This window comes from Gossypium hirsutum, chromosome D10, assembly GCF_007990345.1.
Source record: "Gossypium hirsutum isolate 1008001.06 chromosome D10, Gossypium_hirsutum_v2.1, whole genome shotgun sequence".
NCBI classification, from domain to species: Eukaryota; Viridiplantae; Streptophyta; class Magnoliopsida; order Malvales; family Malvaceae; genus Gossypium; species Gossypium hirsutum.
Window position 1 is genome coordinate 56,054,918 of NC_053446.1, and position 72,089 is coordinate 56,127,006.

The 72,089-nt window shown below is 32.2% G+C and overlaps 2 protein-coding genes across 11 annotated transcripts; one reads left to right on the forward strand and one right to left on the reverse strand.

The window, feature by feature from the left end:
- The first annotated feature begins 681 nt into the window (after positions 1-681).
- LOC107915146 (retrovirus-related Pol polyprotein from transposon RE2) lies at positions 682-11,914 on the forward strand. Of its 10 annotated transcripts, XM_041103350.1 has the most exons (6): positions 699-1,364; positions 1,477-1,987; positions 7,064-7,757; positions 7,844-8,211; positions 8,293-8,448; positions 8,658-11,914. In XM_041103350.1, exons 3-6 carry the CDS (start codon positions 7,639-7,641, stop codon positions 8,663-8,665), a joined length of 651 nt encoding a protein of 216 aa, XP_040959284.1. In that variant the 5' UTR covers positions 699-1,364; positions 1,477-1,987; positions 7,064-7,638; the 3' UTR covers positions 8,666-11,914. The 10 variants fall into 10 exon arrangements, with proteins under 10 accessions (XP_040959278.1, XP_040959279.1, XP_040959281.1 ...); XM_041103345.1 differs by having other exon boundaries at positions 683-1,364; positions 7,844-8,448; XM_041103347.1 differs by having other exon boundaries at positions 683-1,364; positions 7,064-7,155; positions 7,228-8,448.
- Positions 11,915-37,227: 25,313 nt separating this feature from the next.
- Positions 37,228-42,166, reverse strand: LOC121222480 (protein NRT1/ PTR FAMILY 5.4). Its single transcript, XM_041103351.1, has 5 exons — positions 41,902-42,166; positions 41,594-41,811; positions 41,257-41,508; positions 40,874-41,151; positions 37,228-38,224 (listed from the first exon to the last, which is right to left on the reverse strand). The coding sequence occupies exons 1-5, from the start codon at positions 42,017-42,019 to the stop codon at positions 37,336-37,338; spliced, it is 1,755 nt and encodes a 584-aa protein (XP_040959285.1). The 5' UTR covers positions 42,020-42,166; the 3' UTR covers positions 37,228-37,335.
- Positions 42,167-72,089: the final 29,923 nt, after the last annotated feature.

Genomic DNA, 72,089 nt, shown 5'->3' on the forward strand with positions numbered 1-72,089 from the left:
GCAATTAACACATAAAAGTATGTCATTTTAGACTATTATCACTTATGTTAAATTAAAGTAGGTTAATTAAATTGTAAATTTTTGCGTAATAGACTCGTTACCTGATAGTGCAAATATTGGACACAAATTTTAATTTATCAGTTCTAATAATTTTTTAACATGGTTCCTGATAATCTTAATAACTTTTATCTATTTATGTCATACGCATATTATAATGCAAGCACAATTTTATCTATTTTTGATAGGTTTAAATTATGTCATAGAATTAATTATTTTTTAAAGTTAACTTATAGAGTAAATATTTGAATATTGAAATATAATTCAAGTTTCAACACTTTTTATATATTTGAAATTCAATCTTTGTATATTTTTGGAAATTTTTTTTAAAATTATTAGTTGACATAGTATATAAAACAAATAATGTCATATCACTATAAAGTATACGAAGACTACCATATATTATTAAAAATTAATATTTTAGTTAGTATTTCCATTAAAGAAAAGTGATTTCATCCTTTTTTTGAAAACTTTTTTTTTTTGACAATAAAGGATTGGGCTTTACAAAACTGAAAACAAAGCATACATCAAAATCCACTAGGAGCCCTTAGAGATCACTGGCATAGGGCAAAACAATTAAAACATTAAAAGAAAAAAAAATAGAATATATAAAAAAAACGAAAGCCAACCCATTCCTCGGGAATCCTACTCATCCCATCTATTGTCATCATTGCAAAACACCTACAGTTTCATTTCCACTAATCACTTTCCTCTTCCCTATCCCTTCCATATTTGTATTTTCACAGAAGCAATTTTTATCCTTTCTGCTTCTTGGGGACTGAGGCACTTCCCTATTGTTCCTTTAATCTGGTTTACGAATCCACTCATCCTCCATCGTTCTCATTGTGAAGCCCGGGACCGCTTCTTCCAGGTAAAACTCCTCTCCATTTCTTAAACTTTCAACTACTAATCTGTGTGCAAGTTGATTAGCTTCATGATTTGCATGTTTAAACTGTATAATATGAAATATGCTATTGTGATACTGTATGAAATGAAATATTCTATTCCTTATGTTTGGACATATTACTGCATTTCTTCATTATCGTTAGAGAATCGCCTTTGATAATTGCCTAACCCCCAACTCAACCCTGTTTTAACTGCCCATGAACATGCGAGGGCTTCTGCTGCAAATGCTGAGCCCACATTTGAGTGGAATATTTGAACATGATGTAATCACTTGCCCTTGTGCATTTCTGGCTACAATTCCCATCCCAGATTTGAAAAACTCCTTATCAAAGGCTACGTCAAAGTTAAGTTTGATGCATGTTCTCGAAAGGGGCTTCCGTTATGCATAGATCACCTTCTTGGTAACCCCCTTTTCCTTGACACCTTCTATTTCTTTAATGTATCCTTGAATGGACCTTGATATGTCAACCATCAATTTAGCAGAATGTTCATGCATAGATTTGTTTCTTGCAGTCCACAAGATCCACAGACCACAACAGAATGATATGGGTTGAAGTACTGAGCAGTTGTTGAAAACCTAAGTAAGCCACTCGAACATGTCCTATATCGAATTTAATAAGATCTTAGGAAAAAAAATTAACCCCACACATCCTTTGCAATAGGACAACTCATAAACACATGATTCATAGTTTCAGCACCCTCCCCACATCTTAGACACATCACATTGGCAACTAGTCTTTTGTAATGCATGTTTGATAGCGTAGGGATGAAATTTTTTGAAATATGAAATATTGTAATCTTGATATTAGAGGGTAGATTTAAGCCCTAAAGTTGCTTATAAAATTCTCTAGATGCAGTTTGTAATTCATCTAGGATAGGAGTAGGAATACCTGTCTGTTAAAATTTGTAAGCACTCCTAACGGAGAACTCTACTAAGGACTCACCTGCCCACACCATCACGTCCTCTTGAGGATTCACTACCAACGAGATTCGAAGTATCCTGGCTGCATCAACATTTGCAAAGGTACTGATAATAATATCTCTCTTCCACTCCCTAGAAGTACTGTTAATTAGACCGGCAATCATAGAAACATTAGGGTTTCGAACTACACTGCTTAATTTATAAATAATCAAACTCGATAACCAAGCATGATTAAAAGTTGAAACTCTATCACCCATTCCAACTCGCCAACACATCCCGTCTTGTAACACCTTTCAAGCTGACCAAATGCTTGTCTAAGTGTATGAGGCACAATGCTTTAAATTTGCTTGCATAAAATTTGATTGAGGATAATAATTCGCTTTATGCACCTAAGCTAATAACAAATCCGGATTAGTAAGAAGCCTTTATCGCTGCTTAGCTAGAAGGGTCACATTAAAATTCCTAGAACTCCTGAAACCCAACCCCCCATTTTCCTTTAAGTCGTAGAGTTTTCCCCAATCACACAACGTTTCTCATGAGCCTTTTGCTACCAAAATCTTGCTACAATACTTTCCAAATCACCACATAAAGACTTTGACAAAAGAAAACAAGCCATTGTGTAGGTTGGAATGGCTTTGAGAACAGGTTTAATAAATATCTCCTTGCCCCATTGAGAAGGAATCTAATACTCCAACCATCAATTTTTTTTTCATGCGATCTTTCAAAACTTGGAAATAGGTTTTTTTTTATTTCTCCCTACCACGTACGGGAGCCATAAGTATTCCTCTGGGTTGTTTGAGTATCTAACACCCAAAGCTGTCGAAATTTTCCCCCTCACCAAATCAGAAGTGTTCGAACTAAAATAAACAATAGATTTGTCAAAATTCACACATTGACGTGAGCAACTCTCATATTCCTTTAAAATCTTCTTTAAAACCTGTACACCCTTCGTTGTGGCCTCCCCAAAAAGAACACAATCATTTGCAAATAATAAATAGGAAATCTGGGGTCCTCCCCTACTTGCCCTTACACCTTGTCTAAATCCTCTAGAAGGCTGAAACGAATCCCTCATGATACCATTGATGCTAACCAAATAAGAGATTGTCAAGACACACTTCACCACTATATCAATCTAAGGCTTTATAAAACCCATCTTCTCTATCATGGCCCTTAAAAAGCCCCACTCGACCCTATCATAAGCCTTGCTCATATCTAATTTTAAAGTCATAAGCCCCTTTTGACCACTCTTTTTTTTGACGAAATGTGTACAAGATTTCATAAACAGGCAAGACATTGTCTGAGATCAACCTATCCGGAACGAAGGCACTTTAGGCTCTATCAATACAAACATCAAGGATCCTTTGAAATCTATTAGCCACCATTTTAGCTATAATTTTATAAATAACATTGCACAAGCTAATGGGCCTGAAATTTATCATACTAATGGAATTTGAGATTTTTGAGATTAGGACAATGTTTGTAACATTCATTTGATCTAAACTCACATCCTCATTCAAAAATCCTAAACAGTATAACATTACCTCTCTTCCAACAATGTTCCAATACCACTAAAGAACTAAAGTCGAAAAACCATTGATTCTCGGAGCTTTCGTTGGCCCCATATCTTTCAAAGCACGAACAACCTCCTCCTCTGTATATTTTTTGGTTAACATCACATTAGCATCATCAATAATACACCGTTCGACCCCTGAAAGAATATGAACCAACTCGCTACCCTCCTCCTTACTCTCAAATAGATGCTCGAAAAAACCCCTTACAATTTTTACCATTTCAACTATATCCCCCGTCATTCTACCATCCCCATACTCCAAACACTTGATAGTATTCATTCTTTTCTGATGGGATGCATACTTATGAAAAAAGGTCGTGTTTTTGTTCCTTGCCTTTAACCAATTTGCCATTACTCTTTGTTCCTAGAAGACTTCATCTTTTTTAATTTCCAAATTTAGCTAAATTTTGAGATTAATGAAGCCAGCAAAATTTTCATCATCATGGTCCTCGTTCATCAACATCTTAAGTTTACTCATAAGCTCTCTTTTCAAATCAGCACGTTTTTCTTTCATTTTCCTATCCCAGCACAATAATCTTCCATGAAGCCTATCTAATTTTGAAAAAATCTCTATCGAACCCTCATACCAAAGTCTTTATACTTCATTCTTAAAAGAATCTTCCATTGTCCACCAAACTTCAAAAATAAAGTCCTACCTCCTTTTGTACCCTCTCTTTGAGATGTTTGAAACAGAAGAGGGCAATGATCCGAAAAAGAGTGAGGGAGATGTCGAATCGTAGTATTTGGGAAATGCCCCAACCATTCCTCATTTGTCACCCCTATCTAACTGTTTCATAATATTCGTTTCCGGCAAATTACATCTTTCCCATGTGAACCATGGACCCAAATACCCCAAATCCACTAATCGATAATCCTTTAACAAATCCCGAAACAACTCCATTTTACGTTCAACCTTTGGAAAGCCTCTTTCTTTTTTGAAGAATACATTATTTCGTTAAAATCACTGCAAACAATCCAAGGCAATTCATATTTATAACTTAACCTCCTCAAAACATCCCATGAATCCCTTTATTACTCACCAAAGACAAGCCATAAAACCCAGTAAAACGCCACTCCTCTTCCTCTCTCTCTACCTTAACCATCACATCAATATGATTTTTTGAGAAGCTTTTCAAAGTAATCCACACACTCTCTTTCCGTGCTAAACAATACCTTTATCGTGAACCATTTGTCCCTACCGTAAGCCTATTTACAAAACCACACCTTCTTACTGCTTTCATTATTTGCTAATCCAGTTTCACCTCCATAAAGAAAACTAGTTGGGGATTATACAACTTCAACATATGTCGAAGCCGTCGAACAGCCCGTGGGCTCCTTAAACAATGAACGTTCTAGCATATGGTTTTCATTGTGCCTGGTTGGCTTGCCTCTTAGTAGTTGCCAATCTTAATTGAAGATTTGTAGAAAGGTTTTCCGAAACCTTCATAGCAGAAAATTCATCCCTAAATTATGTTGATTTTACACTCTTAATTTTATCCGTTTCCTATTATAGTTGCAAAAAAAATGAGGCTCTACTTCAAATTCCCTGTTTTCAATTCAAATTTCCATTTCCCAGGCCCATTATCGCCCTTACTCTGTTCAGATGTTACCCCCTAGCCATTCGTTTCCATTTTTTTAAAAATTGTAGGCCCCACCCTCCAAATTCATGCCCAAATCATGTTGTACACTATTCGAATATAAGATTTTTCCCTCTAATATTGCTAATTAATCCATCATAGTCCATTTGTCCAATTTTTTATTTTTAGGAAGTGGGTCCCTACGAATCACACATTCACTCAAATTATGCATTTGTTTAGGAGAATCCAAATCTGACACAAGTACCTCAGCTCCCTATTTTTCCGCCGACGCTGAAGCTATCGCCATGTTCCCTATTATTGTTGCCACCCTATTACTTGAAACATTCTATCCTACGGTCGCATCATCTTCGCTAGTATAGAAACATTGCGACATCATTTTTTGTAGCAACCCCTATTTGCATAGTCTCATTCTCCAATAAATTCGACCCAACTTTAAAAGCCAGAGAGTAAGGAAGTTTGTCTTTTTCCATCTTTCGAACTTCACTCTTTTCACATTACATTCCTTGATTCCATGCCCTAAACGCCTACAACCAAAATAGAAATTCGACAAAGACTCATATTTAAAAGGAAGCCATTTACTTTCTTGAGCACCCGTTGAGATAAAAATCCCTCTTCGTAGTGGTTTTTTCACATCTAAATGAACTTTTATCCGACCAAAATCCCCCTTTTCTTCTGATCTCATGATCCCTCTAAAAGTTGACCCAACTACATGCATTAAATTTTTTTTATCACACTTTGGCGGGCATGGACCAACCTTAAACCAAAAGGGTGATGAAGTCAAGTGAATGTTATTGCACTCCATCGCCTGTAGCAAACCTTCAAAAATAATTAACTGCCGTTGAAACAACCATGGGCGCCCCTCTAAAACCATCTTTAGATCATTGCCACTTTCAAAAGAGATCTAAAAGAGATTTTGCCCCGCCACTTGAATCTCAAATTTCCTTTTTATCTTCCAAATACTCCTCATCTAGGCCCTAAAATTGTTTGGATTATATGATTTCCTTGTCCATACAGTACAAATTACCATCAGTTTATCATTAGGGACAATCAGCGAACTCTTAAGAGTCAGTTGAATCAATTATTCTTCCAAAAAGGAGATTACATCTCTCCTCATCTTATCACAAAGTCACCACTCCACTCCAACCCAACCATAGTAGCCACTGTTTCTCTGGAACACTTAGAGAGAGCACTATTGACTCTTTTTTTTTAGAATTTTTCTTTTTGAAAAGTTAATGGTCAGATTAAACACAAACAAAAAAAGAGTTAAATGGATAAAAACTATAAATATTAAAAGGTTAAATTTATCACTATACCAAAAAACTTAAAAATTATCTTTCTTATTAAACCCTAAAATTACAAACACGAGGTAACTGTGGGCTTTTTAATTATTATATGATATATATTGTTTTGTCTTGCTTCTTTTTCTTTTTTTATTCTTGTCTTGCTTTGGGGTTTTTATTATTATAATTTTATATCTTATTTTATTTGACTTATACTGTAACTTGGATCCGAACCAACCCAAACCATAAAAAAAATAACAAATAAGAATTGATTACTAAAAGTTTTTTGGATGATAATAAATGGCAATTAGATGAAGCAGTTGTGAAGAATGGATCTGAACCAGCCCTTAACACTAACTCAATCTATTTTAATCACTCTTCCTAAGTATAATGTGAAAGACGATGAAAAACCATTTTGTTTTGAAGGTGCAAAAGTGTCAAATATTGTACTACAACAGAATTTCTCAATACCATGAAATTACTGCATCATCAAAAGATCAACACGTGTGATTTTATCTCAACCAACTCAATGAGCTGTCATCAGCACATTTCTTAACAACCTTTGTCAATGATTTGTTGACACGTATCATGGTTCCCCTCTACTATATTCATGTATAAATCCATTACTGTTTGTAATGTTTGTGATATGGAAAATACACAAAAGAATCATATTATCATCATCTTTATTCTTATTATGTCATTCTAATTTTCTAACTTCGTATCTGAGCAGGTTTTCAATGCCTTCCTCTTCTTAGTCTGACCCACCATCGTTGGTGGTGGATGACGGTTCTTTCTCAACCTCTACTGATTCTTCTTCCGGCAGTAAGATGTTCTCCTCTAAGAAATTTACTCTCATTTTGGATTATACAAATTTTTTAGCTTTGGAAATAGCAGATTCTTCTTGCTGTCAAATCTTTCAAACTCCAGCGGTATCTTGATGGTTCGATTGAGCCACCGCCTCAGGTTGTTATGGATTCATCTAGGAGTGTCAAGATCAACCCTGCCTTTGAAGTTTATGAGCAGCAGGACAACGCTCTTGCCTCTTGGTTGCTTTCTTCTGTTGGCCCCACTGTTCTTCCTCATCTAATTGGTCTTGATTCCGCCTCTCAAATTTGGAGTGCTCTCACAACTCTCTTTCGAAGCAAAACTACATCACGGCTCATGCATTACCGTCAGCTATTACACTCTAAAAAAAAGGGGATCTAGCAATGAAGGACTACCTTATGAAAATCAAAATTATTTGCCAGCAACTTGCAAGTTGTGGGGAGGCTATAAGTGAACCTCAACAAGTCACAGCCATTCTCAATGGACTTCCCTCTAAATTTGACTCTATTATCACTATTATTTCTGCGACTCCCACACCAGCCACAGTTCATGTTGTTTCTACAATTCTACTTGATGCCGAATCCCGTCAACAATCTATGGTAACTGAATTTCCTCCATCAGCTAATATTTTTTAGTCTAATACTGCTTTTACTGCTTCTTCGCCATCTGCTTTTCCAAGTTACAGGCCGTCGTCTAGTGAAGGTTCTCGAGGTAGAAGGAGGGGTCGATCGTCATCTCGTATTCAATGTCAACTTTGTGGTAAAATTGGCCACACTGTTGACCGATGTTACCATAGGTTTGATCCATCATTTAAAGGAAATGCTTTTCGACCATTTCCATCACCACCATTTGTCGTATCAATGCCCACTTCATTGCCGGTTCAAGCTATGTATAGCATGTGTGCCCCTCCATCTCTTTTGGGTGGTTATGCTTCATCTTGGGCTACTCCTGGTCCTTATCATACAACTGCCTTGATGTACACAGGATTAATTGGGTCCACTATGACACCTAGTCCAAATACACATTTGAATACGAGACTTCCTCCACAAACTGGTTAGAATCCATTTGTTTCATGTTGGCCTACTGGCGTTACTACCTTATGACCAAGTGCTACTACTATTTTTGGGACTTCAGATGCTTCCACAGGATCAGTCTCTCAAACTCCTCAAGCGCATATTGCAACTCCAGCTCTCCTAGATGATAATGCTTGGTACCCTGACTCTGGTGCCACTCATCACTTGACCAGTTTCGAGACTTCTTTAACCTCTAGTGTTCCTTACCTCAGTTCAGGTAAAGTGTTTGTTGGTAATGGAAATTCTTTACCTATAGCTCATGTTGGTCAGTTATCACTCTTGTCTTCTATTCGTCCACTTTATATGAACTCTCTCCTTCATGTCCCCGGAATAACAAAAAATTTGTTATCTGTGTCAAAGTTTACAAGGGACAATAATGTTGTTTTTGAATTTTATCCTAATTATTGTCTTGTTCGTGATTTGAAGACAAGTGATGTGCTTCTTCAAGGTTCTATTCACAATAGGCTATATTGATTGCCATCTACACTATCATCCGCTCTTTCATCTGAATTTTTTTCTCGCTGTTGTGCTGCGGAGACTTGTACTTCTTTGGACTTGTGGCGTCAATGTTTGGGTCATCCATGTAGCTCAATACTAAGAAAAGCTTTAAATGATTGTAATGTTTCCATTCATGGAAATAAAGAACTTAGTAACTGTGTTGCGTGTCATCTTGGAAAAGAACATAATTTACCATTTTCTCTGTCTCATACGGTGTATAATTCTCCCCTTGAGCTTGTTGTTACGGATGTATGGGGGCCAGCTCCAATGATTTCAAATGGGTATCGTTATTATGTTGCCTTTACGGACGCTTATACTCGGTACACTTGGGTTTATTTTCTTAAGAATAAATCAGATGTCTTGGCTGCCTTTATGAGTTTTCATAGTCAGGCTGAAAGGCTTCTTGGTTGTAAGTTGAAAACCCTTCAATCTGATAATGGAAGAGAATTTAAGGCACTTAATTCTTATACTTAGCAACATGGTATTCTTCATCGGTTCTCTTGCTCTCATACGTTGGCTCAGAATGGATTGGTTGAACGCAAGCATAGATACATTGTTGACACTGGTCTTGATCTACTTGCTCATGCCTTTATGCCTCTATCGTATTGGTACGAAGCCTTCAATAGTGCTGTATTTTTGATCAATCGGTTGCCATCTGCACCTCTCGGTAATATTTCACCTTATGAAAAACTATTTGTTCAAAAACCTGATTATACTTTTCTTCGTGTTTTTTGCTGTCTCTGTTTTCCAAACCTTAGACCATATAACTCCCACAAATTATACTTTCGATCGACCTCCTGTACATTTCTTGGATACTCTCCCATTCACAAAGGCTATAAATGCTTAACCCCTAATGGTAAAACCATCATATCACGTAATGTAACCTTTTCAGAAAATGAATTTCCCTTTAAAAAAACTCAGCCACCTCTGTCACCTATATATTACTCTACACCCATGTTGCCTTTACCACCACCTACTCTTAATCCCTTTCCCAATACCCCTTTACAACCCCCACACGTTATTCACCCCTCATTATTTCCTACACACAACCCTTCATCCGACATACATTCTCCTATCTCTACGGGTCACACCACAACACCACCTACCAATCTTCCTACTCCTATGGACCCCATCACAACACCACCTACCAATCTTCCCACTTTTATGGATCCCACCATCCACCAATTTAACGTCTCCTTTATGTCCCTTATCTTCACCTACACCATCTGCACCTATCACTAATCCCAAGTCTTGCTCATCTCTATTACCCCAACCCAGTATTAATCAACATCCCATGCTCACTCGTAGTAAAGCAGGTATCTTCAAACCAAAAACATACCTTACAGAGCCAATCGATTCTTCCATTGATATCCCTACTGACATACATGTTGCCATGAGGTTTCCACACTGGCAGACAGCAGTTCATGATGAGTTAAGTGCTTTGATGGAAAATGAGAACTGGACTTTATGCGTTCTACCACCTAACAGGCGAGCAGTGGGTTGTAAATGATTATTTAAAACCAAAAAAAAAAAGTCAGATGGTTCTATTGATCGGTACAAGGCTCGATTGGTGGTAAAGGGTTTCTCACAACAAGCTAGATCAGATTTTGTCGAAACCTTTAGTCCAGTTGTTCGCCCGACTACCATTCGTACTGTTTTAACTTTAGCCGTGATGAATAATTGGCCCTTAAGATAAGTAGATGTAAATAATGCTTTTCCTAAGGGTTCACTTGATGAAGAGATTTATATGACTCAACCACCGAGTTTTGAAAATTTCAATGACAATGGTACTCAACTCGTTTGCAAATTAAAGAAGGCCATATATGGGTTACGTCAAGCTCCCAGAGTATGGTTTAATACTTTTCATAGTTTTCTTATTGGTAAACTTGGTTTTCAGCCCTCCAAGACTGATTCATCCTTGTTTGTTTGGCTCTCTTCTTGTTCAAAACTATATCTTATGGCCTATGTTGATGACATTGTTATTACGGGAAGTTCTCCTAGTGAAATTTCTAATGTTGTGCAACAGTTGCATGCTGAGTTCTTCTTAAAGGATCTTGGTAATCTCAATTTCTTTCTTGGCATCGAAGTTACTCGTAATTCTTCGAGTCTTGTCCTAACACAACACAAGTTCATCACTGATTTACTATCTACAGCTGGACTTCTTGGTGCTTCTCTTGCTCCAACACCTATGGTTGAAAGTCCCTTACTATCTTCCACTGATGGGTCACCATTTCCCGATGGACACCTTTACCGAAGTATTGTTGGCTCACTTCAGTATATTTGCCTCACTCGTCCTGATCTTTGTTGTTGTGTCAACAAACTTAGCCAATATATGAACAATCCGTTGGCTACACATTGGAAAGTTGTAAAACATGTTCTTCGGTATCTCATTGGCACTCTTCATCATGGTCTATGTATCACACCGGGTGATCCTATTTTGGTTCCCTTTTCTGATGCCGACTGGGTTTCTTCGATTGAAGATAGACATTCTACATCGAGTTTTTGCATTTTATTTGGGCCAACCCCCGTGGCATGGTCTGCAAAGAAGCAATCAATTGTATCTCGATCGTCTTCTGAAGCAGAATACCGTAGTCTTGCTAATTGTGTGTCTGAACTTATTGGCTTGCAACATCTTCTTGAAGAACTTGGAGTAAAGACTTCCCATACACCCATTGTTTGGTGTGATAACTCAGTTGTGGTTTCAGTTACTACTAATCCTACACATCATGCTAGAATGAAGCACGTAGATATTGATCTACACTTTGTTCGTGAAAAAGTTCTTGCTGGTCAATTAAGCGTAAATTATGTTCCCTCAGCAGATCAACTAGCTGATATCTTTACAAAGCCAATACCACTTCGCAATTTTTCTCATTTTAGCAATCAGCTATATCTTGTTGACTCCATAAAGTTTGCAACATAGAAAAGAAGAAGACGGGAGAATGTCAAAGATTATACTGCAACAGAATTTCTCAATACCATGAAATTGCTGCATCATCAAAAGATCAACACGTGTGATTTTATCTCAACCAACTCAATGAGCTGTCATCAGCACATTTCTGAACAACCTTTGTCAATGATTTGTTGACACGTATCATGGTTTCTCTCTACTATCTTCATGTATAAATCCATTACTGTTTGTAGTGTTTGTGATATGGAAAATACACAAAAGAATCATATTATCATCATCTTTATTCTTATTATGTCATTCTAATTTTCTAACTAAAAGAAGCTTGTGCATATTACTATTGGATTTGCAGCAACACTTGCCTGGGCGAACTGATGGTCGATGGTCGATTACACTCGACGGAGGCCTTAATGTCATCAATGGTTTGGCTGTCGGTCAACTTATTTCTGACATCGAGACTTGGGCCGGTGTCCTTAATTCCACCTATGGTATGATTGTCAGTTAAGGCTTTTCCTACACTAGGACTTAGGCCGTAGTTTACCGTAAACTTGTTTCCCACATCAGCAGGGCTGGAGCTGGTGACCTTAATGCCTCTGATGGTTCGACTATCGCTAAACTTGTGTCCTTCACCAGGGCTTAGATTTGATTCTTTGATTGCTCCACAGGCAAAGTTTTGAGACATGAGGATATCAAAAGGATCACCAGCTCCAATCACAATCACAAAGGAACTCAACAGTAAAACAAAAGAAGCAAAGATTATAAAATATTGATTCCTGCCATCATGGTATCGGAAAAGTTTATGTGATAAACAGAGGATATGGGATTATTTGGGATGAATAATAAGAATACTGACTCTCTATTTATAGAGATCAGTGAGTAAATTTGTAGCAGTTTTTTTTTTACTAGAGAGATATTCAGTCCATGCAATTATACTTAAAAAAAAAAAATCAATCCAAGCATATAGGCATATATTTGTCTGTATTCAACATCAATGCTATTTAAGTTTCATTCACGAGAATAAAACATATTTTATAATCAGTCATTTGCATCTTTAAAGAGTAAAGAAGCACTTTTGAAGGAAATTTTTTGCTTCTCAAAAGTACTTTTGCCCCAGATGAGAAGTTAAAACTTCTAGTTTTATTAAAATATAATAATATTAACTAATTTGAATATTATTTAAATGTTTATTTGTTACTTTTTAACACCATGTCTAAAATAAACATTTTATTTCTCAAAAGCACTTTTTGGCAGCAATACTAAACACTTAAATCTTAAACCAAACATTCAAAATACTTTTCAAAACTATTTTTCCAAAGTAATTCTCAAAAACAATGCTAAACTAGCCCTTAATCATTACTATTTACAATGGATACCCTAATTTTGATAATATCAATGTTAATAGTATATTTGGTACAAAATATAAATTTAAAAACAAATTTTAATACATTAAAAAACTTTGAAAAAATATTCTTAAAAACACATTATATCAAAAGCTCCTGGAGTTCAAGTAACATAAACGGGACAAATTCGAATCAAAGAATACCTTAAAATAAAAATATCTTAAAATTTAATTAAACTTTTTATTTTTTTTTTATTTTTATAAGGATAAATGGTAAACTCATTCATGAAAGTTTTTTATTTCCATGAAAATTATAAAATAATTACTTTTTAAGTATTATCAATCATTAACTTATTAAAAGTCATATAAATATAAATACATTAAAGAGCTGGATTTTCTAATTTTTCTTTTATAAAAGTTTAGCTAATTAAGTTAAAAAAGTAATTATAATTTAAATTTAAACCAATAATAGTTACTTATCTATTACTATATATATTTGAGAATTATTATAAAAATAAATAAAATATGTTTTAAAAGACAATTATACTTATTAATATTTTCAAAGGGAAAATGCATGTATGTATGTTATTAGTTTTAAGTTTCCAACACCAAAGACTCTTTTGCAATTTCATGGTTCAGAGGATCAAGGGATCGGTTAACTGTAGCCAGGGGGATACAGTCATCAATAACTTGTTGAAAAAATAAATAAATAAATTATTAAAAAATATTTTTATTAATTTATTGTAATTAATTTTTGTAGTAGGAGTAATTTGTGAATTTAGTTCGTGTACTTTAATTTGGTCAATTTTAATGTTTAAATTTTTCGAATTTTGAAATTTCAACTACAACTCAAACAAAGTAGTTAAATCAATTAGATTAAAATTTTTTATTAATCACATACCATGCATAAGTTACGGATTGATTCTTTGCTTTTTCAATTTGTTCACTCTTAGTCACTATACTTTTCAAAATTTGAAATTTTAGTCCTCATTCAAACAACAACCCATTAAATCCATTAATAAAAATAATATGGTTTTTTTCACTGAATTTTATATGGAAATACCAAGTTGATGTTGTAACGCCCCAAAACCCGGCTTAGAAGTTTAAACCGAATCTTCAAGGTTACATTGATCACCGAAGTGATCGTAGGAAAAGTTTAGTTTAACAAACCGAAAAACATTGCAGTATTTAAGTTACATAAAATTTTCAGTTATAAAATCCTAATATTTCAAAAGAAAATACAGTCCCAATGACACTTACATGCGTAAAACACAAAATTTCGTACCACAGTTTTCAAAACAGTACTTACAATTCACAGTGTTCAATTATAAACTCAGAAATTATTAAAAATACTACTAAAGCCTATTTTTAACCGTGACTGTCCGAGACCTCTACATACCGAGTCCAGCATTAGAATTCAAAAATGTACCTACAGGGGGAAACACTATGGGAGTGAGCTACACGAGCTCAGTGAGAGTTTGACACGTATCTAACACGGAATTACAGATTAGAAACCAAAGAGTAGTTTGATAACGAACAGTACTTATAGAGATATGCAAAAATAGAAAGCAAACTCGGAACCAACGTCCCAAACAATCGTAATAGTCAAAGCACACCAAATCACACACAAAATACTCAACAGATAAAGCCATCAACGGTGGAAACACAAAAATATACACACTTTTTCATGCCCTTTCTAACTCAAATTCATGCAGTTTCAATAAATTCTTGTCAAAAAATATTTAATTATTATAAAATAATTAAATTGTACTTAAATTATGAACATGTTGAATTTTACTTAATTTTATAATAAATTTTGATTAATTTTGATCATTTTCGACGGATTTGCACAAAGGACGAAAAACAGCTCGACAATCACTGCTCGAAGCGCAAAATTGAGAAGCAATTTGAAGCACCAAGGCGAATTAATTTTTCAGCCTAAGACGGTCCAAATTATGTGTATTAATTCATAATATTATTAATTTTAATTTTTATCCAATTTAATTTGGGTTAAATAAATTATTATTAACTAATTATGAAAAATGACCCAGTTGAGCTGAACAGAGAAAACCGATCCAACCAAGCACTGGGCAGTCCAAAACCGTCCCACATGCTGACCCAATCAGCTTGCTTGGCTGATTATTTGGCTTGCAAAATGGCCCTTGAAGACTCCTTCAAATTGCATTCAAACCCCTCCACTATTTATGCTTTTCTGGATATTCCCCTACCTTAAATATCATGTTTGAAATCATCAAACATGCCACATGTGTGGGCGGCCATGGGGGGAGTCTTTGGCTGCTGAATTTGGCTATTTTTAGCAGCCTTCTCAACCTATAAATAACCCCATTGGCTGCTCACTTAAACATTATCTCAAACCCATTCATCTCTTCACTTCTCTCTCAATTATCTCTATTCATTGCTCTTCATTTTCTTCCCCATTCCCTTGCCGATTTCACCTCTTGAAAAAGAGTCATTCAACCACCATTTAGAGTAGCATTCAAGTGTTCGTAGAAGCTTCGGTTCAACAAGAACAACCAGAGAAGGAGGAGCGGAGCAAACTAGTCAAACCTCGGAGAAACACCGGATTTGATTCTTGTTTCTTATCCTTTTAATTTTATTGTTGTTGTTATGAACATGTCTATGAATATTTGTGATGTTAATATGTTTAATTTAATTAATATGGCTTAAATTTAATTCGTGTTAGGTTGATTGCATTTCGTCTACTTGAGTTATTAAAATTGTGTTTGTGTTGTTATAGGCCTCGGTAAGATGTTTGATTAAGTAAAACCATGAATAGGTTATTCTTGCATTACAATTGTAAGGTAACTAATGAATTAATTATTTAAACAGATTGAAATTGTAATTAATTGACACAATACTTAATCAGTACATGTTTATTCATCTAAGGTAGTTGAGGGTTAAATTAGCAACGGTATGTAACGATACATTAGTCTTGCATAACTTGTAAGATTATTGTGATTAAACTGTTTCAAGGTAGAAATACATTGTTACCTCGCGTAATCTTTTATGTGCTTATGAGATTGAATTAATTGTTTGAATTGGCATAGAGATATGTACAAAAGATTATTTTAATTTCATAAGTATGTATGTGCATTAACACATTTGCTTATTAAAATTTGTTTAATCGGTTGAATTGACATAGAGATATAGTCAAGAGATAAATGAAACTTTTATTTTATTTTTATTTTTTAAAATTTAGTTTTTAATCACTTTTTCAAATCAAAATATTTTTCTTCACCAAAGTGTTTTAAAATTGTATTCATAAATAATTCTTTTAACAGTCCCTGTGGGTACGATAACTCGACATTTGCTTGTCACTTTATTACTTGTAATTGTACACACTTGCACATTTCCGTCGTTCCAAACGGGTTGATACAAAAATACTTATCATCACAATCCAAAATGTCACTACGTTACCTCCTCAATGCGCGCAGAATTAGTCATAAATGTTATGGCTAATAGACAGATTACAAACAAGTAGCTCACATCTAGATACATATAAATGTAGTCAAGTATTAAAAACCTACCCATCTAGCCAAAACACCTTTCTGTCCCCCGATCACACCCCCAAAGAGCTATTTAAGCTCATCCAACCAAACACACCCTTTAGGACCTCGAAAGGCCCATCTAACCCTACACACCATGTATGTGGTCTAAGCCAATCAGATTATTATACGCAGCAAAGCTGATGTATATACAGTACAGAGCATTACGGTAACCCGCTGTACAGATATGTTGAAGCTTAAACTGCCAGATCAAATAATAGTACGCAACAAAGCTGACGTACATGCGGTACAGTGCGGTAAACCGTTGTACCGATAAGTTTGCAGTTAAACTGCCAGATCAGATCAGAATTAGTCTTCCTTCTCTTCACAACCAACCCAAAAATTACTTTATACAAGTGCATGTATGCTTACAACCTCACAGAAACAATGAACACGTCGACAGACAATCAGACAGAAACAAACATGCACACACCCAGCTAACCAGGTTCAGAATCAAATATCTCGCACAACAGTCACAAATAACACATAATTCGAAGCCTAGATCAGAGTCTTAACTACCCTCACTAAAGCCTAGTCAAGGGTCGGAACACACAGACCAATTTTTACATGAAAAAAAACATACACCAAATGCCCCTTCAACTCTAATAGATCAGAAACATGCCATAGAGAACTACGTTTTACTAAACTTAGAAGCTAAACGTACTACACATTTACCAAAACACTTAGAACATGTCAAGTTTCACACAATCGAGACATCAATTTAAAATTGAAGAGTTTGAACCCACATCTGATTCGTGATCAGAGATGTCCAGAACTCGACTCGATGACCAAAAAATCGAAGCTCTTGAAATCCACAAACAGCCGTTTTAAAAAAAACAAAACAAAGAAAGAGAAAAAATAGAACGTTCAGAAAGAAAGGAAATAAATAATAATAAAAATAATAAAATAAACACTAAGTAAAGAAAATAATTATCTAAACCTTTAAAACAAAACAAAAAAAATAGTCCCTCAAAACACTTCTGAGGACTCAAACTCGAGACCTGAAGGCACACTAACACACTACCAACCATCAGACCAGCAGACTCATTCTGTAACTTAAATGCGTAACTAAACACAATAGCACAACCTACTCACTGACCCTAACCACAAAGCTCAAAACTTTTAACCCTTAAATCAAGGGTGTTACAACTCACCCCTCCTTAAAGAAATTTCGTCCCCGAAATTTCCAACTAACGGAACAGTGGTATAACACAAGCTACACCATTACGCTCCCGCTATGCACCCTAGTCCCGAAGCGCTACCACGCTAGACTTGAATTCAAGACCTCATACACACACCCAAAACACTTACTCACTGAAGAAAATACACATTTTTGTCTTATCACACACAATTACTATGCTCTAATCAAAACATCGAAACATTCACCACCATACAAGTCTCAAAATCGTCGAGAAAACTCTAGGATCTGATGTTCTATGGACCCGCATCAAAAGCATGCTCCCATTTTTTTTCCAGCAGTTGCCCGGATGATGCTTTTTACAGTGCTCACAAAACGGAGCGCTTGCACCACTAGCGGCACCCTCTGCAAAACCTTTATTGCCTCTCAAATGCATTTTAACACGCTTCGCAGACTGAGGCTCCAACCTCGGAGGACTACGATATCTTTTCTTGCCACAATCTACGCACCTAGCTTGAAGCATTTCTCTAGTCCTCTCTAACCTAGCCTCAAACACTTTCTCTAGCACTTCCCTCACTACTCAAGTCAATGCCTCCGTACCAAGCTCCGAATTGTCGCTACCAGAAGTTGACAGAATCGTATTAACCTTCGAATCTTGAACAAACACACATCCCAGAGAAGCAGACAACTCTTCGCGCTCTCGCTTACCTTCAGAATCCATATCGATCTTATACCTAAGCTTTAAGAATCTACAATTTCCAAAATTGCACACAAGCATAAATGTCTAAATATTGCAGTTCTAGGCTTATTCAACTAATCTTACAATTCCCTAAGTTTAGCTCGGATCAGCATCGGAGTCTCGGACATCTCATTTTTGCAAAATTTTTTTCTAGTCACTAGTCATTTCAAAAAACTATGGTATAGTTTCTCGAAATTTTTTTCTTTAAAATGATCACATGCGTACACAGTTATGTAAAAACACAAGCCAAGTTTTTGTAAACCTGACTCTAATACCACTAAATGTAATGCCCTAAAACTCGATGTAGAAGTTTAGACTAAATCTCGGAGGTTACATTGATCATTGAAGTGATCGTAGGGAAATTTTAGTTTAACAAATCGAAAAGCATTGCAGTATTTAAGTTACGTACTTACGTGCGTAAAACACAAAATTCTGTACCATAGTTTTCAAAACAGTACTTGCAATTCAAAGTGTTTAATTATAAATTCAGAAATTATTAAAAATACTACTAAAGTCTATTTTTAACCGTGAATATTCGAGACCTTCGCATATCGAGTCCAGCATTAGAATTCAGAAATGTACCTACAAGGAGAAACACTATAGGAGTGAGCTACACGAGCTCAGTGAGAATTCGACACGTATCTAACACAGAATTATAGATCAGAAACCAAACAGTAGTTTGATAACGAAAAGTACTTACAGATATACACAGAAACAGAAAGCAAACTCAGAACCAACATCCCAAACAATCGTAACAGTCAAAGCACACCAAATCACACACAGAATACTCAACAGATAAACCCATCAACGGGTCGATACAAAAAATACTTATAATCACAATCCAAAACGTCACTACGCTAACACCTTAATGCGCGTAGAATTAGTCATAAATGTTATAACGAACAGACATAATATAGACAAGTAGCTCACATTTAGATGCATATGAATGCATTCAAGCATTAAAAGCTTACCCATCCAGCAAAAACACTTTCCGTCCTCCGATCACACCCTAAAAGAACTGTTTAAGCTCATCCAACCAAACACACCTTTTAGGACCTCGAAAGGCACATCCAACCCTACACATCTTATGGTCTAAGCCACTCAGATCATAATACTTAGTAAAGTTGACGTATATACAGTACAGAGTATTGCGGTAACCCGTTGTACGTATATGTTGCAGTTTAAACTGCCAGATCAGATAATAGTATGCAGGAAAGCTAATGTACATACGGTACAGTGCGATAAACTGTTGTACCGATAAGTTTGCAGTTAAACTGTCAGATCATATTAGAATAAGTCTTCATTCTCTTCACAACCAACCCAAAAATTACTTTATATAAGTACATGTACACTTACAACCTCATAGAAACAATGAACACATCAGCAGACAGTCAGACGAAAACAAACATGCACACACCCAGCTAAGCAGGTTCAGAATCAAATATCTCGCACAACAGTCACAAATAACACATAAGTTGAAGCCCAGATCAAAGTTTTAACTATCCTTACTAAAACCTAGTCAAGGGTCAGAACACACAGACACATTTTCACATAAAAAACATACACAAAACTAAAACTGGTGACTTAAGGCCACACGGCCGTGTGCTCTGGCCGTGTGGAAAAGCCTAGGCCGTATGGGGGGTCAACACACCCATGTGGGAGGAGGCACATGCCTGTGTGACTGAGGCATACGCTCGTGTGAGCCAAGGACATGGCCGTGTGAATAGGCTGTGCAACTATCTATCCATTTGTGCTAAAATAGAGTACAATGTAGACACGGCCGTGTAAGGGTCTCACACACCCGTGTGGGATCCCTAAATCCCCAAATTAGCCACACAGTAGTTTGTCACCAAATCACTAAAACCTTAATTCCCAAACACACATGCTCGTATGCCCAGGGGACACGGCCGTCTAAAAATCGACTAATTTCCCAAATTCACCACACGGCTGTGTGGCATGAATTTTTGTCCAAAAACCCTAATCCCCAATTCCACACGATCGTGTGAACCAGCACACGCCCGTGTGGTCTTTCATATGGTCCCGAAACCACTTCGAAACGTCCTGCAAACCAGGAATTCACACACCAAACGCCCCTTAAACTCTAATAGATCAGGAACATGCGATAGAAAACTAAGTTTTACAAAACTTAGAAGCAAAACCTACGACACATTGACCAAAACACTTAGAACATGTCAAGTTCCATACAATCGAGACAACAAATTAAAATTGAAGAGTTTGAACCCACACCTGATTCACGATCAGAGACGTCTAGAACCCAGCTCGATGACCAAGAAACCGAAGCTCTTCGAAAACCACAACACAACCATTTTCAAAAAAGAGAAAAGAAAAGAAGAAAAACAAAAAAAGAAAACAAAGAAGGGGGAAAAGGAGAATGTCCAGAAAGAAAGAAAAGAAATAATAATAAAAATAATAAAATAAACACTAAGTAAAGAAAATAATTATCTAAACCTTTAAAACAAAAAAAAAATGTCCCTCAAAACACTCCTAAGGACTCAAACTCGAAACTCAATGGCACACTAACACATTACCAACCACCAAACCACCAAACCCATTCTGTCACTTAAATGCGCAACTAAACACAATAACACAATCTACTCACTGACCCTAATTACAAAGCTCAAAACTTCTAACCCCAAAATTAAGGGTGTTACAGATGTGGTATTACACCTATACTATATTTGTTGTATAAGATTTTAGAAATAATATAATTTAACTTGACAAATTTAATGGCTACAATTTGTTCAAGATTTAAATTTTAAAATTAAAAAAATTACAATAAAAAATATGACTAAATTAGACTGTAAGGACTAATACCAAAATTTCATCAAATCAATTATTGCAAGCAATAAAATTTCCTTTAAGCCCAAATACCGTGAGATTTAAACTTGAGATTCAATGACCTCTTTCTTATCATTAAGTTAAGATCTCATTAGCAAATAATATAACCATATGAATATAAATTCTACAAACTTTACTAAAAACAGAACGGTTGTAGCCACCACCACCGTCCCCACCGTAACCTCTATCCGGTAAGCTACCTAAACCCGCCGTATGTAAATTTGTATCTTCAAATGATAAAGAAAATAAATTTGAGAGAAACCGAGAAAGGAGAATAATTTGGAATTATAATTAAGCTGGGCTTGAAAAGTACGAACAAGGCCCATTAAAATATTTAGTTGGGCTATTTTTGTATGAAAACCCATTAATCTGGGGCTTTAACTAGTTCTAAAAAGCTTTGCCTAAATGGAACTATTTATGAAGTAAATTTGGGTAGGATTAAAACTAAAAAAATCATAATAAATTAAAATTATTTTAAAATGTTATAATTTTTTGTTTCAATAGTAAATTGAAAAAGCTTCAGATATAAAATTAATTTATTTAAAAGATAATATAAATAAATAGTTTTAAATGATTAAAATGATATAACAATACGTTTTAATATTTGATTCAATGATTGATGTTAATTTTTTATTTAAAAATTCATTTAAAATTTGGGTTTCTTAAAAATATATTTTTTTTAGTTGTTTAAGATAAGAAAATTTACTTTTTACTTTTTGGGTACATGATACAATATGCCAATTTTTTCAATCACATGTAAAATTTCCATTTTCAAGACTCATACATGAACATGAATTTGTATTGGAACTCTTATTGGACACTTGTATTTGAATAACTTAGTTTGACTATTCCATTTAAAATATCAATTATGTCAAGAGAAAATCCTTAAATGGAATACCAATTATGCCTAGAGAAGATCCTTTTAGAACTTTATAATTATAAAATTTGATGAATTGTGACATAGCCATTGTCATTGGGAAAAACCCCAAGTTGATGAATCAGCTAATAAATTGATTTTCCTTTGAAAATACAATGAATAAATATAACTAAAATAAAGTATAGGGATTAATAATAATAAATATGATTCCCAATTGGATTGCATTTTGGCTTCAAAAAGGCAACCAATGCTTCATAATAGTTATACTCAAAACTCAATTTGTCTTGATAGAACTATACTTCAAAAAGGTAACCAATGGATTGCTTGTCCAAATAATGTTTCATATATAAGAATTTATATAAAATTGAGCTTGGAAAAGTTTTAAATTTAAAGAAAAAAATAATTTTAATTGTTTATTATTACATTAACATTTGAATCTTTATTTTTATTTTTACTATTAAATTTTGAATATTAAAAATATTTGGGTAAATAATACTCAAGTGCATTTTGGATTGGTGATTTTAATTGTTTATTAAAATATAAAACATTCCTGAGAGTTCGAGTAGTATATCCAGCATTCAGGAAGTGATCCCTTGTCTTAGCAAAGTTTGTATAATCCTATTTTGTTTTAAGTATGGCATGTACCTACGTTGAGTCGATTTTTAGTATAACATGTGACTTATGAACTTTTGGGAGTTGGAATTGGTATTTTGGAACTAATTATATGTTCGGATTGTGCAATTTAGGTTGTCATAATATTTGCTAATGTCTAAATTATGGCATGCTATTAGTTTATATGGTAGTGTATGCCTATATACATGTAAACTTATGCCAAGTAGGCTAATGGTTAGCACAATGATGTTGCTTAGGTGCTTGAAGGAAAATGATGAAATGAATGGAATGTATATATGTATGAAAGGTATTATGCCTTATAATTCAACCTATTGTATGTGTTTGTTTGCTGAAAATTATGTTATGGAAGTGTAAATTAGTTGATTTGTTATTTTTAGGTTGGTGTCAATTTGGTACCATTTAGAAATAGAATGTCACGTCGCGTCGTCGACCATATGTTGTCGTGATGAGATCTAGTCCATATGACATGCCATGATGGTGAGCCATGATCATTGAGACAGGGCTAAGTTAGTATGTGGTGTCACAACGAGGAAACCCCGAAGTCACAATGTCAACTCCAAACTTTGAAAACATTATAGTTTAGTCCTAATTCGACATTGGGTTAGCATTAGAGCTTTTGTAAGCTCGTATAAGACTCGGGAATGAATACAAATAATTTTATACACTTATGTAACACCCTAAATTTTGAAATTTTACGTGTTAAAAAACCTATTAATAATTAAGTCTCTGTATCTGTGACTAAGTGCTCTGTTTATGTGTTTGAGGTTAGGGTTTTAAGTCCCTTTTCTGGAAAATTTTTGCTATTTGTTTTGAATCAACCCTTACTTTGAACTTTTGACTTGAATTTAATTCTATGTGATTTTGTGTTAAGAATGAGCATGTTGGTTCGATGGTTAAGCTTCTGTATACCCTTTAATCTCATGTTTGAGTCTTTACGTAAGCGTAGCAGGGATATTTTTACTACTCTTCCCTTCTTTTCCTTTCCCATTTCACGTTTGTTTCCCTTTAGTTTGTTCCTACCATTTTCTTTCTTCTCTAGTTATTTTTTTTATTTTACCTATTGTTAATTCTTGCTGTCGACTTGTCGGGGGAAATTGTGTCTCGTTGTTTTCGACTAAAAGGTTAATTGCATAAGTTGTTGTTGAATTTCTATTAATATTTGTTCTCGTTTGTTTTTTTCTTTTAAAAATGTGGTTTTGGCTTAGTTTTTCGATTTCTTAGTTTAAGTTCTGATTGGATTTCTTTTAGGCGAAGATTGTGACGGCATTGTCCCTCCATCGAGTTAATTTCGCATATTGATGTTCGTAAGAGGGTGAGTGTATAGTTTTTGAGTTGGGTTTGTGTTGAAGTTTTTGATATATTTCGTCTGATTGTTTAATTAGCTTTATAGTTCAATTAAATCGTGTAATTGAAATTTTGATTATCGTTTTTAGGTTTTGGGATCACCTCTGTTACTTCTACGACAAACCCGTATCAGGTGTGTTATGAAAACCTGAAATCTTACGAACGACAGAAGTCGAAAAACATGGCTGTCGACGCTACATGGCCATGTGGTAAGCCGTATAAGCCACACGGGTGTGTGTCAGACCGTGTGGTAGGTCGTCTAACCCATTGTTTTAAAATTAGAGGCACATGGACTAGAGATACGGGTGTGTGTCTAGGTCGTGTAACTCACTATTTTGGAATTAGAGTCACATAGGCTAGAGACTTAGGTGTGTGTCCAAGGCATGTGAAAGATGTTTTGGGTCTTGAGTCGCACGGGCGTGTGGTAGACTGTGTTACTCACTATTTTGAGCTACACGAGCATGTGCTAGGTCATGTGACAGATCGTGTATGACATTGATATGGGCTACACAGGCGTGTGCTAGGCCATGTGAATCCGTATGGGCATGTGGGTCAAAAATCAAGATTTTTCCCTAGGGTCGTAATCGTCGTTTATATCAAATGTAGGCCTACCATATGGTCCGTATGATATGAATTAGACAATTAAATTGTTATCTGACGATCTGTTATTGAATAATCTGTTATTGTCATATACATATTTTATATGAAATTTGATAAGTAAGTGCGATAGCATTACATGAATATGATCTGAATTTGTACTACTGTACACGCATATCTGATATCTATTAAATCTGCATCTACATTGGGTTGGGATTGTGAAAAAGAGGAAGCATGGGCAGTGTAATAATTTGCTGAATTTGGTGGCTAAGCCATAAACATATATTTGGCTCTGGCGATTTATCGCATTCTGATCTGGCAGCTAGACTGCAATTATTTGGAAACGTGACACACAATCACTATGCGGTGTGTAGGGATAGATGGAGATGATGTGTAGCGGTTGGGGGTAGGAACTTGCATCTGTATATGAAATGTTCTGAAACTGTATATGATATTCTTTATTTCTGTTTTTGTATCCATTTTTGATAATTTACTGATTAATGGGAAATCGAAATCACATATGTTATGTTACTGATTAATTGTAAATGTAAGTTGCACACTGAGTTGTAAACTCATTTATCCGTTCTTTTGGATTACAGGTAACCCACAGACTTAGGCGGGTCGGCGTGGCGGGAGCTCAGTCATCTATTTTCTAATTATTTTACTGTTTTATCTAGACTTATACTATGGTGTGTTTTATTTCGGATTACAATTTATGAGTTTAGATTTCCACATTTGGTTTAACTATATAAATAATTTTTGACTGTTGAACTTTGAATGGTTGAAGGTTGGACTTTTCCGAATGATTCGATGTTGCTCTCCAGACTTGGTCTTAACGTCTGGGCCAGGAATGGAGTGCTACAACTTGTTTTTGATTATTTAATGGTATAAATCGAATGTGAAATGATCGTTGTTACTCTGACAACAAATGTAGTACCTTATAACTCGAACTTGACGATCAAATCGGATATGGGATGTTACAAATTCTTATATTCTAAAATTAACCCAAACACATATTCTAAAATATTTATGCCCAAACCCAAATATATTATCCAAAGCCCTAACCTAAATAACTTACCCATTATTACTCAAACCTAAAATAAACTTATTATATCCTATATCTGAAGCCTAAAATAAGAGAAAAAATTGAATGCAGTTTGTAAAAAGTAAAAAACAATCCAAATTTTAATTTAATAAAATAAAATTTTAAACAAATTAACTACTTATATTATGTCTAGAAATATAATAAATGATATAACTATTCGTATTATAATGTGTATTGTTATATTATGTAATATTATATTGTGAATACTACAACTATTATACTATATCATAAATCTCATTATAGTATATAATTATTGAAAATTAAATTATATGTATTATTTACACTTAATGAAATGTAAATAAACTTCATTCAAAAACTGAGACTATATCAACATTATTAGTTTGGTTTACAATTTAACATCATATGAACCTAATTGAATTTAATTACAGAATTTAATATAAAAATTATAAGTTAATACATCATTAATTATATATAATATATTTATAGCTATATATAGTATTGTATATTGTTATATTATGTAATATCGTATCATAAACTATAATTTAATATGTACAAAAACTACTCCATACTCAGCGGATGAAGGCAAGAAATTTTCTAGAGGGGTCGAAATTAAATTAAAATTTTTTGTAAGAGCCAAAATGCAACTTTTTTTCATCATAACTTAAAACTTTATAATTTTGGAAAGGCTAAATCATAATTTTATCTTTTTTGGGAGTCAAAATATAATTTTACCATATATTAATTTATAATTTTTTAATTTAGAGAAGCTAAAACATAAATTTTCATTTTAGGGCCAAGTCCCCTACCTGGCCCCTCTAGTGCCGCCAATTTCCATAACAATCAATCTCATCATAATATATATACTATTAATAAGTCCTTAATTGAGTTGATGTCACAAGTTAATTAGACATGAACTTAACTAGGAAAAGACTAATTTTTTTTAAAGTAACAAATATTACTATGACAACATTTTCCTTTTTATATTTTGATATAAAATTTATATAAAAAAACAAGTTAAACCCAAAATAAATTTAAAAAAAGCCCACAAATGATGAGTTTGAACCTAGGACACCAAAGTCCCTAACACCTCTATTTTGTCATTTCAACCACAATTTAATTGATTTTTTTATATAATTTTTTATAAATATAATTTTTTATGTAAATTTTGTACGCACATCAGTGTGCCATAATATAGTATAAATAATTATGATTATAAATAATGAATGATTATATGTAATATTATGATTATAATATGTATAGAATTTTGTGTATTTGAATTATTCTCTGGATATATGTTGACACATTTGAAGGCGGGGAAAATTTTTGTGGCTAGTTCTATGATTGAAACCGTGGCTGCAACTTGAGACACTATTTTATTACTTTACTTGTCTATTTTTAGAGTTGGCAAATTTTAGAACAAAACTATTAGACTACTTATTTTGGAGATAGTTAGACAAGTTAAAGCCCAAAACATGAAGACAATTGAGTTAAAGTTGAAGGCTTGAAGATTGGTTACTTGAGGATAAAGTAAAATCACTTTCTATATGTGAAGACATTGAATTACATTAAGACTCTTATAGAATTATGATCCTATGTTGATTTTTAGCTTTACTTTATAAAAAAGTAATTAGACTATGACTCTTATGTAAGTAAGACTTAATTTTTGTCTAAGTTAAACAGATACTGCAATATTGAGAGAGCACAAATTTATTTAAGTTAGGAACGTTTTATGTGTGCATTTTTTTTTTGTAAGTAATCAAGAGAGTCTCTTGTATTGCAAAACTAAGATTTCAAGGGGAAAGCTTAATGAGAGAGTAATCTAATTTTTGTGCAACGGTGAAATTGTTAAATTGGTGAGAGTTAGCCTAATGTTAGGACTTAAATAATTAGTTGTGCTGTGAGAAAGATAGTGGATTATTGCTTTGGGCAAGACCCAACAGACATAGACTGAGGTCAAATTACGTAAATAATTTCGATATTCATCTTTACATTTCTGCACTTTTGATTTCGTGGTTGAAATTTTGGCCACAATTCTAAACAATATTTTAGCCATAAATTTTGTTTGCAAAACAAGTTCCCACATTTCTACTATATATAAAATTACACAAATTTAAAAAACTTTTAAATGATCAAAAATATCATCTATTGTTTATCATAACACTATATAAATATCTGATATTTATTATTAATAAAATTTAATTACTAAAAAGAATTTATTAAATTAATAATCTCAATATTGAAATTGTAAAAGTAACCCAATCTCATTCTAAAATATTCATACCCAAACCTAACCTCAATATATTATCCTAAGCCCAAAATCTAATAACATTCTTATTATTACCCAAACATAAAATAAACTAATTATATTCTAAATCTCAAGTCCCCTCTAAAAATAAGCTAAAAAAAAACACGTAAAAAATTAAAGACACAATACATAATTTAATTTTATAAAAATTAAATTAAATTAAATTAAATTAAAATTTTTATAAAAAATAAATTTTTTAATAATATTATATCTATTAGTTGTTATATAAGAGTATAATAAATGATTAATAACCATTGAGATTATACAATACTATATTGTGTATAATATAATCTACCATAAACTGTAACTATTTTCTCCCTATATCATGGATTCATTTGGGTGCATATAAACAAGCTTAATATTAAACGGGGAATTGAAAAAAAAATTAATTTCTTTTATATTATTAATGTGTGTTCTACTATTCATGTTCGGAATTTGTGACTATCCTTCCCAACAATGTCATTTCTAAGATTTGAATTTGAGTCCTCCCTTATTATAATATATAATTATCTCAGATTATATTATATACATTACTTATGCTTAATGAAATGTATATCAACTTAATATAAAGATTACATATATATCATTATGAGCATGATTAACAATTTCACATCATATTAATTTAATTAATTTTTTCTTAAAAAATTAATATATAAATCAATATAACATATTATATTAATGTATATACATACTATACTATAATATACAATAAAATAATATTGTTGTGGGGGAATCGACTCCCTTGTTAGGAGAAGTTTTTGAAATGTTAGTACTCTGAGATGTCGATCTGAACTTCGAATAGTTGTTAATGTTCTCGAGGTGTTTATGTTTGGTTTTAGTTCCAAGTTTTTGTTTTCCTACTTCGAGTAGAGCTCGAATGGGTTGACGAAGTTTCAATAAGAACACCCAGATTTACTAAGAAAATATTTTATCATTTTGGTCTTGATGAGATTAGAACCCAAGTCCTTAAAAGACCCTTAAAGGATTAACACTACCAACATTTTCTTGGAGGATGTAGACAAGTACAAAACAAAGAGTATTTTCTACCCACACCACCCTTAACCATGGCATGTGCAATACCATTGGCTTCTCAAAACACAGTAATAAAGGGAACATTTTTCATGGACAGGACGGTGGATTATTACACCAATCCACAACAAAACTTGAATCAGACTCCATAATTAAAGTTGCTGAGTCCTTCCATTGAGTGTGTCAACAAAGACATCAAGTGATTTTACTATGCCTCTCACTTCACCCTTATTTGAATCCATATGACCAAGGGCCCCTGAAAACATGGTCAAATTATTTCCATCCACATCTCTCCAGCCGGACCAAGATTACCACCACAAGCCCCATCAACCTGCACCCCACTTGGAGGCTGAGGTCCTATTGAACTCGAGAAGCATGAACTGGAAAAAAATTTGAATGAAAAAAAGTATTATTTATTATATTGACATATGAATACTTTTTGTTGTATTATTAAATTTTGAAGATTAAAAAATATTTTATTAAATTTATAAATTCAAATTCATATTTTAAAATATTTATTATATCAAATCCAAACTCAAGTCAAATATATCAAGCCCAAACTCAAGACTCAGAAAAATAAAATACAATCAGTACCCAAATATAATTTGTAAAAATTAAAATCCCAGTCCAAAATTTATTCTTTAAAATTAAATTTTAAATAAATTTAAATTTATTTTTAATAATATTTTATATATTATTAATTATATAAATGTCTAGTCATATAATAGACGATATATTAGTGTTACAAAATATATGTGAAATTTATAAAAATATTTTGTTATATTTAAATTATTATATTGTTAAATTAAAAATTTGTCGAACTTGAAGTTACTCAAACAAATTTTTTACAAGCTCTAAGGACAACCTCTTTGCTTTTCACGTGTAAAACCTTCATTGTTACTCTGCCCAAATTATATTGCTACAATCGAGTATTTTAACCCAAATTTTAAAATTCTAACTTTTACTATTTATAATATTCTTATTAATTAACACTTATATAATACTTGATTCGAAGTTTTTAAATATATATTTTTTCAAATGATAGTGTAACATTAAAATTATAAAAAAAAAAGTCAAAAAGTTGAGCAATTTTGATCACCAAAAAGTTTATATTTGGACTAATTTAAGTAAACCAAACAAATAAAAAATAATTTTTTATACAATGCCTAGAACTTATTATAATCCCTTCTCAATCTTTAAATAGAAGATAGAACACACTTGAGTGCACTTTACTCCACATACTCCTATATCAGTATTTCAACTGAGCTAAGACTCAATCAGTATTAATCATTTTTAAGAGCTGGTGGCACCCAAGTTGAAATATTGACATTTACAATTTTTTCTAAGTTAGTATTTAGTATATTGGTTGCATTTTTTTAATTCCATAAGCAAACTTAAGAAATTATCATGTGTCTATTAGCAACTACAGAGCAGTTGCAAAATATTGAAGATCGGAATCAGTTGAATCAGCTTAGCTGGTTATGATTCTGTTGCAATTTGTATTCTGATACAAATGGTTACAATTTGTTAAGCCTCTGCTGAACTGTTATCTCAGTATAAATGCAGACCTAAGGTATTGATCATAATATGAATGAATTTTATGTTTCACCATCAGAGAAACTTTTTGGCCACCCACCAGATTATAGGCCACTCCAGGTGTTTGGGTGTTTTTGTTACCCACTGCTTCGCCCGTATAACCAACATAAACTTCAGTTCCGGTCGACTCAATGTACTTTTTTGGGAGATGCTTCCAATCGACAAGGGTACAAATGCTTGGATCAAAATGGGAGGATTTATGTCTCTCAACATGTGCGATTTGAAATAGCGGTTTTCCCCTATGTCAAGTCCACACTGCTAGCTTCCACCATTCCTTCAAAAAGTCCCTCCTCTGTTACCACTCTTCCAGTTCTAGTTTCAGTGTCTGGTCCCACCTCAGTGGTGCAAGTGGCCTCTAATACTGATGATATAGTATCTTCACATTTTGATGTTGGTTCTAGTCATACTGAAAGTTTGAGGCTTGTTAATGTGGTTTCTTCTACTCGTAAGAGTGATTCTTTGCCTAGTACACAACAAGTCTCCAATTCCATCTTGGATCCTCAACCTGTGGTTGGTAATACTCATCCAATGATCACAAGAAATAAGCTTGGGATTTTCAAACCAAAAGCATATTTGGCTGCCATCAGCTCTATCACTCCGGAAGATATTCATGAAGTTATGTGCATTCCAGCATGGCAAGAGGTAGTTCATGATGAGCTCAATGCTCATATTTGTAATAAAACATGGGAGTTTGTGCTAGCTCCCCCGGACAGATCACTTGTAGCTTGTAAATGGCTATTCAAGATTAAGAAAAATAAAACGATACTATTGCTCGCAATAAGGTTTGACTAGTCACGCAAGGATATTCTCAGGCACCAAGGCTAAATTATCATGAAACGTTTAGTTCAGTTGTAAAGGCTAATACCGTTCAAATCGTCAAGTGGATGTAAACAATGCCTTTCTAAACGATGATCTAGCTGAGGAGATTTATAGGAAACAACCACATAGATTTGAGGTTTGTGGTCGTGATGGTTCTCCATTGGCATGCAAGTTGGCCAAAGCTCTCTATAGGCTCAAACAGGCTCCAAGAGCATGGTTTGAGAAACTTTGTGGCTATCTAACTTAAAATTTGCAATTTCAAACTTTAAAGGTGGATCCATCATTACTTTTTAAAAAGACCTCTGCTGGAAATCTGTTTATCCTTGTTTACGTGGATGATATAATAGTAACGAGGGATTCGTGTTCTGAGCTTGAAGACATTATTCAACCTTTGGATAAAAAAATTGCTTTGAAGGATCTCAAAGAACTAAGTTTTTTTTCTTAGACTTGAGGTTATATATCATGCTGGATGTTTACATGTGTACCAACAAAAATATGCGGGACTTGCTTGATTGAGCACATATGGAAAATGCTAAGCTAATCTCGACTCCCATGGTTAATTCTCTCACGCTCACATCGCTGATAGGGTCTCCTCTTTCTGATGGCACGTTGTATAGACGAGTCGTTGACAACCTGCAATACCTTTGCTTGACTCGGCTTGATGTAGCATTCATAGTCAAGAAAATTAGTCAGTTCATGGACTCACTATATGATGAGCATTGAACTATTGTCAAATGAATATTATGTTACATTACAGGTACTCTTGACTATGGGCTACTATTTCGACCTTCCAGCATGAGTTTGACGGGTTTCTCTGATGCGGACTGGGCAAGTTCACTGGAAGACTACAAGTCCACTTCAAGGTTTTGCATTTACCTTGGTGATAATCTTGTTGAGCGGTCTTCAAAGAAGAAAATCGTTATCTCATGTTCCACCTCTGATGTAGAATATCAGAGTCTTGCTAATGTTGTTGCTGTCTTAACTTGGTTTCGATTGTTACTTGGTGAGATAGGTATCTATATTTCTGGTACATCAATAATATGGTGTGACAATTATAGTACTGTGTCACTAGCTGCGAATCCTATCTTGCATGCTAAAGTCAAACATGTAGAACTTGATTTGTATTTTATTCGAGAGAAGGTGTTACACGGATAGTTACAAATCAATCATGTTCTTGGTTGTGATCAAGTTGTTGATGTCCTAACCAAACCACTTACTCTGGGTTCTTTTTTACGTTGTCGAGAAAGTTTGATGCTCACTGTTGTTTCTAATTCATTTGTTCAAGTTTCTGCAGGGGGAATATTAGCAACTACAAAGTAGTTGCAATATATTGAAGATGGGAATAATTTGACTTAGTTAGCTTAGCTGGTTATGATTCTGTTGCAATTAGTGTGACGCCTTAAAATTTTAACATTTGACTATTGATTTCTGTCATAATTAAGTGTTTGTGTCTGTGGTTATGTTCTTTGCTTTTGTGGTCAAGGTCAAGAGTTTGAGTTGTAACATTAGAAATTTTGTTATTTATTTTAAGATAACCTTTATTTTAGAGTTGCATATTTAAGTTTAATTCTGTGCGAATCTGTGTCCAGAATGAGCCTATTGGTTTACTGGTTAAGCATATGTATTATGTTTGGTTCTATGTTTGAGTTCTAACGTATGCGTTAAGAAATATTTTGCTAACTGTCAGAATTTTAATTGGAAGTTAAATCAATTAATTTAACGTTCCTCATTCTTTTCTAATTTTTTTCCTTTTTTTTCCTTCCATTTTCTTCTTCTTTTTCTTTCTTTTGTTTCCTGTCGCTCATCGTGCTAGTGATTTATTCCTGTTGCTTTGTACTGTCTGCTTATATTCATGCCCTTTACCTGCTACTGTTGTCGGTAAGTTTGTTTCCAGTAAACTCTACGAAATGGTTGTGAAATGTTTGAAATTCTTTTTTGTCAAGAAAGTGGTTTCGTGATTAATGATGGAATCCTTGTTTGCATATTCGATTAATGACTTAGGAGAAAAGCTTCCAGGACGATGGTCTTTCTAACACTCGCAATTCGTGAACCTCATCTGATTGTGGAGGTAATGGTTGTTGAATTGGGGTTTTGTGTTGAATTATGTCGATGACGCGATCTTAGTAATTCTGATTATTTCATGTTAATTGGCTATGGACCGTCCATTTTAGGCCTTGGGAGTCCGTTACGTTATTTCTACTTTAAAATCTCTTCAGGTGTGTACCAAAAACCTTAAATTATGTGAGTTTCAGATGCTGAAAAATATGGCTGTCAATGACACACGACTGTGTGGGTGGTCGTGTAACTCACTGTTCATTGATTTGGAGCCACATGGGCAAGGCACATAGGCGTGTGTCCAGGCCTTGTGTGGCCATATTAGTGCAGGGTTCATACGGGCGTGTGTCTAGGCCGTGTAACTCACTGTTTATGACTTAGGACCGCACGGGTAGGGACATGGGCGTGTGCCCAGGCCGTATGAGTCACACGGGCGTGTGTCCAGGCCGTGTAACTCACTGTTTATCTTTCTTCTAAGTACTACTATTAGAAATTTTGATATTTTATGATGTAATTATAACGCCCCAAAATTTCTAATTTCGTTATTGTGAAAATATGACACAAATATCTGTCAGCTTTAGTGGTTATGTGTTCTGGGAGTGTTTGGGAGGTTCCAAGTTCAAGCCTTTGCTTGGGTAAATTTTGGTATTTTGAATGAATTAGGCCTTACTCTTGTTTAATAGGATTTTATTTGATTGTTAGGTAAATTACATTAGAATGGGTCTGCTGGTTTGGTGGTTAAATGTTGTGTTATTATGGTGGAGGTCTTGTGTTCGAATTCCTATGTAGGCAATGGTATTATTTTTTGCTTAGATTTCGGGATAGAGTTGTGTAATAGGGGGATTCTGAGTAGTGGATGTGTAGTGGGAATTAGGGGAGAAGATTAAGGGATTTTGGGGGTTATTGAGATTTTATTTTATTTTTTTCCCATAACCGAATTTTGACTCTCTTTTCCAAAAAAAATTCTGTTGTCTATTCTTCTCCCTCTCCTCTTACCGAAATTCTCTAAATTTTTCCATCTTTCTCTTCTTCTTTTTTCTTCTTGATTTATCCCTAATCCATTTATTTTCCTTCGTTTTCGCACGTGGTTAGTACTCACTTAGTTTCGGTAAGTGTTTCTCTTCGTTTCTGTTATGAATCTCTTAACGACTGAAGTGGTAATTTTTTTCTCTGCGATTTGGGCATAAGGGGAGGCACAGACTGGTAAATTCAGTGTTCTCATCTTAACAACAGTTTAACGGAAGGTTAGCGTTGGTGGTAAGTTGGGTTTCTATTCGTTCTTGGTTGTCAATTCGCTTTTAAATTCGTTAAATTGATGTTGAGTATCTTGATTATAGGCTTTGGAGTGCTCAGGAACTGTTTTAGCATCAAAGAAAACCAGGTGTGTACCCGAAATGCAAAAAAAAAAATATTCGGTGAAAAGCCAAAATTGCTTGCTGTTTGGACAGCAGAAGTAGGCTAACTTTGTAAAATTTCCATAAATTGTGGAAATCGAATTAGAGGTTGAAAAAAATATAGAATTAAAGCTTATTGAGTCTAGTTTCTCATAGAAGAAATAGTGTAAGTAATAGAATTGTAAATCGTGAGGTATAATAAACTTTGTGAGACAATGTCAGATTTAATTCGGGTCAAAATTGGAGAAACATAATTAGGGGTTAAAATTTACATGTTTAAATTATTAATGAGTCTATTTTCAATAGAAACAAATAGAAACATAATCCAAATTTTGTACTAAGAGATAATTAATTTTTAACAAAGAATGGACGAAACTGTCAGATAGTAGAACAATGGTAAGTTTGAAAATTTTACTGTACTTATTAGCTAAACCAAAAATTTTGAAAATTTTATGGTAGAAAGGTATTTGAGTCTAGTTTCAAAGACATTAAGCGGATCTTAATTCGGAATTCTGTAGCTCAAGATATAAATAATTTTGTAACAGTGACTCAAGTAGACAGCTTTGGAGGAATATATAAGTAAATAGTGAAAACATATATGAATAATTAACTAGCACGGGTTACATTAAAAATAGATCACGTTGCCAAGGCCAATTCGGGCCGAGTGGGCCACATGGGCGCGTGAGCCCATTTTTCTGAAAAGTTCTGTAAGGTTGCACGGGTCGCCTAAGTCGATTGTGGACTTATTGTAAGGTCGGTAAGCTTTACTTAGACCTCTATATGTGTGATCTGTCTGTTTGATTTCTATATCGAGCATGACTTATGATATCTGAATGTATGTACTATTAATTGCATAATGGCATGACATATTTTGTATGTTGCATTGCTTCGGGGTGGGTTAATGATATTTGGAGGAAGTGTCTGAAAGGCTATTAAGTCTGTTATTTGGTAGCTCCGCTACAACCTTCTGATTATGTGCCACATTTAGGTACAACATGGTGTGTAGGGATGTGTGGATTGATTTAATCCCCACATGGTGTGTAGGGTTGGACGGAGATGGTGTGTAGAGACTGGTGGGTAGGATTCTGATTTACTGTATCTGCATTCTGTATCTGATATGGGCCAAGACCCTAATGTGTTTCTGAGACTGTATCTGAATGGGCTAAGGCCCAAACTGATTCTATGATGGGCATGGGCCCCAGATTGTATCTAATTGAATTCTGTTGATTATCTGTATGCATGTTTTCTGTGAGGATTACACACCGAGTTTGCGAAAACTAACCCTTTCTCTGTTTAATCTGTACAGGTAATCCCCAGACTTGATGAGTCGGTGCAACAGAGGACTCGACGGTAGCGACACGTAAATTTTAGACTGTTTTCCGTTAATGCCTAGAATTTATTACTTATTTGGGGTTTTTGATGTATCTTCTGGAATATTGACTGGTTGGCTTTAAATTTGGAACTTTATACTATTTTTTATGGATTTTTTTAAACTGCAACTCCACAAAACACGATTTTTTTCTTCTAAAAACTAAGGTTTTTCGTAAATAGAAACGATTTTCCCTAAATTAATTGGTTACAAAAGCTTCCGCTAAGAGACAAGTTTTAAAGCAAATCAACTAGTTTCTTTTTTCTAATTAAATAAAAGCTAACTTACTGTAACGGTTTTTAAACTCGATAATATTGTCTTCAAATCCCTTTCCATGTGGCATCGCCAGATTCGGCCATAACGTCTAGGCCGGATTTGGGGTGTTACATTTATGGTATTTGGGAAGATTATATACTTAGTTATTTGCTGTGATGGATTCTATGTGATGAATGGTTCATTTTGACTGTGTTATAAATGTGGTATTTGTAGTATCGATAATGTAACTCTCGAGGCTTGGTCTGGACGTCTAGGCCGAATTTAGAGTGTTACAAATTAGTATTCTGTAACAAATAATTACAATTTGTTAAACCTTTCCTGAAATGTTATCTCAGTATAAATGTAGACCTGATGTATTGGTCATAATATGAACGAATTTTATGTTTCTCTCATTTTCTAATAGTGTCTCATTTCTTTTATATATTTATTTTTATAATATTATACTATGCTCTATAGAACACTTGTCATTACTTTAGCCCTGCTTTTAGAATTTAAAAACCCCACTGAATAACAATGTACTAAATATGTTTTCTTTTTCTATCTTCCAATTAAAATCATCCTATGTAAAATAAAATATATAGATAAAAGAATATAGTTAACTACTTTTGTATTTGAACTTTTGAGTAATATAATAATATAATATAATATAATTACTAAGTTGTAACACATGCATTTTTTTACATCGAAATAGCTCCAAATTTCATACTTTTACGTCCAAATAGCCTCCCATTCCCGACTCTTTCCCCTCACCAACTCTTTCATCATTATTTTCAACTTTTTTATACACAAATCTCCTAGAAATCCAAATATAAGCACACAAATTAAAAGCACTCAACCCTGCCAATACCCAATAAAAGTAATTAAGTTTTGCACGGTTTAGATTATCTCCCAACCATTCATTCCCATGCCTTGAACTAATGACTTGAACCACTGAGATTATAGCTGTGTTTATAAAGCTCCCAACTCCCACTACACTTATATATGCAGCTGCCCCAATGCTTCTCATTTCTTCCGGCATTTGATCGTAGAACAATTCTTGTAATCCGACGATTGTAAAAACGTCTCCTAGTCCGGTAAGCACATATTGAGGAAGTAACCACCATACGCTCATTGGGACTACGGCTTTCGGGGCATCCATTAGGCCATGTTTGGTGGCAGTGTTGACCCTAGCCGTCTCTACTAGGCCTGCGACAACCATGTTCAATATGGAAATGAATAGGCCGGTACCGATCCTTTGTAGCATTGTTATTCCAGAGGGATGTCCGGTTATTTTTCGAGCGATGGGGACGAAAACCCGATCATAAATCGGGACGGCGATGAGGATCGTGAGGCCTACGAGAATTTGAAGTGCTGCCGGGGGGACTTGAAAATTGGGACCTATTGATCTCAACATTGTGCTGCCTTGCTTGGTGAAAAATGTGTGTAATTGAGTTATTACAGCACTGAACATTAAGCAACCAAGCCATATGGGTATAAGGCGAAGAACAAGCTTCACTTCTTCAACTTGGTTCAATGAGCAAAGCCGCCATGGATCCCTAGTTTTGCTCAAGGTATCTTTATCGTCGATGATCATTGCTTTATCTAGAAATCTATAATTTTAAAAAGGGTCGTAAATAAATTGAGCTTGAATGAATAAAATATTGTATAAATAAATATGAGGAGAGATCTATTTATATTAGTAGAAAACAAAAATAATTTTACACATTTTAATAATTTTTTGTACGGTTAATATTTTAACAATCCAATCGTTAAATTTATTAAGATATTTTTATTTATCATGCATGTAAATTTTTGAATCGATTTGATATGTTTGCCATATTAATTTATATTATCGTCTATATTAATATATATTTAATAGTTGAAAGTTTTTTTTATATAAAACGAATAGTTAAAAATTTTAATTTACTCTAAACTTAACATGCATGATCTACGTGAATTAAACATGAAATATGATTTTATATTAATCATACAAAAACTTATTAAAATAAATAAAATTACTCCGATTTTATATTAATGTGAATGGATCTCTCTCTAATAAATAAATACTCTTGTTTTCTTTCTATTAATGAAAATTTTAAAATAATAATATAAAAAAATAATGAAATTGATTAAAAAATAAAACTAAACAAATAGTGATGAGAGAAATTGGAGAATATTGGTGGGTATGATGAAGCAATTAATTTGATATAAATACATGGTGTGCAATTTTGCAAGAGAATAGGATCTAATTCTAGGGGTGTGCATAATTCGGGTAAAACCGAAAAAATTCGGTTAACCGACCGAATTCTGTTAATCGGTCGGTTAACCGAATTTTTTCGGTCGGGGGTCGGTTAATTTTTTTATGATTTTTCGGTTAACGGTTAATTCGGTTCGAAACCGGTCGGTTAACCGAAAATTTTCGGTTAACCGAAAAAATTAATAAATAAAATTATCCAACCCAACCCAAACTCAATTACCCAACCCAATAAAACTAAAACTAAAGTTTACCCAATTACCCAATCCAATAAAACTAAAACTAAAAGACAACCCAATTTACTAAAGTCTAAAACCCAATTTACTTTAATAATTTATAAATTTTTTAAATTTTAAAAATAAAAAATAAAAAAAATTCGGGTATTTTTCGGTAATTCGGTTAATTCGGTTAATTCGGGTAATTCGGGTAATTCGGGTAATTCGGGTAATTTTTAACCAAAAATAAAAAATACATAATTTTCGGTTAATTCGGTTAACCGACCTTATTAACCGAAAAATTTCGATTCGGTTAAATTTTTTTAAAAAAAAATCGGTTCGGTTAACGGTTAAATTTTTTGGAAGGTCGGTTAATTCGGTTATAGTAATTTCGGGTCGGTTAACCGGTCGGTTAACCGAATGAACACCCCTATCTAATTCTATTTGTGTGAACATGAATCAAGAGATTTACAAACAAGTCTAAAATTTATTAAACACTACAATTAAAAAATAAAAAAGTAAAGCTAAAGCATTTTATTTCATATTATTTAAATTAAAGTAGTGATTAGATCACATAAAATTATATTTTGTATGGATTCCTCTTCCTTTTAACATTACTAGTTAAAATTAAAATTATGATGAATTTGGTAGGTAGAAGTGAGTAATTAAAGGTTTCGACCCCTTCAAAAGAGAATTAATTTAATTTAATTTTCTTATAAATAGAAAATTTATAAATTGATATATAGTGAAATTACATTTGGACTCTTAAAATGAAAAAAATTAATTCAATCTTCTTAAAAATAAAGAAATTATAAATTAATATACAATAAAATTGTACTTTAACCCCTAAAAATAAAAATAAAAATTATATTTTTAACAGGAAAGCTTGGGACAATAGTTAAAAGAATATGTTTGCTTGTGCATATTCTTTTTATTTAAAAGTTTTTATATAATAATTTATTAGGTCCTTCAATTTTACAAAAGAGTTAATTTAGTCGTCCTTTTAATTTTTCGATTATTTTAGTTCTTGAATTTGCATTGTGTGTTAAATTATTTTAAAATAGATGAAACAAATTAACGTTTGTTAACTTTAGTAACGTGACATCCACATAGTAGTCCACGTGTATGCTACATTAGTAATTAATTAATTTTTTAAAATTAAAAATATTAAAGAAATATTTTATATTTTATATTATTTTTTAAATTTTTTTATTTTTAATTTTAATTAATTACTAATGTCGCATGTATATAAATATAATAAAACTTATAGAATTTACATGTGAGATTAAAAAAAACTTATAGAAAATGATTAAAAATTAATAAAAATCAATCATGTGATATATTTTCTTATAAAATTCAGAAAAACATCATTGATGATGTATAAAAGAAATTCAAATATTTAGATCATCATTTCCTCATAAAATAACTGTTTAATAGTACTAAAATCAGTCCAAGAATCTCGGTTACGGAATTAGGAACCTAGTTGTCAATTTACTACTTTTAAACAAATTTGAAGGTGTAGAAAATTACTTGAATTTGATATTTTCCTTTTTTTTCTCCAAAATTCAAGCATTTCCAATTTTGTTATTAATTTTCCATTAATTTATTGAAAATATCTTTTTCCTATTTAAAGATAATAGTGTTTTACAGGAATATGACAGTCTATATCCTCGTCACGTTCAAATACTTTTAAATTTATATATATATACATATATATATTTTCAGGAACATTGATGTATTGATTTTTATGTTATTTTCTTAATTTATTTTATGTTGTTTAATAAATTTACCTGAACTGTTTTGTACGGACCAAGTCGCGACCCATGGTTTGACCTTTGACGTGGCTCCCACCTCTTCTATCATCTTCATAGCAAATTCCCCTGCCACCGTGGGTTTCACTCACGCGCCACTTCTTTGCAGCGGCGACAAAGACCTGAGCCACAGAGGTGAACGGACTCCCTGTCGGCCGTTGCTTTCGGTACTTCCTGATCCCAATTAGAAACACCGCCAATGCTACCGCTAATGACCCTGATAACACCCCAAATCCTGCTGCCCAACTAACATTATCCTACATGACATCAAATATCACCCTCTACATTAAAATTATTTAAGTAAAAGAAAAGGTTTAAAAGTATGAAAGGAAAGGTAGTTTAGGCACAAACTTTGATGTTACCTGGAGATAAATGACGACAACGATGGCGACTGAGGCTCCTGTAACGATCCCAAGGTACCACCAGTTGAAAAATGAGCTTTTGGCTGCCTTTTCTTCAGGATTGTTCTCATCGAACTGGTCAGCAGCGAAGGTTTGAACGCATGGTTTATGGCCTCCTTCGCCAATGGCTAATACGTAAAGCGCTGTGAAAAACACAGCTTTGCGGGAATGTATAGGGATTACTGACACTGATAAGCTCAATAACACCATTCCCTGAATCATAAAGAACAAAAAAAAAACAAAAAGCTTGTTAAGAACATATCTCCAATCCCAATAGACACGACGCGACCGAACTTACCAAGAAGTAGATGACAGAGGAGGCAAGGATGGTCTTGAAGCGACCGAGGTATGAATCGGCAATGAAGGCTCCGAGCAAAGGGAAGATGGCGGAGACCCCAACCCATGTATTGACGTTCTTGGCTGCGGTGACCACTGGTTCTCCGAGATTGTTTGTGAGGTATGTGATCAGATTTCCAGCCAATCCGTAGAAAGCAAATCGCTCGGCCATCTCAACAGCTGCGTCAAACAACAATGACAATTTCATCAAACACTCAAGATAAAGATCCATGAAAAACGAAAACAGAAAGGAAGAAACTATTGGCTTACAGATAACAAAAAAGGCTGCTTTCCACCCTCCTTTGGAGGGCTTTTTTTGAGAAGAGAGTTTGGTGGGGTTTTGACGGTGGGCATTGTCTATGGTGACAGGAGCAACTGAGCTGTCCATGGACGAGTTGGAGTGTAGGAAATTTGGATGAAGAACTCGATGAAAATGGTGGGATGGATTGAGGACGATTGCTTCAATTTATATATGTGAAAAGTTATAAGCCTTGGACATTTGAGTAAACTTCCATGCTCTCCTTTTTTTTCACCTTAAGCTATTGAGTCAAAACTATTTGGCTGTAGCATCCCACTTTGTCACTAGCAAAAACAGTAATTCTTTTTCTCGGATTTATATTTATTAAAATAATACTTTAAGTTTGGAGTTCAAAATTTATCTATGTAATTACGAATTTTACCACAAAAAGAAAATTGTCTTGATTGAAAAATATATATACAATTATACATCCTAAATAACATCAAACGAATCACAGGAGTGGATTAACTGAACCAATCTGTTTTTATATTATAGATTCAAATGGCTGATTTCTTTGTTTCATTAAACATTAAACCAAATTTCTTTAATTGTAGACAAGGACAAGGTTGCTACCAACTTCAAACTTCCTATGTTAAGTAACCAAAGATTAGATTATTTTCATTCCTTCAAAAATTGCTTTGATGGATACATGTTCAAAGATGGAATCGTTTATTACATTTTAAAATCTCTTTATTCCTCAAATGTTCATATAATCATCATTATACCGATTTAATCAGTTTTTGTGCTCAATTAAATTGATCCGTATTGATTTGTGAGTCAACCGGTTCAATTCCTATCTTTGGATTGGTATTTCGATCAATTCCAGATCCAACCAGATTGACTAGTCAATCCATTCAGATTTTGAAAACATTAGTTCTGATTGATCAAATAACTTTTTCAATCTCGTTAAGTCGAACAAGCAAGTGGTGAAGTTTGAAAATATAATTTATTGTTAGTATCTCAATCTTGAGAGAACAAATTTTGAACATTACGAACATTGCCATACATTATAAAAGAAAAATAAAGAGAGATATAAATTAATAATGATTTTAATTTAATTCTAAAATTATTCATTAATATATCTTAATAGTGCATAAATACAAAGTTTGAAATTAAATTGTGTTTGAAGCATTGTGATAATAATTAACTCTGCCAAAAGAGTAGGAATTTTATCAATTAAGTTATTGAATATTTTTGGTAATATTTAACGAGAAGTTTAAAGGAAGGAAGATAAGATTCCAAAGATTATTTATACACACACTAAAAAGGACCCATTTGATTTTGTAAATTTCTTATTTCTTTCACTCCAATTCCACAAATACATACCTACCATTTCATAATAGGCTCCAGTCACTAAGGTTTTGGTAAGGTTGGTAAAGGTAAATATGTGAATTTTCGAGTTCTTTTAATTTGATTAGTTAGTTCGTAATTTGAATTGTTTAAATTCGTAATTTGTACTATAATTATTTGATTTTTTATTTCAATTTTTAGTCTGTTTGTATTATAATAATTTAATTCTTTATCAAGTGATTACTCATACATGTAAACTTTAAAAATATAAATATATCTTTGGCTCGAAAAGTATTTAAACCTGAAATTTGATATATTAAAAAATACCCACTTATCCTGTAAGGTTTGATGAAAAATTTACTAACGTTTATTTATTAAATGAATTTTAAATAAGAAGATTACTTTACCCTTTATTATTTATTATTTTATTTTCAATAATTTCCAATTAAAATAATAAAAATATTTTAATTATTTTTAAATTAAATTATAAATTTCATTACATTCTAATATAATTATATGTTAATCATAGTGCTTTCTTCTATTAATATATGCATGTGCTTTTTTAAAAGTTACATGTATAATCACAATTGTAATAATAAAAAATAAATTTGAATAGCTATAACTAAAATGAAACTATACACTGTCCAAATATAATCATAAATTAGAATAAATATAGGTTGAGAATGAATATGCACACGATTTGCATAAAGTGAGATTTGAACTTAAGATCTTAAACTTTCCAAATTTCTAGGGCCTTAAGTTTAAGATCTTAAACTTCCCAAAGCTCTAGGCCTTAAACTTACCTTTAAGCTAAAACTTTATTTTTAAAAATATTATTATAAATTATAATTATAATTTTCTTTTGTCATCTCTTTTACTTTTTATTTATTTTTTAAAACTTTTTTATGTTAATAAATGTTAACTATTTAACTATTAATTTAATTATAATACTAATTTTAAGATAAATTATTTTTTACTTTTATATTTTAATTAATTTTTTATTAGAATTTTTAAATAATGATAACTAATTAAGTTTACATAAAAAATAATTTAATGTATTCATCTCAAGGTTAATTTTGTACCAAAAAATAAATCAAATATATTTAATTTTATAGCATCATTATTTTGCAATTGAAAATAGAGAATGAATCAACTAAATAGAAAATATATAGATATATAATAAGGCTATAGTTATTTTTTATTTAAAATTTACTTAATAAATAGATTTGAATGAAATTTATAAGATTTACTTAGGATAATATGCGGAGTAAGTTCGACATTCTTAAAAGGGTTAAAATGTAAATTTGTCACCATATTATCGTGAATATGGAAATACACTACTATATTTTATTTTGATTAATATTTGTCATTATATTTTGAGAATATCCACATATATTATGTGATTGAATTTAACCACAAAACCTTTAATTAATTAAACTTTTTCAATAATTTTGATTTTTGATTAAATTTTATTACTTATTGATAAATGTAATTTTTAAAAATTTAAAAGTAAAGTATTTAAAATATAATGTTAAAATAAATAAAATGAAATAAAAATAATTGAAAATTTTTATATTAGGTGAGAAGTAGCTCACTATCTACTTATCATTTTCCACACATTTTTCACTGAAAAATTTTATCATTTATTTTTTTAATTATAGATTATAAAACATGCTTAAAAAATTAAATCACTAAAAATATCAATTTTTAATTGATTTAATTTTTCAGTGAGTCATCAAACAATGTCTAACATAGAATTCTTTTTATTTATATGAAAAAAAACTTAAAAAAACTTTATTTTTTATAAATAACTATTTTTATGAATTATTAATATTATATTTATTTATTATTTTAAGTATTAATATTAAAATTTTATTCATTAAATTTTGTCTTCAAATTATTTTAATTTGACAATGAAAAAAATCAATAAAACAAAATTAAAAAGGCAAAATTCAAGATATAATTTATATACACACATAAGCATAGACATTAATCTTTTTTCTTTGGCCTAGTTTCGTACCTTAAAGGGGGAGCCATTAGAGGTAGGTAGTAGCTAGGCAATGATACGTCCTATTTTATTCTTCATTATTCCTATGGTTTAGTAAAGAAGTTTTTACTTTTTAGTGCTTCTTTCTTTTGAATTGTGTTTTTTTTTCTTCTAATGGCATATGGTGGGTGATATCTCTCTCTCAAATCACATGCAGATTATCTATATTTCTTCAATATAATCAAAAGGAAACTGAAAAATGAGATTCCAAATAACTTCTTTTTAATTAATTCATTAGTTTATGGTGAAAGTTGAATAATCATGAATCCATAAAGAATTAGTCTACTAGAATTGTAAAATGGACAGGAAGGATTCATTGATAATGAAAAGGCTTAATTCTCAATTTGGTACTTAGACTACACTCCGTTAAGTATGACTCCTATTTTCAGTCAAATTTGAAAAATAATCTTAAACTCTGTTTATTTATTTCAGTCAAACACTGATTAGTTTAGATTATTTTATTATTATTTGACATATAAATTTAGCCTATAAATAGGCTCTTTTACAACCTTAGATAACACACCCATTAGATTAGAACTCATAACACATTCAGAGAACTTTATGTTTACGTTTTGAGGGTTCTTTGTTTTTTGGGGTTTTCGGGGTTTAGTTTTATCTCCATCTTTTGTACTCTTCGTTCTTTTGCCATTATAGTAAAATTATCTTTGTCCGTGGTTTTTTATCCTCTTTGGAGGGGTTTTTCCACGTTAAATTTCTGTGTTCATCTTCTCAATTTCTTCTGCTATTTTTACTTGTTTGTTGCTTAATCAGGTCGATCCCTAACAAGTGGTATCAGAGCTAGTTCAAAGATCAGCCTATTCAGATATGGCAACAATAAGGTTTGAAATTGAGAAGTTCGATGGTGAGACAAATTTTAATCTGTGGCAAGTTCGGATGATGGCAATTCTAGTTCAATCCGGTTTGAAAAAGGTTGTTACCGGGAAAAAGCCTGAGAATCTAAATAAAACAGAATGGAAAGAGCTTGATGAAAATGCCTTGTCTACAATCCAGTTATGCCTCGCGAATACGGTATTGCAGGAGGTATTGATGGAGAAGACCTCATCCACCTTGTGGAAAAGGTTAGAAACTCTTTATGCGACTAAGTCTCTGGCTAACCGTTTAATGTTGAAACAACGTCTATTTACGTTTCGCATGAACGAAGGTGAGCTTCTTAGAGATTACATCAGTCAATTCATTACTCTTTTAAGTGATTTAAAGAACGTTGAGGTTCATATTGATGATGAAATCAAGCTATGCTATTATTGTGCTCTTTACCCCCTTCATACAAGTCTTTCAGGGAGACCCTGATTTATGGCAGAGATAAAATCTCGTTCGAAGATGTGAAGGGTCATTTGTTGAGTAGAGACAAACTCGACAATGAGCTTCATTTGGATAGCAAGGCAGATAGGCAAGCTTCCGTTTTGGTAGCATCAAAGAAACGAGACAAAAGGTGTCGCTATTGTAAAAAGTTAGGTCATGTCAAAGCAGATTTTTATAAACTGCGAAATAAAAGAGCTTTTGAGAGTAACGAGGAAGATGTAGCTAATGCTAATTTGGCCGATGAAAGCGGTGATGATTTCTTGTTAGTGTTAACGAGCAATAACTCCAAGCTCACGTCCGAGTGGATCCTAAATTCGGGATGTTCTTTCCACATGTGTCCCAATAGAGAATGGTTCTCCACATACAGCTCGGTTGAAGGTGGAGTTGTGCGCATGAGACATGATTCATCTAGTAAGGTAATTGGTATTGGTACTGTTAAAATTAGGATACACGATGGGACTATTAAGACACTCTCAGATGTCAGGTATGTACCTGATTTACGAAAGAATCTCATCTCCTTGAGTATTTTAAACTTGAAAGGATGCAGAATCAACATCGAGTCAAGCGGCATTAAAGTATCTCGTGGAGCTCTCGTTTTGTTAAAAGGTAAAAGAACTGGTAGTCTTTATATTCTGGAAGGTTCTACAGTGACCGGTGAAATCGGACGTCCCTTATCCGTTATAGAGTCGAAATCAACTCGTTTGGAGCTGAGGCAACTTGGTCATAGGAGGGAAAAATGTATGACCGTTTCGTTGAAGAGAGGTTTTCTTTTGGATGCAAGTTTTGAAAAGTTAGGGCACTGTGTTCGTGAAAATCAGACCCGGGTTAATTTTGATTTGGCAGTGTACAAGTCGAAGGCTAGAAGTCTTCCAGTTTCTAAGCACAGATTCGACTCAGTTAATTCCCTGCATAGTTCAAGATAGGCTCGTGGCGGGCTTTGGCAAAGATGGCGTTGTGGAAATATGAGTCAAGGTGGAGATTTGTTAAGTATGACTCCTATTTTCAGTCAAATTTGAAAAATAATCTTAAACTCTGTTTATTTATTTCAGTCAAACACTGATTAGTTTAGATTATTTTATTATTATTTGACATATGAATTTAGCCTATAAATAGGCTCTTTTACAACCTTAGATAACACACCCATTAGATTAGAACTCATAACACATTCAAAGAATTTTGTGTTTACGTTTTGAGGGTTCTTTGTTTTTCGGGTTTTCGGGGTTTAGTTTTATCTCCATCTTTTGTACTCTTCGTTCTTTTGCCATTATAGTAAAATTATCTTTGTCCATGGTTTTTTATCCTCTTTGGAGGGTTTTTTCCACGTTAAATTTGTGTGTTCATCTTCTCAATTTCTTCTGCTATTTTTACTTGTTTGTTGCTTAATCGGGTCGATCCCTAACACACTCTTTTTCTTATCTTGGTACTTAAACTTCTTTCTTTCACGAGTGATACTTAAATTACTATTTTTTTCCTAAATTGATTATTCCATTAGTCAAATCATTAATCCATAAATTAGAGCCTAAATTGTACTTTTTCTCTCAAGTTAGTACCTAAACCTTTTTTTGTCGCAAGTGATGCCTAAGTTATTCTTCTGTTACTCGTTTTACACCAAAATGTTATATTTGTTAAAAGAAATTCAATCAATAATAGGCTGTCACGTCACATTAATTTTTAAAAATATTTTTAATTATTTTATTTTATTTTATATTATTTCTCCCTCTCTTTTTTCTTTTCTATATTTCTATTTATTTTTGCTTCCTTTATAATGTATGGCAATGCCAATAATTAATGCTTGAAATTTGGCCTTCCGAAATTGAGATGTTGACGATTAATTCTGTCTCAAACTTCATTGCCTACTTGCTTGAACTAATGAGATTGAAAAAGTTCTTTTGTCTATCAAAACCAAACATCTCAGAATACTGATTCGAATATAAGGGTTGAACAGGCTAACCTTTGAACCCATTTAGACTGACTAACTAATCTAAAAGAATAAGTTGAACTAATTTTTTTTCTTTTATAAAATTTTAATTATTTATTTGATCGAATCTAATGAACTAATCAAATCAAAAATTGATGATCTAACTGATTTAACCATTTATCAAGATTTAGAAACCTTGATAAAAACCATTGAACAGGATTTGAAAACCTTGTTAAAAATCATAAACTCAAAATGTTGTCACTTATAGAAGAAGCTAAAAATGAACAATAATTTTATATCCATCGGGCTGAGTCAAAATCAGGTTTCAATAAAAAAAACAATAAAAATATTGTCAAAATGCGGCTGGACCAATGAATATATTTACTCACAGTAAATATTTAAAAACTTAATTTAATTAAATAATAATTATTTATTTGACAATTTTTAAAAAAAAATTATAATTTACAACCATATAAAAATAATTATGATAAAAATAAATCGAAATCAAACCCATATATGTAAAATTTGAATATGAGGCTTCAAACTAACTCACCAAATTATTAAGATTTCAAATTGAAATTTAACAGATTCCAATAACACTAAACCATCAAGTTAATAAAAGTGTTAATTACAAATTTAATCATTTATGTATGATTTAAATTACGTTTTAATCATTAAATTTAAAAAAAAGTTATATAAATTTTAATATTACCAATTTATTAAGTAATAATCATTTAGCCATTACTTATTGTTAATAGCACGATGACAATCTGACGCAACAATAAAATTATGTTTGATGCACATTTAGAATCCACGTAATTGCCATGTAGATTATTAAACTTCTTTTAACTATTAAAATTCTTTTTGACCTTCTAAAAGTTCACTAAATTATTAATAAGTTTTTATTTTGATCACTTAACTTTTAAAAATAATCATTATACTATTTAAAATGTAAAAAATGAGGCAAAACACATTACAAAAAGAACTCAAATTTCAATTTTGTAGATAATATCATTAGGAGGACTGACTTTGAATTCTAAACGAATTAGCTTTATGAACCATAAAAGGTTCGTAAGAATAGTTAAATAAAATTCAATTAACTTTATAAAGAAAATTTATAATAATATTTTTGCAGTTGAAACCTACAAGAATTTGTCTGACGGTTTTTTTTCTACAAATTCTTTTCGTTCGCATAATATTCTTATATGAATTTACTCAAATTATAATATATGATACTATAAAAGATAATTTAAAATGATTAATATTAAATATATTTTAATTGAAATATATGATTTAATAAAATTTAAAATAATTATAACTAATAAATTATCTTATATGAATTTGTATAATTTAAAATAATTATTATTACATATAATTTAATAATAATATATAATTTCATAAAATTATTGATAATAATTTTTCTTATATGAATTTATACAATTTAAAATAATTAATATTAAATATAATTAATAATGATATATAATTTCATAAAATTCTTAATAATAAAATGTTCTTATATGAATTTACTAAAATCAAAATATAACTTGAGAATTATATTATGCATAAACATAATTAACTTATATTAAGAAAATGTTAGATGAAAATGAAATTCTACATCATAATCCATATGTTATATAGTTTTACAACATCAAAAAGTTTGAACATCGATTTTTAATGGTGAGAAAGAAATCTTCTGACCCATTCTAATCGCGCAACAGAAGGTAAACTAAAGAAAATGATCATTTGAGTTGGATGATCTGGAATTTTAGTCAAAGCTTCATATCGCTGATCGTCGGATAAACCTTCAATTTCCCATAAGGTTGAATATAAATTTGAAGCTTTCTCTTCCATCTTTTGATATTCTTCTGACTTCTGCTGAACTACCACCTCGGAGGCAATACTCCTACTGATTTGATCGCCAACGGCCTTGATGTTTTTGGCCAACAAAGTGGCAGCCTCATCAAATGAAGAATACACATTATCACGAGTATCAGATTTCTTCTTTCTCTTGTTTGAAGATGAGGAACCCCCTTGGTCTCTATCTCCTCGTGGCTCCGTACCAGAAACATCCATGTCGTCTAAAGAGACGTCAGCTTCGCAGTCATAGAATGTGTTTCTCTCTTCATTCATATCTGTAGTAGGTACATCCTCAGCATGTATTTCTTCAAGAACATCAGCAGCTGTTTGAGCGTCTTTCCCAGTCGCTCGATCTCTTGCGTATATGGCAGTAAGCTGGTTGTAGTAAGGGAAAGAACGATGTCTGAACTGAGCGGCTTCTTTGTGACTCTAAAAAAAATGAGGAAATCATATTAGTTATAAGTTTTGTAAAAAAACAAATAAATACTTGAAATACATTTTACCTTTACATAGGATTCCCAAACTGCATCTTCAGCAACAACGAGCTGCCTATGCTCGTCCCAACCAAAACCGCTATTGTTTTGGCCATTAAGCATGTCATAGACGACTGACCATTCCTTTTTTAGGCACCTAATCCGAGATTCAATATTTGGTTTCGCCTTCAACATTGCTCTTGGTAAAGCCTTCTCTAGCATTTTTTCCAACTCGTTCAAATAACCGGCTTTGAACCCGGTATCAGCATTAAATGTTCCTACATCGTGCAAGTCCACCATGCAAGAAACCAAGGCTGCATCTTCTTCTGGAACCCATTTTCTTTTGCTTCCTCGAGAAGCTTGAGAAGAAGCATGTGATTGTGGAACACCTAACATAATTATCTTAAGAAAAAAAACAAATTAACAAATTAATTCAACAAAGTTTAGTACAATACAGAATTTTAATCAAACACCACCAAAGTTTCATAAACTAGATACATAAAATAACATCAACAAATTAATTCAAACTCAATTTGTCCCTAAACCTAACTAATTTCTAGATGCTTGCCATTCATCGAACATTTGGTTGGCTAGTTCCATCCTCCAAGTAGCCCAAGCATCCGATGGATGAATATTTGTGATATTCGGTTCATCGTCATCCACCACATTAGTAGGTAATCCTTCTCCCACCTCCGCTTCAATGGGATCAATACTCATATGGGTTCGAATAAAATTATGGAGCAAACAACATGCAATAATAATTCTATCGTGTACCATTACAGGATAAAACGATGGACTCCTAAGTATTCCCCATCTAAGTTTTAATAAGCCAAAGCATCTTTCAATAATATTACGTGCTGAGACATGTTTCATATTAAAAAACTCTTGCGGAGAACTTGGCTAATAACCCTGACGCCACTCGTTCAGATGATATCGCTGTCCTCTAAATGGTGCAAGAAATCCCTCACAATTTGTGTATCCAGCATCAACTAGATAATAACAACCTATAAAATAAATTTTTTTTAAAAATGATTAATTCAGCACACAAAGTTTGATCTTAATGAATAATTCAAATTCCTCTAACTATACACTTTACCATGAGGAACTTTTAGTCCATGTCTTCTACTAATGGCATCTCGAAGCACCCGTCCATCGGTAACTAAACCTTCCCAACCAGGAAGAACATAAACAAATTGCATCTTAGGTGTACAAACACCTAGCATATTTGTTACTATGTCACCTTTTCGCGTTCGATATCTAGGTTTATCAACTGTTGGCACCCTAATCTTGATATGGGTTCCATCAAGAGCACCTAAGCAATTCTATATCACATGATATAAAACCTTGAGTTAGAATACTAATTTAAATCTAAGTCAACTAAATGTTATACAAGCTATATATAAAACTCAGTCTAATACCTTAAACCATTTCCACCTTGTGTCAGAAGAATCGGCTGTAATTGGCTCCGACTTTTTAAATAACACATCTTGTAAGCATATGACAGCATTTAAAACACTATGAAATGCTCTGCTAACAGTTTCCCCGGACCTTCTAAAGTGATGCTTGATAACTCGATTTTTAAGGTGATGGGAGATGATATGTAAAAACATTGCTACTTGCTCATCAACAAGCATGAACCTTGACGACTTCAATCCCCCTATCGATTCTAACATCTCACATAGTTTAAAAAAGGCAGTTTTATTCATCCTAATTTGTTCAATACAGGTCTCGTCACTAGCATATACAAGCCTTTTCACATAATCCCGTTTTGCATAAAAATCTAAGGTATAGGACCTAATCCTTGGTCTATGTAGGCTAAGGCTGGCACCCATTCTAAATAAGAACCAAATCGCAATTCTACAGATTTCCAACCATATTGTCACAGCAATACCAATTCTTTTACGCCTCACATTTTGTGCAATTAAAGGCAGACGAGCCATTACTGCAACATATTAAAATTGGAATACACTATCAATGAATTGAAGTTGCAATTACACATTATCAAATAAAAATAAACAATACAAATTTAGAACACATGAAGCAAAAAAGTATCTACTAAATGATATAGTTGCAACTTTAATTTCATTTCTTTATCAATCACCCAAACAATAAAGAAATTATAAAGCATGTATAATTGACCTAAAATTAATTGTTGGTGTATGTATAATTGACCTAAAATTAATTGTTGGTATATGTATGATTCAAGTTTTAAAACTTTTATAACATTTAATTTCGTATAAATATATTGATTAGTTCATTAAAGCATGTATAATTGACCTAAAATTAATTGTTGGCGTATGTATAATTGACCTAAAATTAATTGTTGGTATATGTATACTTCAAGTTTTAAAACTTTTATAACATTTAATTTCGTATAAATATATTGATTAGTTCATTAAAGCATGTTCAAAGTTTTAACATTGATTAGTTTAATAAAGCTTGTTCAAAGTTTGAACATTGATTAGTTTATTTATTTATGATTAGTTTAATTAAGGTTTTTCTAATTTTAAAACAAAAAAAATAAAGAATGAGGATTTGATTTAATAATAAAATATTAAAGTCCTTATTTTAATTATTGATTAAAATAATTAAGGTTTATAATTATTGAAGGAATTGTTATTTTATGATTTCACATTATTGACCACTTGAAAAAAAATTTATATATAATTTTCCTTAGAAATAGTAAAAAATGGTTCAATAAATATGAATTTGGAGACCCAAGTTTAATTAGATTTTCTTCACATGGTAGGTTCAAATGTGAAAATATTTTCTAAGCAACATTATTTTTTTTGACTTTCATTCATTTAGGTCTTATTTTAATTTAGTTTTATTATATATGATTTATTTTGATCTAGATTTAGATCTATATATCAGTCAATAATCATGCCATCAATATATGAACACTTCATAGATGACATGAAAAAAGAAAAAGAATAGACACGTGGTGCATTCTCACCGATCGAATGGATTATTTATTTTTTAAACTCGTTAAATTCTTTGACTAAAAATAATAATCGAAAAATAATTTAAATACCAATATAAAAAAAATTAGAGACAAAAGTAAAAGAAATGAATATGGTTTGAGAGCTAATGACGTAAACCATAATAAAAAATAAAGCAATTAATCACATTCAATTAGCTTACTTTGGTCGGTGAAATGTCATATAAAGAAAAATATAATGATAATTTAGCTTTAGAAATAGATTACAAACTTTTTCACCCTAAAACATCATGAAGGGCATGAAAATTAATTAAAGGAAAGGTATTTTAATGAAATTAATTACTTTCTTTTACAAGTTTTAGCGAATGCTTTTACAATTTTTTTGAAAGCTTATTTTGAATGCTCTTTGATGAAATTAATTACTTGCTTATTTTAATGGCTGACTTTTTCCTTTGTATTATCATGGCCTATGTTCAAAACTCATGCTCTTGAAATCCTATGCTCGTCCCAATCTATATGCCTGTTACAGCAAGGTTTTAAATTTCTCATTTTATACATTATCACTCAATCACAACTTGGTTGACATTTAATAAAATTAAATTATTATAAATAGAGTGGTCCTGCAAGTAACTCCCAAACAGCATTTGATTTCCATTTTCATATTCTACTGACTAACAAATCCAGAACAAATCAAGTTCCAGTTTCATATTCTACTGACTAACAAATCAAGAACAATTTCCAGCAGACAATCAAAACAACTGCCAGAACAGTTTCATCATCTACTCACTAGCAAACTAATAACAGTTTCCAGCAGACTATCAAAACAATTTCCAGAACAAACCAACAAAATCTTTATCGCCTATAAACTCTTCAAACATGAATTTGTAATGTACGAGTACTTTAACTTACCTACAAGATTGAAATCATAAGCTCTTTGATATCTATGTAACTGACCATGTGTATGTATAATTATTTTAGAAAAAATGGAATACTTGAAAGATATTGAAGTATCAGTATCAGTATCTTCACACATATATCCAAACTATACACTACACACAGATCTAACAGCTTCTAGTTTCTATGATCTGCACTCAGCATGAAATTCAATATTCTTAACATTATCAATTATTTTGAACATTCGTTATCATCTCTAATTTTCATCTTACCTATTTTTGCTACTTTCAGAGGACCAAATTCAAAAACGAACCAGTTCAGCCATTTAAACAAACAAACAAAAGAAGAAATCTCATTCGGTTTTGGAGATAAAAAAAGGACTCGAAAATTACAACAGAACAAACAAAAATCGAAGATTAGCAAAGAAAAGAGAACAACTTCGAACGCTGGGAACCACTTCAAAGTTATCGAAATTCGATCAAGCAAACTTTATAATTCGACTATAAAAAAACCATCCATCATCAAAAAAAAAAATCAAAAGCGAAGGTTAGCAGAGAAGAGAGAACAATTTCAAAGGATCATCTATTAAGCCTAATCCGACAATTGTTTTCAAAGGATTGTCAGTCTTATGCTGATGAAAAGACATAAATGCATAATTTTCCCTACAATATCCATAATAACAATAATAGCAAATCAACAGTATGCATTTCTTAAACTTAACCAACAACACAAAATACATTTCAATCGCACATGCAATACAAACAAAATAACTATGGAAAACTAACCTGTTAATGAGCAAATCGAGGCACAATGAAGAAGAACCTGTAATGAGAAAAGGGGAAACCGATTAGATAAAAACAATAGAAAAGGTTTACCTCGAAAGTATATTGTTTTCATCTACAATAGAAAAGGATATTATTCTATCGGGATACATAAACTAACCGATGACGCAAATCGGCAGAAACTGAGCAAATTGGCCGAAAAAGAAAAGAAAAGAAACGGGGGGAGCAAATCGGCAGAAAAGAAAAGAAAATAAACTGGGAGCAAATCGGCAGAAAGAAAAGCAAAGAAACAAGGAAGCAAATTTGATGAAGGTAGAAGGAACAGAAGAGAAACAAAGGGGATCGAGGGAGGGTAAAACAGGGAGGGTTTGCTGAAGCGGTAGCTAATCTGGGCAAAAGAGGGGGAATAGAAATCGGTGGTTTTCACCGATTAGGAAAGTAATGGATTACACGCGTATTTGCAATACATTGAACCAAACGACGGAATAGAGAGGGATTAGGTGGGGCCCACCAATTAGGGGTGTATTGGCATAGCCAATACACCAAACCAAACATGGCGTTATTAAATTATATATTTTAATTATAATATATTTAATATATTTAATAATAATTATGTTTAAATATGATTAAATTATTTATTATTGATAATAATAATCTTATTAAAATTTAAATAACAATAACAATAATCATTTACCAAAATAAATTTATGCTAAGGGTATTCTAGTCATTTTAGTTTTTTCCATTATGCTATTACACCTCTATTCCATTCAACCAAACACAAGATTACTATTACGCCTCTATTTCATTACATTCAACCAAACAGTTGGTTTGCTATAACACCTCTATTCCATTACACCTCTAATCCAATACAGCGACCCAAACGTGCCCTTAATGTTTTACAATTTTTATACGTGTGTAAAAGATTTTGGTGATTGTTATAGGGGTAAAATGTAACCTACTCAATTCGGTTTAGACGTAAGGATCAAACTTGGAAGATTACATTGGTCATCGGAATGACTCAGTAAGTTATCGGAGTTTTTAAAATAGTTATTTTAAAATATGTGTTTACCTTAGAAGAAAACTTAGTCCACTTTCAGAAAACTCACGAGTTAACAAAAATCAATTAATTAAAACATTTTCCTTGTAACCGTGACTACTTTTGAAAACCTGGTTAATTTCTAATTTATTTATTCTTCAAAATTTAACTGAAAAACTAGTACCAGAAAAGTGATATTCAACTAAGTTTTAATCAAGTAGAATCAGGATAGTTTTATGCAAAATTAATTCTAAATCCATGTTTCATCATCCTAAATTCAAATTAAATATCATGCATGCTGAATAAACCGAAAATCGAATTCCCATGCCACAATCCAAATAAAGCAATACAATTCCCAAAAAATAATAGAAATTTCAAATAGTAAATCTAAAATACTTCTTAGTAGAAATTAATCCGAGCTGAGCCCTTTGTATGCCGAGTCTGTGTCCTAATCGGGTGAGTTATCTATAAAGATGGAAATAATGGGGGAGTGGGCTTCAGAAGCTCAATGTGAGTTCAATCACAAGGAAATTAGTACAAACATGTAGATAAATCATACAGAATAACGACTCATAGAATAAATCACAAATGAATAATAATTCAAAATATCGATATTTCAGGTCAACTCATCAATATAATATCTCAGTATTCACAGCCATGTAGATGCTTATGAATGCAATGCAATTTCAATTTATTAGAAAAGATCCTACCCAACTCTGCTATACACCACAATAGGAGTTCCTCAAAACTCCTCTTCCTTTATGCCACATTGTGGATGAACCACTGATCGTTGCAGATGAAATGCTAACAATAAAAATATTGATGGATGAATCATCCCTTAGTACAGATAAAACCTGCTAATACGTTGTGGATGGACCACTGGTCATGCAAATAAACTGCTAACTAAAATACATTGGGAATAAACTACTAGTCGTGTAGATAAATTACCGACTAAAATATGTTGTCAATAAACCACTAGTCGTACAGATAAACTGTCGATTTCTTCCTTCGTTCATATAGTCCCACCCCATGTAATGCAACATGACATGCTTATAACAGATCAATACAATAGAAATAGCATGCTTGTAATAAGTCGACGCAATATCAATTATCATGCTTATAATAGATCATAACAGTAACAATGAACTTGCTTATCATGTGTTCAGTTCCATAATAGCAGTAGACATGCTTAACATGTATTCAGTTCAATAGTAATAGTAGGCATGCTAAACATGCAATCAGTAATACAGTAGTGAGAATAACAGTAACAGTTCATCAGAAATACAATGATAGTATACATGCAACATTCATATATCATCATTATTACAGTTGCAATTCAATTATCAACTCATAAATTCTAGCATGTTCATAATATCAATGACTCAATCAAGTGTATAAAATCTCTAAAAATAATTCAAGGATTATATAGGGACTAAATTGAACAATTCACAAATTTTGATAAAACTGTAAAATAGGGGTCACACGGCCATGTGAGATGCTATAGGCCATGTGGTATTCATTAAAATTACCTTATAGGAGGGACACGCCCGTGTAGGAGATCGTCCCTAAACTTACACATAGTTTGCCCTGATTCACTTGGGAAAGAACACACACCTTTTTTTTGGAGTTTGATTGACGTTCCTCCCGCCTGGTTCTAACCCGTTTCACCTAAATCTAGTCCTTCAAACAACATTTACACGCGAATTAACTGTTGATTTCAAGATTCGTCAAGATTAATAAAAGATTTGGCAAGAATCGTTAACATATTGTTTAATCAAACGTAAGATTAGCATCAAATAGAAATACTACGAAAATTTCGGATCTAAACTTCGGAACGAGATGTTCTTACCGTTTCTTGGCAAAGGTCAAGATGCTATTGATGGTAATTATGAATCCAGTAGAGAAAACAATTTGAACGAGGATTGATTTTGATTTGGGAAAACAAAAATAATTTCTAGCAATGGAATGAAAATATGATATAAATGAAAGGATAAAAAAGAAAAATGAAAGAAATAAAGAGACGGGAAGGCAAAATTCTAATGGGACTTAAAAAGAAATAAAATACCAAGTCTAGGAAAAGATGCCTTAAATACATGGGGTTTGGGAAACCCTAGGGGCGGCATGGTAAATATCCCCTTACTGCTGAAAATAAAAAAAAATACATTTGGAGATGGAGTGGCTCAAACCTAGGTTATTTAAGGGGAGAGATTAACGCTTAATCATTGGACTATTACCATTTCTTGCTTAATCTCTATTCCTAACCGTATCTATTTTGGTGTGGTTTTTATCCTAGGTTGCTGAGAGCAATGAAGATTGAACTTGGGTCTTTAAGGAAGACTTTTTAGCACCTAGCCATTAAACTTAATTCATTTATTGTTTATCTACTACAATTAACACATCTATATTTTTGGAAGTGACATTAAAATTGAAGGAAAAGAAAGTTTTATCCACAAAATATTTTCGAAGTTGAAAAATAAAAATTTTCTTAACGAGGTTACATAATGTTTTTGTACTTTTTTTAATAAATATGTTTATCTTTTCATTTTTTTTAATTTACTCTCTATCATGTTTTCCATAGCTTTTATGTTTACAGTTTAGTGTCTCTGTCAATTCGTGGGTCAAACAATTTAGCTCTTCTTTGTTTCCTTTTTAATTTTTTTATTCTTTAATTAGTTCTTTGATTTTTCTCGATTATCCTTAGTTTCAAGTGGATTCAACAAAATAAAAAGTTATATATTTCAATTCGGATTCATACAAGAACCTGAATATTCAATGAAAAATAATTTAATTTAATTTAATTTTTTATAATGTTGTTCGAGTATGTTTTTAAATAAAAGTGAAAATAAATCGTCCTTTCTTTATTCAAATTAAAATTCGATTAAACTTATAAGCCTAGATTGATTACATGATCAGTAAGTACTTCTAATTAATTTTATAAGTTTGATGAAATCTGGGTTTGGCTTAATTAAATCCGTAAATACTTGTAATTAATTAAGATAGTGTTTTATTAGATGACTTTTCAAACACTACCTTAATTAACCTACCATTCAATTCTTATAAAATAAGAATATTTGTTAGGATTTCTAAATTTTTAAAGTAATTTTTTATTTTTTTATGGTCAAATTTTGCTATTAGTTCCCATCCACTTTAATTTGATTTTTTTTAATCCTTATATTTTTTGAAATTTAAAATTTTAATATTGAACAAAAGGTTGCTGTTAAATTCATTAACTTATGCTATTTCTAAAATCTAATGTGGCATACATATTATCACATGTGTAACGTCATGTCAGTTTATTATTTCTACATATTACTTACAAAAAGCCAGCTAATGTATGGTTGTTATTTGTGTCAAGATAGATACTTTGAAAATACGAAAGTATAGGGATTAGAATGATCTAATAGGAAAACATGTATTAAATCTACAACTTTAAGCATAGTACATGACTAATAGCAAAATTTAACCAAACCAAAAAAATTATAATATTTGAGCAGGACTAAACTTTCAAAATTCAAAAAGTACAAAGACTAAAATTGACCAATTCAAAAAAATAAAGACTAAAATTGATAAAAATTAAAATATATTGACTAAATCCATAACTTAACATTACAATTACTAATAGCAAAATTTGAGATTTTTATGTAGATGAGTAATTTTAAATTTAAAGTTTAAAAATAATTATAGAATACTTTCCACTTTATAGTACAAAACTGAAGAAAAAAGCTTATATCTTGACATCTTGTCCTTATAACCTATGCATCCCTAAAACATCTCCACTGCTAAAGCATACTATATACAGTAAAGACAAAAAAAAAAGAGAAAAGAAGTGGAAAGCAAAATGTTTCCATCAATTCATACATTTGTATACTCATCATATCGTTACTCATATAATGTATAATATTTCTATTTTTACTGTATCAAAATGGCAGTACTCATTAGCTAGCCAATTCAATTATTGTTTGTTTCTTACATCTATTTTAGTAGTACTAGCCAAAATGGTTTTTTGCCTAGTAGGTTGTGTGTTTGGAAATGAAAATTATTTTCTAAAATTAATTGGTCCAAATAATGGAAAATGAAATATATTTAAAACTGTGTTTCAAAAAATTGAAACTAGGTTCAAATCTCAGTTTGAATTCAATTAATTTTTTTTAAGATACAGACTTTGTTTGAAATAAGATAAAATCATTTGAACCACTTGATTAGACTTAATTGGATTTATTTATCTAGTAAAAATGAAATTGATTTTTGTACTTAACTTCAAACTTGTAAGCGTTTGGTTTCAATGATGGTACACAAAATGTTTTAAAAATTGTTGTACGTACATTCTGGAATTACAAGAAGATAGCATAAGCACAAATATGTCAAGGATGTTTATGTAGTTCAATGAATCACTTACATTTGCAAGGTCTAACTTATAAGTTGAATAAACTAACAAGTCATGGTATAAGTACAAAATACAGCAGAAAAAAAAACATCAATCTGGGAATCCTTACGATCTTAGTCTCACACACTTTTAGTGAACTATCTTAACACTCTAATCTATCCTATTGTAGGTTATGAAACAACTCTCAAGGAATAATAAATATCTTTCAATTACACTAACAAAATGTTTATCACATCCCAAAAACTGGGTTAGAAGAAATTAGGTTAGTGAAACCACGGGTGGTTGCGTCCGGCTTTTGAGTTAAGATTGTGAAAATTATGTAAAGTGAATAAATTTGGCTCAGTGGGTAAGTGTATTGTGTTTGTGTGTGAGAAGTCTTGTATTCAAATCCTTTTCATTGAATTTTATTGTTTTTATTCCTACATTTGACCAGTCACATGTAGGTTACATTTTATTCTCATTAAGTCCTGAGTTCAAATCTTGATTTGTACAAGTGAGAATTGTTTTTGTTTTAAATTTTGAAAAAAAATCTGGCAGGATTTAGTAGGTGGTTGTTTTGTTTTGTTTTTAAATATTAATAAAAGATAATTCCCTAAAATCACTCTCTTCTTTCGACGTCCCACTCTTTCCACATCCCCTCTCTCTCTTTTCCTTTCAATTTTCCTAAAATTTTTCCATTCTTTTGTTTGACTCTACAATTTTGGTTTTGTTTTCTTTGGCAAATGTTGTGCTTCTTCTTCTTTCTTCCATTGTTAATTTTTGGTTTTGATTTTCTGTGTTAAGCATTTTGATGGTTGTGGTAGTGCCAATTTTGTGTAAGTTTATTGTTTCTTTTGTTCTAGTAAGGAGTTTTGTTCGTTTTATTTTCTCAAGTGATGGCGAAGGGTTTTAAAGTATTTTTGTAATCGTTGTTAAGTGAGGTGGGAAAAGATCGCAATCCATCGGCAGGCTAGTTGTGGTCGACTACTGTTTTACGGGGATTCAGAGTGCGATGTTTGTGTGGTCAATCAGAAATAACATCAGGTGTGTGAATCTAACCCGAAAACGTGTTTAGAACTCAAAAAAACCTAAAAAATAGTGGCTATTTCAAAACTGCTCTGTGTCACACAACCGTGTGCACCACATTGGTGTATGGTCGGCTGCGTGGAGCATATGGGTGTGTGCGATTACACGAGCAATTCAGGTAGACAGTGTAGGACATACGGGCATGGGTGATCACATGGACTGGCCATTTAGGCCATGTGGGCCACATGGCTGTGTGGGCCCATTTTTAAGAAATTTTTGCTTAGGCTCGTTTGACTAAAAAATACGTAATTAGATCATTCGTGGGGCCCGTTAGGCTTAAATAAGACCCGAATGTGATATTTTTTAGTATGTGATATAATTAAGGTAAGTGAAAAACTTATATACGATCTGTGCTCTGATAACTTTGAAAGCACAATTATGTGTATAAACATGTATGGCACTTGTATGTAGAATAATTGTTAGTATAAGTAATTTGATATGTATGATCTGTAAGAAACATGATTAGGTATGCATGTCATACTATTTATGAGATATATACGTATGTTATTATGATTGTGCATGTGCATTGGGATAGGTTCTGGTTATGATGGAGGAAGTGTTTTATGACAGTTTTACTGTAGTTTTGGCAGTTAAACTGCAATATCTATTTAGCAGCTCAGCTACACTATTATGAGTGGAATACTACCACGACTCGGTGTGATTAGATGGATGGATCCTTGTAGTCCTATTTGGTGTGATTGGTTGGACGGAGTAGGTGTGTAGCGGATAGGGTTAGGATCTGTGATTGCATTTGTATCCGATTATGAAATACATCTGATTCTATATAAGAGAATATGTTTGAGATTTTGATTATGAAATTATGAATTCTATTTTGATATATGGTTATGAAAATATGACATTTTGATCTGACAAATGATTCTTGATATATGACATTCTAATATGATTTTTTCATATGTGAATACTAAAAGTAAAACTTTGTTTTGATATTTGCAATTGTGCATGTTGTGGTAAGAAAATTCTGTACGCGAGTTAAGTCATACACTGAGCTTCTATCTTACTAGTTTGTTTAATATGTTTCAGGTAACCTTTTAACTTAAGACTAGACAATGTGCGAGAGCTCAGATTATTTTCTTAGTTAATTAAAATATGGTGATTTTTGTAATTATCTATATTGGACTTTTGGGACTGTAATTTTTTTTTTGGGCTTTGTTCTTTGGTTTTTGCACTGTTTGTTAGATTTTGATACTTTAGCATTAAACTGCAAAACTGTACGATTTACCAAATTAAAAATTTGATTTTCAAAATTAAAACTCTATAAATTTCTAGTGCAAAGATTAAGTAATCACTAAAGTGTTTTTTGTAAATAAATATACGGTTCTTAACAAATGTTTTTCTTAGTACTGGAAATTATTTGCCAACGTTAGTATTTTCAAAACACGCAACTTTGAATTCAAATTTTGGGTTTTAAATAAGTGTTTTCAGACTTTGGTTTCTCTGAACATCTATGAAAGTTTTGTCAAGTTTTATGCCTTCGAAATACGCACAACTAAGTTGATTAAAACAAAAGCTTTTTGAACAAGTTAATGTAATTCCTCAAGATCCGGTCATAACATCTAGGCTAGGTTTGGGGTGTTACAATGCTCCTAGAAAACTCTAATGTGCTCTTTCAACCCATGCTTTCAAATGAAGGATGAAGTTTCATAAACTTTTAAAAATTCTTATTAGTGGAAGATGAGGCTTAAGATGGTCCTTTTTAGACATAGCATTTCCCTGTTTCATCAAGATCTGGTTAGTTGGTTTCCTTCCAGTTATCATGGATTTTTTACCTTCATATATGGTTTGATATAAAAGACAAATGTCAACAGGATTTGAGCTTGCAACAAAATAGCCACATCTATACCCTTAAAGTCATCCACATGGATTTTTTGTCATGAATGATATCTTTCTTCTGATAAGATTCATCCTCTTCCTACATTCATTAGTAAAGAACCAACATTTCTTATTTTTTGGCTTATACATACCTTGAATTTGACAACTCATGCCTAATTCATCTTCTTTAGCTTATCTCTGGTTATGAGAGGCTCAACAAGTATTTCCCCTTTCTTCTTAGCCAATTTTGACATTAGACTGACAATAGCAACATAACCTCCTACCCCTAGATCTTTAACATTAGGAAAATTTTTTCGACAATTGGTGTATTAGCTTCTCGAACAATTGTTGGAACATTAAATAGTAACACCTTTTGCTACCTTGACTCCTTTACTGGCATGGACTTCAATTGTTGGAAAATTAATTAGTAATAATATGCTTATTAGAGACATCATTAACCTAATCTTCCTTAGGATTTGACTCGATTAGAGCATTAATAGCCTTCCCAACAGCAGTTGTTTGTTCGTCAGCAACATTATATTCTCTTATAGAAACAATCGCTTGAGCATTAGGTTCCTCAATCACTATCTTGTTTGACTCAATATCAACACGAAGGATTTTATTTTCACCAAAAATGGGTTTATTAGGTTTGGAAAATGGATTTCTAATCTATAAAGGAAGCCCTAAATTTTATGGGTCATGAAAACACTAGGACCATGTTTCTTAATCTCCAATGAAGGATCAAGTAGGCATTTAATCAACATCAATCTCTATTTTAGGTTAATTAATTGTAATAGTAGGAGGAACAACTAACCTTTTCATCATAAAGTCATCAATCACTGCTAGAGGAGGCACTTTTTTTGTTGAGAGACCTAAGTAATTCTTGATAATCAATGAGCCCTAGGAGGAGTGGGTGTTGGATATCACTTTAGGCTATGGGTTGAAACATGAGTAGGAACACAAAATTTACCACCTCTTGTTTTCACCGTTGTTGTGTGGATTGAGAAGAAAGGAAACAAAGGAGATAATAACAACGTAAAACTTCAAGAGTCCTTAGTGCATTCAATTTAAGTCTTTAATTTTGAGGGAACAAAGGACTTTTGCAAAACAAACTTGGAAATATGCTCTAGATTTCTAGGGATCACAAAGTATAATAAATATTCATTCAAAACCTAATAAAATAAAAATGCTAAAAGAACAAAAAACATAATTTAAAAAAAAACAACACTATTTTTACCAAATACTTATGCCCTTCAAACTAAATCTCGGTCTACACCACAACCTGCATGTAATAAGTGCAATTCTCATTCATTCAAATTTGTTGGCATCAAGGCTCTTTAGAAAGATATCTTCAAGTTATTTTTTAGTTGAAATATATTCTATTACCACAACATTTGCTTTAATTAACTCCAAGGTAAAATGATGTCTTATGTTTAATATGCTTTGTGCATGAATGGAGCACTAGATTTCGGGAGATGTTTATGGCACTAATATCATCATAGAACATTGTTGTAACATCTACTTTAAGATCATAGTCTTTTAACATTTGTTTCATCCATAAGATTTGTGAATATCATCCTCAAACATCAATATACTTGGCTTTGACAATCAACAATCATTAGAGCTTTGCTTGATGTACCAAGAAACTAGATTTTTGCTGAATATAAAAGCATGCTCCTAATGTACTCTTTTGATCATCTATGTTCTTATCTCAATCAGCGTCATCATATCCTTTTAAATACATGTTAGTTTCTTTTGAAAACTAAATACCTAGCATTGTTAATTCCACTAGCATATTTGATGATCTATTTTAATACCTTCACATGAGTTTCGTTAAGGTCTGACTAATACATAGCATAAACACAAATGCACCAAGGGTGTTTATGTAGTTCGATAAATCCCCAAAATCGGTAGGGCCTCCTTGCCCAAAATCCATTAAGAAGTATAGTACAAGTACTATTTACACCTCGAAAAATCTAAGGAACTTTTGTAACCTTAGTCTTACACACTTTTAGTGAATTCTCTCAACACTCTAATCAATCATGTTGTAGGTTATGAAACTACTCTTGGTGAATAAAAGTAAGCTCTCAATCGCAATAATAAGATGTTCCTAAAAGAATAGTAACATGCTCTCTCAATGCTTGCTCTCTCATGAAGGACGACGATTCCTTAAATAAGTCTTCAATATAGCTTTATATAGTAATAAAGTCATCCTTCTTAAAATAGGAATAATATTATTATAAAACATTCGGGATAGGATTATTATAAAACATCCAATGGTTCATGTTAGAAATTCCCTGATCACCTTATCAATATTCTTTTAACCAAAGAAAAGATGAAACCCACAAATCTTCGACTCCATATTATCAGGTTTCCTATTACATCAAACTCCTACTTTTATACTACTACTACCAAATTAAGGAATAAAAAGTTAAACATGATGAATCCAAGTCAAAATTGACAACTCACACACGACACTACTAATGTTACCATTATATTGTTTGAATTTGTTGCAGCATGCTCTACAACATTTAGTGCGACAACAATTTTGTTCTAACAAAGCTCAATCGTTTTTGTTCAAGCGTGAGTTCGATTATGAATTAAAATTTTTTAATCTTAATTAAAAATAAATATTATAAAAAAGTTAAAAGAAATTATCCATATTCAAGTTAAGTATAAAATACTTAAATTCATTTCTTCTAGTACTTCGAGCTCAACTTAAAATGATGAATTAAAATTTAAATATTTTTCGAATCGATACCAAACAATTTAACACAATGAATATTTAATTTACACTTTAAAAGTTATTCATTGAAATCTATATCAAAGTCGCATCTTAGTGAAATTTGATCAAGGAATTACAAGTTTAGAATAATAACAAATAATAAACAAATCTCACAAAATTATAAGGAGAAGAATATTGCACAAAAACCATTCACTCAAAATATGGTAATCAAATCATAAAATTATTTTTAGAAATAATAAAATATAAATTTAATTAAGAAATTTAAATAATCCAGAAATTATTTTTATTTTTATATACTATTTTTAAATATTCTAAAATACTATATTATAATTTCTTATCAACAAATTCAATGAATTAATCAGAAGATTAGATTCAGATTTGAATGAAAAATGACATAATTAAGCAAGAAAAAAGGCATATTTTTTAGATAGGGAAAAGATTTAGACCGAAAGGGGAATGAAGATGGAAACAAAAGTTTAAAATTGAATAAAAAAGTATTTGATTCACTTAATGTATATAATTTTATAAAATATTAGTGAATAGAATGATGTGACATCATTAAAAATAAAAAAATTTTATTGTAAAATATTAGAAATAAAGTTAAGTAATTTTAATTTTAATTTTTTCATAATATGCCATCTGGTTCACTATTAATGCATAAAATAATATATGTTGATGTATCAAATATAATTTTTTCAATAATTCTTTTTTTTGTTTTTATAATAGTTGGCATCTTATAACCTTGTGTTCCTTTATTTATTAAAAAAAAGTTAAAATATGTCATAAGTTTTAATGCTTTTCGTAAATTTAGAAATTAATTCTTGTACTTTTATTTTTAAGAATTTAGTTCTTTTACTTTTCAAATTTCAAAATCAATGTCCAATGGTTAACATTCTTAAGATTATTTTTTAAAATTTAGATTCATTACAACATCATTTTTTTAATTACTTTGCTACCAAGTATGTATATTTTTCTATTTTAAATGTCATGTAACCCCCCAAACTTGGCCTAGAAGTTTCTACTAGATTCGAAAGATTACAGGCCACTAGAATGGCCAAATAAAACTATCGAAGTTTATAAAACAATCTTTTTAAAACATTTGCTTACTTTAGTCGAAAAACTTAGCGTGTTATCTTTTTTTCACTAAAAAATAAATTTTTCAAAAAATAATTGTAACACCCCAAACCCAGCCTAGGAGTTATGGTCGAATCTGGCGGTGTCACATTGAGGTGTTTAGCGAAAATTAAACTCCTTGGTAAAAATTCGTTTCTAGGTTAAAAAACCCCTTTATTATTATTTAAAAAATCATCTAGTCAAAAATGTTTACCTTGTTATCTGCTATTATTATAAAAGGTTGATCTAAAATCACGGAAGCTTTTGAAAACTCTAATGTTTAAATTTCGTGTCTTTGAAAACAATAATTATTTTGAAAATTCGTCTTCTGCTAAACTAGCAGTTTAAAATAAGTACGCAAAAGCCCAATTAAAAATTTAAACAAACATAAATGACCTTATTACATAAACAAAACCCAACACAAACTTTAATTTTAAATAAAAGCAAGTGTAGCACAGCTGCAGTTGTGTGGCCACCTCCGAGTCCCTCGTAGCACCAACCCACCTACAATTGGGGATTTCCTGTGCAATTAAACAGAGGAGTGAGTTTATGAAAACTCAATGTGTAATCCCCTAATAAGCAAACAGTCAATTAAACAGTAGGTTACAGTGACAGTCTAGTTCAGTGTGGGCCTAAGCCCTTTCCGGTAACAGCAAATGATTGGGCTTGAGCCCATCACAATGACAGTAAATCAGTAAGGCCTTTGCCCAATTTCAATAATAGTATCAGTGGGGCCTTTGCCCATAACAGTAACAGATATCAGTCATGCAATGAACAACGTACAATATCATTAATCAGTGCAGATATGCAGTTAGAAATCCTACCCAATCCAGCCTCTACACACCATTCCGTCTCACCAAACACACCATATGGGGATAAAATCGACCCACCCAGCCAGACACACCAAGATTAGCACCAGTTGCGGCACTAAATAGTATTGCAGCAAAGTTGCTAGTAAAATAAATGGCATATAGCCATCAGTAGGTCAACAGTCGTCTTGGGCGACCCGTGCAACCTTATCAGTACGGTACACTTCCTCCGAATATAACAACCAATCCCCATGCAATATATCGTGGCATAATATCATACGTGTATGCAAAATGTCATGCTCAATCATAGTCATACATATCATAGAACAAATCAGTCATACATAACATAAAGTCATAACAGTCATTTCATCTCCTAGGTGTATAACAGTCATTTTACCCTATGGGGGTATTTCGGTCATTTTACCCTATGGGGACATTTCGGTCATTCTAGCCATAACAGTCATTTCATCTTCTAGGAGTATAATAGTTATTTTACCTTATGAGGGTATTTCGATCATTTTACCCTATAGGGGTATTTTGATATTTCGGTCACTTTACCCTATGGGGTATATTGGTCATTTTACCTTATGGGGGTATTTCGGTCATTCTATCCTATGGGGGTATTTCGATCATTTTACCTATTTTGGGGTCTCGGTGCAGATATCGACCTCTCGAAAGGTCCGCAATCGCCCTTTTTTATGCGCCACCACTCGAACCTTAGACCTCATGTACACTCCACACGCCCCTTACCACTAGACCAATAACTCTTTTGTATCATATTTTAACCACAATAATTTAATAACCTACTATCTAGATCCAAGGATTTTATTTATTTAAAATAAAAAATTTGCATAAGCCAAGGCTTGAACCCCTAACTTCTCAGACACTTCCAAACAATCCTAAATCACTTAACCACTGAAGCAGACATTCATTTATGTCACTTCCTTGCTCAGTCTCCTAACTATTCCCTTGTTCAAAACCTATTTCTTCTAGGCCCAAAATTCGGGGTGTTACAATGATGGATTTTAAAGTTTACTTAGCAAAAGTTGATTTCCAATTGATTTACTTTTCACAATCTCATTTATGTGAAATTGCAGCAGAAGAGTGATACTTAATAGTTTTAATGAAGAAAAACCAAAATTTTATGCATAATTAATTCAAGATCCATGTTTTAATATTCTAAAATCAAATTAAATGTCATACATGTCAAATAATCCCAAAACCTAAGTCTCATACTATAGCTCAAATAAATCAATACAGTTCCAAATAACAGAATTTATAATATAAAGTCTAAAATACTTTTAAATATGAAAAAACTATCCGAGCCGAGCATTTTGGATGTCGTGTCTGCATCATAACAAGGTGGGTTATCTGTAAAGATTGAAATAGGGGGTGAGCTTAATAAGCTCAGTGCGATTCCAATCTCAAGAAAATCGATGTAAAAATATAGACAAAGCATATGAAATAACAATTCTTAAAAAAATTGCATTCGTATAGCAATTCACAGTATCGATTATCTAGATCAACACATCACTATAATATTTCAGAATTCACAGTTATGTATGCACATGCTTATGAATGGCAATGCAATTTCAGTTTATCAGAAAAGGTCATACCCAACTCCGTTACACACCACACTATGAGTTCCCTAGAATTCATCCATTCGTACACACCAGGTTATGGATAAGCCACCACTGATTTACAAATAAACTACCACTTTGTTGTAAAAATTGTGGGTAAAACCCTAGTATTTTCAGATAAAAACATTTGCAAATAAACTGTCACTGGGTTTGTGGACGAGCCACCACTGGTTTACAGATTATTAAACTGACACTCTTCCTCCGTACATATCATCTCACCCCATGCAATGTAATATGACATGCTTTGTAACAGAACAATGCCAAAATGATATACATGCTTAACATGTATTTAGTTCAGCGCTAGCAGTAGATATTCTTAACATGTAGTCAATAGGGCAATAATAGTATTAACATTAACAGTTTATCAGTATCACATTGATAATAGGCATGTAATATTCACATATCGTACAATATAGCAATAACATGTTAGTCATTAAATGACAATTCCAGAATAAACACAATATCATAGACTTAATTGAGTGAATAAAAATAAAAATAAAAACAATTTAGGGGATATACAAGGACTAAACTGAACTTATCATAAATTTCTGGGCAAAACTGTAAAGCAAGGGTCGTACGATCATGTGGAAAACGATAAATTACCCTACAAGAGAGACACGGCCGTATGGTTCATGAAGTCCCTAAATTCTACAATTGTACATGGTTATGTGGTGGTCATGTGGTCTACACGCTCGTGTGGGAGATTGTGTGACCCTAAACCTATACACGATTATCACCAATTAACTTGAAAAAGACACACACTTTTCACCACTAGTTCGATTGACGCTTCTCATGATCAACTTTGATCTAACTACCTAATTCTGGCCCTTCAAACGACATTTACACACAGATTAACGATTGGTATCAAGATTTCAACAAGATTATCAAGGATTTGACAAGAATTGTAAAAGATCAATTGATCAAACGAAAGATTAGCGTTAGATGGTGATATTATGGAAATACGAAATCTCATCATTGGAAACGATATTTACTTATCGTTTCTTGGAAAAGATAGGGATGCTATTGACGGCAATTACAAAATTGGTAGAAAACGATTTAACGAGGGATGATTTGATTCGGGAAGAGCAAAATAATCAACATTAATTAAGATGAAAGTATGGTGTAAAGAAAAGGAAAAGAAAAAGAGGAGAAATAAAAAATGTGAAGAGAAATTTTAGTAGAATTTGAAAAAGAGACAAACCTAATCCTAATGGAAAAAGAATGATTAAATAACTAGGGCTTGAAACCCTAGGGGTGACACTTGCAATTTCCCCTTATTGTTGAAATTAAAAAGGAAAAATGAGTAGGGAAGGAGGAAGTTCAAACCTAGAACCTCTAAGATAAGGGACTAACACATAACCATTGAGCTATCTCCCATTTCTTATTTATGTTTAGTTCTTGACTGTATATATTTTAGGTTTGACTTTACCCTAGGTTGTCGAAAATAAAATGGGAGGAAGAGAGCTCAAACTTGGGTCTCTAAGGAGGACTCCCTAACACTTAGGCATAAGCCTAATTCATTTCTTATTTAACCATTTCAATTAACCCCTTATATTTCGGGGCGTGACATGTCACATCAACAAATTTAACCAGAAAAGTTAATAGTGTTAAAAATGGACCCGAATTTTGAAATTTGAAAAATCGAGAGACTAAATTCTTGAAAATAAAAGAACAATGACTAAATTTTGAATTTGTGAAGAGTACATGAACCTATGGCATATTATACTTAAAAAACCATATTTAGTTTTTTTTTTTAATTTCGTAGTCAAGTCTTTTGGTTCTATTTTATTATCATATATTAATTTTTTTTTTGCTTAAATAATATTTTTCGATCAATTTATTTGCTACTATTCATATTAGATTGTAGAATACTCATGAAATAATAAAAAATTATGTAAAAGATATATTTATTAAAAAATTATGTATGAATCAAATAAAATTTTTATTAAAATACTAATGTTAAATATTTAAAATTATATCATCATTAGTTTAAATATCATATTTAAAATTTTAAA

Coding starts and splice junctions, on each gene's coding strand:
- LOC107915146 (XM_041103344.1), top strand. CDS start 10,477: ATGACTCAACCACCGAGTTTTGAAAATTTCAATGACAATGGTACTCAA.
- LOC121222480 (XM_041103351.1), bottom strand. CDS start 42,019: ATGGACAGCTCAGTTGCTCCTGTCACCATAGACAATGCCCACCGTCAA. Junction 41,152..41,256: donor TTGTCGTCATTTATCTCCAG/GTAACATCAAAG, acceptor GATGTCATGTAG/GATAATGTTAGTTGGGCAGC. Junction 38,225..40,873: donor GTCCGTACAAAACAGTTCAG/GTAAATTTATTA, acceptor TTAAAATTATAG/ATTTCTAGATAAAGCAATGA.